General features: G+C 37.4%; 2 protein-coding genes and 1 long non-coding RNA gene across 5 annotated transcripts in view; 2 read left to right on the top strand and 1 right to left on the bottom strand.

The window, feature by feature from the left end:
- CHP1 (calcineurin like EF-hand protein 1) overlaps positions 1-10,003 on the bottom strand; it is a 45,580-nt gene extending 35,577 nt beyond the window's left edge. For both annotated transcript variants that reach the window (XM_069105768.1, XM_069105769.1), the window contains exon 1: positions 9,751-10,003. In XM_069105768.1, the coding sequence (XP_068961869.1) occupies positions 9,751-9,817 (67 nt within the window). In that variant the 5' untranslated portion in view covers positions 9,818-10,003. The remainder of the gene's footprint in view (positions 1-9,750) is intronic.
- A 516-nt stretch (positions 10,004-10,519) lies between these two features.
- On the top strand, positions 10,520-32,539 carry EXD1 (exonuclease 3'-5' domain containing 1). Its single transcript, XM_069105767.1, has 12 exons — positions 10,520-10,656; positions 12,798-13,048; positions 15,441-15,509; positions 18,104-18,158; positions 18,861-18,994; positions 21,239-21,294; positions 22,662-22,748; positions 23,295-23,399; positions 23,506-23,586; positions 27,050-27,193; positions 27,838-28,029; positions 28,809-32,539. Exons 2-12 carry the CDS (start codon positions 12,916-12,918, stop codon positions 29,370-29,372), a joined length of 1,620 nt encoding a protein of 539 aa, XP_068961868.1. The 5' UTR covers positions 10,520-10,656; positions 12,798-12,915; the 3' UTR covers positions 29,373-32,539.
- A 19,212-nt stretch (positions 32,540-51,751) lies between these two features.
- Positions 51,752-60,508, top strand: part of LOC138175303 (uncharacterized) — a 23,587-nt gene continuing 14,830 nt past the window's right edge. The window contains exons 1-3 of one of the 2 annotated variants that reach the window (XR_011171969.1): positions 51,752-51,857; positions 54,842-54,918; positions 56,629-56,823. This is a non-coding gene — a long non-coding RNA (uncharacterized lncRNA). The remainder of the gene's footprint in view (positions 51,858-54,841; positions 54,919-56,628; positions 56,824-60,508) is intronic. The other variant, XR_011171968.1, reaches the window with a different exon arrangement.

The raw sequence follows: 60,508 nt of genomic DNA, 5'->3' as shown, positions 1-60,508 counted from the left end.
TTTTTTTTTTTGACTGAGCTGTACAGTTCCCAATAAAGCTGAGAGCAAGGTAATTAGGAAATTAAAGAGTATACCCAGGGTGGCTAGGTGGCCCAGTGAATAGACCACTGGCCCTGGAGTCAGGAGGACCTGAGTTCAAATCAGGCCTCAGACACTTACCACTTACTAGCTGTGTGACCTTGGCCAAGTCACTTAATTGCCCTGCCTTCTCCCCTCCAAAAAGCAGAAAAAAAAAAGTATACCAACAGTCATTCAATAACCTTTTATTACGTGCCTATGCACTATATATTGGGGATAAAATAAAAGATAACAATAGTCTCTGCCCTTGAAGAGCTTACATCCTATTAAAGAAAGGGGGAGACATACACAGAAAAGTAAATTCAGAATATGTTTGTCACTATCAAATAACAAAAATGCAAAGAACTTTACAAAATTAATCCCAAAAATGGCCTTTTTCAGCCAATCAGTTATTGTGCAGGAAAAATAATGTAGAAGAAAAGGTAGGAGAAATAACAAAGGAGAAAAAAGAGGGTGTGGCAAGCCTGTACTTTTGTTACAGCCTATCGCCCAGGAAGCTTAAATGTTACCAAAGATGTATAACTGGCAGCAAAATTGGGGAGCAATCAGTAAGGGCTATGGCACAATTAGTTCTCTAAGATAGTTAAGCCATTGGTTTAAGAATATTTTGTCATAGTCTAGGAAAAAGACAAAAACAAAAACCCACTTGAAAGTGAAGATAAGAAATAACAAAATGCAAAAAAGTGAGCAGGGCAAAATTCGGCAGACTCCAGAACGGCTATTATTACCACATCAACAGTTCATAATTGAAACAGATCTCTCCATGATGCTTTTAAGATTACCTTCTCCATTCCCCCAAAAAGCATTTTGTAGGGCAATCAACATACACTATAACTTATAAAATGGATCAGTCTTCACAACTGACCACATCATAATTTTAAAAGATTTTGTTAATTTTTTTAAAGATGCCAACACCTTGAACTAGTATCTTCGTCCTGGATCAGAGTCATTCATTCAACAAATATTTACTGAACACCTACTATGTGCAAGGTACTGTAAGTACTGGGGAAATACATAATCAAATGTCAATATTTAACTTTCTCCAATGTAGTGTCATCCAAGACCTATTTCCTGGATTCCAAAGGCAGTTCACTATTGAAACTGTTACAAAGGGCTTTGCGGAGTTAAACGGTAATACTCTTTGAGCTGGTTGCCAAGTCTACTGTAACAGTGAACACAAAGCACACCCTAGAAGGGTAAAAAGGGGGTGGGGTAGATTTGGCCACAACTCCAAACTACCCCTAAAAGGACCTGAAGTTCAGGAAGTTACTGGCATCAACTCAATCCCTACTGTGTTTCCTATTAACTCTTTTTTCTTGGAAGGGATTAACTAATGACAACTGCCTGACAGCAACACCTTTTTTGGTGACCAAAGGAAGACCCTCAGTAGTTAGTGTAAAGTTGCTTCCTTACAAAGTATAAAAGGGAATATTTAATATATAAAATTTAAATAAGAATTTCATGGTCACTGAGGGAAAGATATCTTCTCCGTATACTCTAGTAAAACATTATGTCTTACTATAAAACAATAATAGTTCACATTTCTTTTAACACTTTAAGTCTTACAAACTGCTTCATATATGTTATTAGGAAGTAGGAAGGACAAATATTATTAGTGCCATATTACAGATGAGGAAATTCAGTTCAGACTTGGTCACGGCCATACAGCTAAAAGTGACTCAGATGGGAATCATACAATGGCCCTTTAACTTCAGATCTGCTTCTTTCCAAGAAGGAAACTGGGTCCTGAAAACCTTCCTGACTCACATATCTAATATGAATGAACTCTTTTTAAAAATAAACTTTTATTATCTTGTTTTTATATCACACATTTTCTATTGTTCTTCCCCCTCCACTCTCTCCCAGAGAACCATCAATTAAATAAAGAAGAAAAAATTCAGCAAAACTAACCAATATACCATAAGTCTTACATCTTATGTACAGTGAATGGACCTTAAAGTTTTTTTTATTGATATCTTTAAAAAAATACCTATATTTCTCATAATAGTCCATATCTTACAATAATGTCTGAAGAAAAGGAGAAAAAACCGATTCTACAAAACCGATATATTTTTAAAATCTGATATTATTTCAGCTACCTCACACCCATGGTCCCTTACTTCTGCAAAGGAACAGAAGGAATTATCTTCACATATCTCTTTTTTGGGGCCGATTATGGTCATTTTTGTTTCCTAGAATTCAGGTTTTGTTGTTCTTTCCATTTATACTGTTGGAATAATTGTGAACACTTTTCCTGGCTCTGCTTCCTTCACTTTGCATCAGCTCATATGTGCCTTTCCACGCTTCTCTGCATTAATCACACTCATCATTTCTTATAGTACATTTCATTGTATACATTTGTCTAACCTCCAAAGTGCAGGCATCTACTTTGTTTCCAGTTCTTAAGTAGCAAAAAAGCGGTTGCTACAAAAATCTTTTGGGAGATATAAAGAGTGAACCTCTTTTTCTCACAAATTTCTTTGGGATTCATGCCCACCCACCACCAGAACCCCTGGGTCAAAGTGCATGGATTTTCAGTCATTTTCTTTACAGCATACCCTTTTAAGCCCTTTGAAAAGTGAATGCACAGTGTTACTATTAGGGGGAGAGGCAGCTGCATAAAGTAGCAGGAGGCATCCTGCATAAAAATACAAAGAGGTTCAACAAAAGTAGGGCAGGGAAGTAGAAAACAAAAATAAAAACTGTTTTATCTCTACAATTATCCTGAATTAACATGAAAATTAAAAAAAAATAATTAATATCCAAGTCCCTTAAAAGAAGGCTTACTCCACCCCAACTCCTCTAGCACTGAAATTTTATCACTCATACAGCAATTATGCTATATGGCCTAACACTTACTCATTCTACAGATAAGAAAACCAAAGCTGAGATTAAGTGACTTGTTCATCAGAGCAAAAATTTGAACCTGATTCTTCCTAATTCCAAATCCAGAATTTCACTCATTACACCACACTTCCACTCCAAAATTTATACTGTGCCTCATTCCCAAGAACATTGCAAATGTGAAAATGGGCTGATGTGTTAATATGAACAAAATGAAGGTCCTAGATGGGAAAGGGGACAGTACTTGGAGCTAGGGTGTTTCTTCAATTATCCAAACACTTTTGTCAATGGAAAGCTTGTTGCTGGTGGAAAGGATAACAATCTCAACACCAGTATCCCCAATTGCTTCAGCTTTTCCACTACAAGCATGGTATAGTACTGGTAAAATTATCACTTCTCCATATAAAAACTTTACTAGCCTAAAAATAGATTTTTTTTGGGGTCTCTGCTTTCAAACTATTCTCCACTTTCACTAGAAAGTAGCAAAATAAGCCAGCATTCTTTATTATTCCATTTGCATTAACGATCTTTTTTTACACTGTTTTACATTTTTCAAATTCTTACTTTAAGAGTGTAATTCCTAGCCAGAACATTGCTACAAAGTTATGCCTGAATGGCAGATAGAAATCACACAATTTGTGACAGTAATTTAACATTCATTAACTTTTTTCTTAATTATATGTTTCACAAGCATGTTTAACTTAGAGAATGTTATTTCAATTAATTATCAAATTCCTGGTACGTACAAAGTACTGTCAGGATAAAGGGGAGCAAATCAATGAAAATATAAGAGGAAAATATTTCATAATAAATTCAAAATGGATACATGACCTGGGTACTAAAAAATCTACCATAAAAAATTAGGAGAAGCAGATCATGTACCTTTTACAACTATGGGTAGGTGATGAATTCTTAACCAAACAAAGGATAGAGGCAATTACAAAAGATAAAATAGGTCATATTGATTACATGAAATTGAAAAGCTTTTGCACAAACAAAATGAACACATCTAGGATAAGAAGGGAAGCAGCAGAAGGCAGGAAAAATCTTTGTATCAAATATCTGACGTGCATTCAGTATCCAAGATAGATAGAAAACCCACAGAAATATATAAGAACAAAAGCCAATACAAAAGTAGTCAAAGGAATAGTTCTCAAAAGAATTGCAAACTATTAACCAAAGGAAAGAATGCTTGAAATTACTAACAGCAAGAGAATGTGAATCAGAACAACTTTTATATTTTTGTCGGATACCCAGAAAACTGGCAAAGACAACAAATGGTAGCAATAGTCAATGTGGGAGTGGTTCTGGGAAGAAAGGCAAAACTACTGCCTTGTGGTCCTGGAGCTGTGGTCCAACCATTCTGGAAAGCAATTTGGAATGAGCAAAGAAAGTTACTAAAATGTTCATACCCTTTGACCCACAGATTCCATTACTAAGTACATATGCCAAGAGTGGGAATGACAAAAAGAAAGGCTGCCCACACACCAACATATTTATAGCTGTACTTTTAGTGGTAATAAAAAATTGGAAACAAACAAGAGGCCCATCATTCAAAAAGTAGTGCCTAAAAAGGGAATGGGTCAACCTTACTCTCATTGAATTTGGCTTAGGGAGGGAATGACATACACACTAAATAGGGTACCTCACCCTACAAGAGAGTAGGGGGGAAGGGGATAAGAAGGGGGATGATGGAAGGGAGGGCAGGCTGGGGGGGAGGGAAGTTGGAAGCACCCACTTTTGAAAAGGAACGGGATCAAAGTAGAGAATAGAGCAAGTGGGAGGTGGGATAGGAGGGAGGGAAATATAGTCAGTCTTATATCTACTACAGGGGCGGCCAGGTGGCTCATCGAGTTAAGAGCACAGGCTCTAGTGTTGGGATGACCTGGATCAAATCCGGGCTCAGATACTCAGCACCACACCCAGAAATAACTGGCCATGTAACCTTGAGCAAGTTACTTAACCCCGATTGCTTTAAAGAAAAAAAAATATATCTACTATGGTAATGTTTTACATTAGCTACACATGTACAACCTATACTGAATTGCTTATCTTCCCTGTAAGGGTGGGTGACAAGGGAAGAAGGGAATGAATCTGGAATTCAAAGTTTTAAAATCAAATGTTAAAAAAATATATATATATTATATATATACATTTATACACACACACACTATTTTTAATACTATTTTACATGTAATTGGGAAATAAGATCTACCACGCCCTGCTGGAAAAGTTGAAGGGGGTATGGGAGAAGATATGGGAAAGAGCAGATTGGAGGAGGGAATATACTGACTGTGGCACTGCTATTTTGGGGCGGTAGGTAGGGGAAAAACGGGGAGAAAATTTGTAAAATCTGGCAGAAATGAATGATGTAAATCGGAAGTTAATAAAGCATTTGAAAAATGAAAAAAAGAAAAAGTAGTGCCTAAACAAATTTTTACATGAATGTAATGGAACGTTACTATGCTGTAAGAAACAATAAATATGACGACTTACTTATATGAACTGATGGCAAGGAAATAAGAAGGGCTAGGGAAACAATACACCCAGTTGATTGTAACAATATAAATGAGACTGCAAAAGTACAAAGATCAAGTGTGGCCCCAAAGAAGAGGTACCTTCTCTTCAACTTAAAAGAATTGCCTAGACTAGCACTAAGAAATTAAGTGACTTGCCTATGGTCACATAGCCAGGGTAGGTCAGGCAACAGTTAAATATCTTGTCTTTCTGGTCAACTTTAGCCACTAAGCAACACTGTATTGGCTTTAGACATCAATGTTCTGTAGTTCTATTAGAATGATTAATACTGAAATACTCCCAGAATTATTTTACCTAATGCCAATGGTTCAAATTATGCGCAACAGTTAAACTGGCCATCTGAACAAATCCCAAACATACTGGAATTATGAAAAATAAATTTTAGAATATGGTTTCTAATTCCAATGTAAAGTTTTCACAGAGATCATCTCAAATTTGTGCTCTCCAACTACCTTAAAATATCAGATAGGTAAGGGGAATCTCTTGATTTGCACAGAACTGACAGAAGAAGGATATTATACACATGTATAACTAAAAAAGGGAGTGGGCAGTAAGGTAGCAGAAAAGGGTAGGATGAGAGACAGTTGATGTGCCACAATGGTAACCTCTCTAAACAAGCCAAAAACCATAAGCAGATGATTTTCCATTTACAATGTCATCACTGTGTATATTATTTCTCTGGTTCTCTTTCCTTCAAATAAGTCCCTATAAGTCTTCCCAGGTTTCTCTGTATTCAATAATCCATTATTTCTTACAGAACAGTAGTATTACCCATTCCCCACAGAGTCCTGCTATAAATATTTATATTGTGATTTTCTATCATTAACCTCCTTGATATCTATGCCTAGCAGTGCAATCTCTAGCTCAAAGCATATTAACATTTTAGTTATTTTCTTTGATTAATTCCAAATTGCTTTCCAGAATGGCTAGACCAATTCATGATTCCACCAACAGTACAAGTTTCCCTGTCTTTTCAGAATACTTCCAGAGGTGGCTAGGTGGCACAGTGAATAGAGCACTGGCCCTGGAGTCAGGAGGACCTGAGTTCAAATCAGGCCTCAGATACTTAACACTTACTAGTCATGTGATGTTGGGCAAGTCACTTTACCCCAATTGCCCTGCCTTCCCCCCTCCAAAAATCGAAAAAAGAACACCTCCAACATTGTCTATTCCCAAATCGAATAACCTTTGCTAATTTGCTGGCTGTGGAGTGAAACCTCAGAGTTGTTTTGCTTTGTATTTCTCTTATTAATGATTTGGAGTACCGTATTCTTTCCTATGGTTGTTAGGGATATGAGATTTTTAATCATTGATTGTTCTTTAGTTTCATATACTTCAATAAGGATATTTTTATTAGCTGCCTATTTTATTAGCACACCCTCATGAGAGAGTACTGTACAGTCCTTAGCAGAAATGTAAACCATCTTGTACTGCTCTCTCATAATTTCCTATCTGCCAGTCTCATTTTGACAACCAGGTAAGTTGTTTGAAAGGAGCCACTATCTTCATCTGTTGAAGCCCAGACTCCCACAAAATTCTCTGACAGACAGGAAAGAAAGCTTTTTCTAAGAGGATTTAGACATCTTTGTACACAATAGGTGATTGGGGGGAAATCTAAGGGAGAAACTAGGAATCATAAGATCCAGAAAATTGTAATAGGTATCAGTTACTAGGACAGATTGTTTAACCTCTCCCCATAATCAGACCAGCCTGGGCAGTTCTGAGCTTACTTTACTTCTCTTCAATTTCTGGATTCCTTTCACATTTCCTCATATTGTGAATGTTTTTCAGGGGGTGGGGTGGGGTGGGGTAGGGTGGGGTGAGGAGTATGTTTGAAGATCTAATTTCCTGGTGTCTACAGACAATAGGGCATGATGACAGGAACTGTTTGTGAATGTGGCCAGAAGTCAGTCACTAAATGTAACAAAGTATTTGATGCACTCAAGAACTCCATATGTCTCTATCCCTAAAGTTAGAACCAGTCATAAAAAGAATGTGGGGTTAAGAATCCAAATGAGTACTATAAATCAAAAGTATTTAACTATGAAATCTTTCCTGCTCAAGATCCAAGAACTGTCCGGTTCTGAGTTAGTAAGCTTCACCTCACAGAAAGTATTTAGATAGAGGCTGGATGACTAACAGGAATGTGGTGTGAGGGAAGATTCCTGCCACAGGTGGAAATAGATTATTTAACTTCGGGGCAGCTAGGTGGCGCCAGCCTTGGAGCCAGGAGGACCTGGGTTCCAACGAGGCCTCAGACACTTAACACAAAAAATAGCCATGTGACCTTGGGCAAGTCACTTAACCCCAACTGCCCTCCAAAAAAGCAAAAGCAAAAAAAAAGATTATTTAACCTCTAAGGCCCTTCTACCTCTAAGAGTCCATAAAGCTGTGCAACAAAGTCCTAGTCAAGATATGCAAGACAGTATTTTACTTACCCCAAGAGGATCATCAGACATTTATAAAACTAGCAATTCCATATCCTCTATGCTTTACATACAGGTCATTAAAGTTCAGGAGTTTGTCTCTGATGTCAAGACAAATACCAGGGGCAGATGTCACTAAAGGGTCAATGCTTGTATCTATACATTGGTTTTATTTAGAAAACTCAATCCAGCATTCATACAAAATTCTTAGGAGGTAGCCTGGTGTTGGAGAATAGGCACTGAACCTAGAATCAGGAGGTTTGAATTCCATTTTACTAGCTAGCCAGGCTGTGTAGTCATGGATGAATAGCAAACTTTCTAAGGCCAAGTTTCTTTATGTGTAAAGTGTGGATAAAACCTGTAGTAATGCTTCACAGAGTTATGACAAGGCTTAAATGAGATAATCTATGTAAAGGGCATCCAATATGGAAGAACAAAAAGGCACTGTAGTTGGTAGTGAAAGAGTCCCAGATTCAAGTTTCACCTGAAGATTAGGAAAGCTGTGTGACCAAGGGTCAGGAGACTGAATCACTAAATCTTAGTTTCTCCATCTGGAAAATGAGAATATCTGAAGTAATCACCTCCCAGAGTCGCTGTAAAGATCAAATGAGGGAACAGTAATGGTGGACATTTACATAGTTGTTCAAAGTTTTCAAAGTACTTTACATGTATTATTTCATTTTACCCACACAAAACCCTTTCGAGACTGGTAAAACCTGTATTACCACCCACATTTTATAGGTGAAGAAACACTCAGAAAGGAGATATTAGCGGTTCATAGGCACACAGCTTTGTGTGGTAGAGGTAGGATTAGAACCCAGCTCTTTCTGAGCAATCCAACAACTTCCTCTCTTAAACGATCTCTAAGCTCTAACTCCAAGTCCCAAAGATAGGGTACTTCGAAAATCTTAAAGTAGTGTAGAAATGTTAGCTACCATTATTATTCCTGACTTACTAAAAAGCCCTCAATTGCCCCTAAGTCCAGGCTAAGGAGACAGACATATCAGGCCAGATCCTAGTACAAATTCTCACTGAGTTTTCTAGAACACGTCTAATTTCGAAAGGCCATTGTACAAGGCACACCATCGCTGTAGATGTCAATATATCTGGAATTCGGGCAGCAAGCAACACGGTGCTAATAAGTCTGGATAACTCACTGTTACACTCCACGAATTCCTTTTTACAGAGGGGGTCTTTGCGGTGGGATGGTGGGTTACTTGGATCCATCACAGTGGCCAGGTTTCTGGTCTACAGCTTGGATTCCCTAGCTCTAATCGCTGGTTTGTGGACACCCACCCTAGGTTTGGCAACGATTTCTGATTTCCACCAGCTGGCGGTGGTGGAGGTCACTGCTCAGGCACGTCACAGGAGCCGGTTGTCTCCTCTAAGATCCAGCTCGCCTGGCACAGCCCGGCGCACTGCTCGCTTTAAAGAGGGGCCGGAGAACGGCAGGACTACGACTAAACAAACAGGAACCGTCATTTCGGGAGTTATACCTGGTCCTCTCCTGGGGGCTGGGAGGGACACGAGACGAGCTTACCAAGCGGAGGAGCGCCCGCATTTCCAGGTCCGGACGCGGGTCCCCTGGCCCGAGCCCTCCCTGTCCTGGGGCCCGAACACGCCCGTGAAGTGGACGGCGGCGACGTGTCGCGAGATGCTGGGCTGACCAAGAGGTGGACGAGGTTCCCCGACCACCGAGGTGGGGCGCCACGGCTTGGGGCGGGAGATCCCTACAGGGCCTACGGAAGCCTGGCCTCGGGGAGGACGCAAGCGTCTCCGGGGTTCCGAGAAGGAGCACGGCTGCCCTGCCCACACTCGCTGCCCTGCCCGGCCCGGCCCGTCCCCATCCGCAGCCCCGACTCACAGCCAGTCTCTTTTTTTATCTCCTCTAGCTCTTCGTCCCGCAGTAACGTGGAGGCCCGAGAACCCATCGCCGAGACGGACGAGCTCTTTCCGAGGCGGAGGCGGTGGCAGCGGCAGCAGCAGGGAAGGGGGTAGGGAGAGGGAAGGAAGGGATAGGGGTCAGGAAGGGAAAGGCAGAGACTCTCGGCCGACCTGAGGGAGGACTGTGGGCGGGCACGAGGAGGAGGGCGGCCCGAGCGAGTCAGCCAATCGAAAGCGGCTCGTGAGCCCCGCGCACGGAACCGACGTCCGTGCCGCGGGCCGCTGACCCCGAGTGGGAATCGCCGAGCGCCTTCCTTGGCTGTAATCTGCTGCAGAAGAAACTCCGCCCCCCGGAACCCGGTCGCTTGCCTTAAAAGGCGCAATGCCTAAGACGCTTAGCCACCTGGAATCCAAACGGCCGTGGCCAGACGGGGTGACCTCAAAAATGAGGTGGAAGTGCAACCCCTTTCTTTTGCGTCCTTGAGGCCTGGTCCCTTCTGTATTCTGAAAAAAAGCACACTACGGGTGCCGGCATACAGGTTTCTGGGAGGATCGGGGAAAAAAAACCCAAACCCAGTCTTTTTAGTCCAGTTCACTAGAGAATTGCAAGCCGGGAGTTGGGTTCTGGTTTCGGGTGACGTATTGCCTCGCTCCCTTCCCCGCCCCGCGGGCGCGCGTTCATTGGCTCCCCTGATTGGCTCGCGTGAAAACGAGCACTCTCCGGCACCTGCGAGCGCCGGCGGGCTAGTTGAGAAGGGCCGGCGTCCTTGCTGAGCACTGCAGGCTCATCGGGGCGCACCTGAGCGATCCCGGATCTTTGGGCCGCGGCGAGGCAGAGCTCGGTCCGGCACGCTGCTCTTCGTTTCCAGTCCCTCCGACCATCCGGGTAACGGCGCCCTAGTCCGAGTTTGGCTCTGCCTGGGCCCTCACCACTTCGTGGCTTCGAGGAATCACTGACTTGGGGTCCATACTGCACCCCTTATTCCTGCTCCCCTTACTTGTCTTATTCCCCGCCTTCTGTGTCCCCTACGGGGCATCGAATAGTCTCCCACTTGAGCTTCAAATACTCCTCCGCTCTTTCATAAAAATAACCCCTTTTCCCTTAATTAGAAAAAGGTTTGACTTTCTGAGACATCAGCCGGTCATCACCAATTTTTTTTTTTAATTTCACTGATGAAATAATGAAATGCTTGCCCAAGTAGGCCTTGAAAGCCACTCCTTTTGTTGCCACAGTTTTCACTTCCCAGAGTGGTCTACTCATTTTTTATCCATTTTTTTTCTTTAAGCGATAGAATATTCAAAGATAGTTTTTACCCCCAGAAGAAACTGAATTCTTTTTGCATTGCAGATTTTTATGCTGGGCGTTAGCCTTGGAAAAGATAGGCATTTCATTTTAAGCTTGTTTCATTGCTGATAAGTTTCCCATTTGTCATGCATAAAATGAGGTCCGACCTTCCAGCTTTAAATTCATGAGTACTTACTATGTGTTTTCCCATTGCTTAACCTATTCAACTTTGATTGTTTTGGATTGCAGCTTTGTATTTAACTTAGCTTTTCATTCTTGATATTTCCTAAGGTTTCCTTTTACTTTTTACCAGCAAATCCACCAGATCATCATAGGATTATTTCTATGTTCTAATTATACATATTTTGAATTTTCCCTTGTTTTTAGAAGTATATAAGTATAGAAGCATGTAAAACTTAAAAGGCTCATATTTAAGTCATTTCAAGAAAGTAACTGATAAAAGTTCTTAGGTATGTTTAGAATTTAAGCCGAATTTAATTTAATTTAATTGGAATTTAATTTTAACCTTTTAGCCTGATAGTTGGAAAAAAGGGGCTACTTCTTTTAATTTTTGCATGGGTCCTGCCTCATTGTATCTCACTGTTGACATGGGGTGAACCTAGAGATTTTCTAGGCTCTCTACCACTGGAACCAAAACTCTGGAAGGCCCTACCAAGCTGGGAAAGTTAAATTATCCTTGCCTCCAGACTACATGGTTATCATCTTAAGGAGAAAACTGGCAATAGGGTGAAGTATTTTTCAGTTACAGCAACTCAGAAGACAAGGTGGAGGAGTTTATAGTTTCCATTGGTGGAGGGAATGCTCAACTAAATCATAGATCCTTGAAATAGTAACTGTTTGCATCTTAATCCTTTGTTTTTGTACATCTAGGATAACTTTTTTCAAGGTGTTTAGTTTAAACTATGATCATAGCTTAATAACAGCCTTATTCCATATGAATGTTACATGTGATAAAACATATAACTTCCAAAGCCTATTGTGGTTTTATTATTAATTATCATAATTTTAGCTTTAGCCATATTAAATGGAAGTTTTGGAATAGACCAAATAAAGTGAAGGAATACTAGAAGGAAACTGCATTTTTGTCTTCTCTTTTATTAGAATCATTTTTTCCACTCTCTTTTTTCTTTCTGTTTGTTACTTGTAAATCTTACCTATTTAGATTAGAAAAAAAGAATAGAAAATAATTTGCTTGAAGATTATGATCTTTTGCTTTGCTTTGTGCTTGTGCCATATTTTGATATATAGGACTTGGAGATTGTGCTGTATGCTAGGTAGGATGTAATGTTCTTTGTTCAGTGTTAGCACTCATTCAACATTTTTCTCAGTCCTGACTATATTAGGTTCAGAGATACCTATTTATTTCCCTAGAGTGATGCATTGTAGTTATAATATTTAAATGTCAGACTGAGCAAACAGAAACTAATATTTTGGACAACAACTTCCTATTGGCTTTTATTTTGTTTAAGGAGTACTCTTTACTCAGATAAATTGACTTTAGGTAGTGTCTACTTAACATTTTAGTTAAGGAAGGAGAATTTTCCTCTAATTCTTTGGTTTCCAATGTATGACTTTGGGTTGGTGTTTGTGATAGTATATTTCTTACAAAGAATCTGTATGTGCTTCCTGAGAAAGCCCATAGGACAGTACTTGGGTATATAATAAGAACTTAATAACTGTAGCAAATTTATAATTCTTATTCTTTTCTTTGTTTCTTTCAGGTATAAGAAAAGGAAAAACCAACAGCAAAAAATTTATCACATTTTCTTTTTGATTTTCAACTGCTTAGAAATTTAAGGAAGCTGAAGGCTTGAAGACTTTTTTTTAGTATCAAACAAGATGGATCCCAGCAATGATTACCAGTTCTTAAACCAGATTTTGGGTACAAGGGTGAAAATCACTCTAGTCTGTGGCATTTTCCAGGGAGTGCTTCAACATGTGGACCCTACCAAGATTATTGTTCTGAAAAAAGGTTTTATTCTGTTTGTTTTTAGTCTTCTGCTTACTATTCTCTCAAGCTAACCATGATTAAGTCTTAAATGTTACCATTATAATCATTTGGGAATTGAGGTGTTTTCTATGTTGAGAGAAATTGGAAGGTTAGATGTCTTTTTCCCAACAGCAGCATTGTAACATATAGTGGTTTGCATAACAGCTCATAACTCTATAAGTCTTGTGCCTGTGTTTTTATATTTCTTTTTTCCATTAAAGTGAAAAATTTATTCCAATTCACACAGTTCTTTTGCTTTGAATGTTAAATTAACAAAATCAAAACTTGAGTTTGGGAACTATAGAAATAATTTAGTCCCATTACCTTGTTTTACAGATAAGAAATGTAAGGTGAAGAGATACTTATTTGGCCAGTTTACTCAGCTAATTAAATGACAAATACAGGCAACTACTTAGTAAAGTGCTGAATCCCCTAAATCTAGGTCTGTCTGGTTTGCTATGTGACCATTTTTAGCCTTTGGGAGACATTTACTCTTATCATTGCGTAGGAAAGGTACTTTCCAAGGATAGTCAGTTACAAAGATTCTAGAAATTAGCACCTATTGCATGTGAATATATTTTACATACAAACACCTATTATTGAGGATATCAGCTATTTTAGGGGGCTTCCCTTCCTAAAATGCTTCCACAGCAAGAGAACTTTTCTCCATCTCCAATGAAACTGAATTTGGAGAAGGGGTTGATCGGAGGAGAGTCCCTTTGTGCTGCACATAGGTATTCTGAGATACAAGTTGCAACTTAGAACGTATGTTCCTGTAGGGACCCTAGTTAATGATATTAAGTTTTTGATTTGGCTGTGTTTCATGTTTGTGGTTGCTTCTCCATTTTAGTTATATGCCACTCTTCATGACCCCATTTGGGGTTTTATTGGCAAAGATACTGGAGTGGTTTGCTATTTCCTTCTCCATGTTATGTGTGTTAAATAGGCTTTTGTGGCTTTAATTTCCAGATTAGCCATAACATGATGTCTGTGGAAAAGTGAGTTCCAAATTTCAAAATGTACTTACAAATAAACTTTTGGAATACAGTTCATTTATAAAAGGTATAGTGGAACATAGTTTATAGTAGGAAAACATGGGATTATTTGCTGGCCCCAACACTAATTAGCTGTGTGACCCTAGATGTGTCACTTAATTGCTCTGAAACTCAGTACCTCATTTATGAGAGGGGTTATAGTACTTCTATTATCAGCACTTTGTGAACCTTAAGGTTTATATAAGCTATAAATAGGAGCTATTGTTATTAAGCTGGAGAAGTACCTCTGTTCTGAAGGGTAATATGGTAGAGAGAGATTTATAGTTAGTGTTGTAAGTTCTGTATTTTAATTCCTCTGCCACAATTGTATGACGGTCGTTATGTTCTTGAGACCTTTTTCCTAATTAGCAACATGAAGTTTTATGAAAAACTTACATGGCTATTATGGGCATCAAGTAAGATCATAGATGTAGAATCATTTTGAAAACTAATTCTATACAAATCAAAAGTATTATAAAATTCATCTTTACTGGCAAAGCACTTGCCTGCATTATCTACTACATCAAGACAGCTCTAGTTTAAAGCCTCTTTTCTCTGAAATAGATATAGACTTCTTACCTGAATTTTCAAGTTTATATCTGGACATGCATGTGGGGAAGGGTAGGTTTGTCAATGTCAGTCAGTATTGTATGTTATGATTTATTCCTCCATCAAAAAAATTATTTAAAAACCGATATCAAAGCTTCTTTTCTTTACTCTCTGAATTTCAGACCTGTGATTTGACCTTATTGTTATTCATGAAAATTAAGATTTGTTTGTCCTAAGAGCATATTAGCACTGTGTAAGCTTAGCAAAGTGTGAAATAGGAAAATGTTGCAAAATTGAGCACAGATTGCCTTTAAGGGTTTTTTGACCTAGAAAAGAGTCTAAAACAGAATTATAATTTTTGCAATACTATTAGTCTGTCTAATTCTTATTAGTATATTTATTCTGTGACCACCATGTTTTCAGTATTATAGGTTTCAAGACTGTAGCTTAATTTTCATTTTTAATTTTTCTTTTGAGAGATATGATAGTACTTTTATGTTAAATAACTTAGATTTAAGCATTTTAAGCTTTTAAGAGGCAAGATAGGGGTGGCCAGGTAGCACAGCGAGTAAGAGCACTGGCTCCAGTATTGGGATGACCTGGAGATCGAATCCCAGGCTCAGACACTTAGCACCCACCCAGAAATAACTGGCCATGTAACCTTGAGCAAGTTGCTTAATCCTGATTGCTTTTTTTTTAAAAAAAGAGGCAAGATAGTTTATAGATTTGGGGCAGTTCATTATTCTTGTTAATATATAATATCTTGTTAACATAATTTTTTAAAAATGTAGTCAAGAATTTGGAGACTGGCCGAAGTGTCCCAGGAGTGAAGATGTTTTTTGGCCATGAGATTGTGAATGGTGAGTGTTTCATCTTGAAATTGATATTTGCCTTGTTAATAAACTGAAGTTTGATTCTCCAATATTTGGAATAAGGGGGGGGTAGTATTACTTTATTACAATGGGACTCATTTTCTTAGACTCTTGATAATATATTTTTAAATGAAAGTTTATAAAATGCTTTCATACTCCCCAAAGAAATTTCATTATACATAAAGCCACTGGAATTTCCCACAAAGCCACTGGAATTTTTCACAAAGCCACTGGAATTTCTAGTTTTACCTTCATACCTTTTGAATTACTTTTTGAAGCATTATCCCATAGAATCTCACTGTAACATTTGTTAAATTCAACTCAACAAAAGTTTATTAAGTGTCTCAGTACTCTAAGTAATAAAAACAGAAATGAGAACTTCCCTGCCCCCAAGGAGCTTACATTCTACTGGAGGAGATTAAATATGTGTACACAGCTTAAACATGACACCAGATTGGGAGTGATAGCAAAGTGGCCAAAGGGACATTTGAAAAGAAGAGAACACTTTTCCTGTGTAGATTAGAGAATGCTTCATAAGAGGAGGTGACACCTGACATGAGCTTTAAAGGAAGATAAAAATAAAAAAACCCCAGACATGTAGGGCATTCCATTATTACCTGCACAAAGGTGGGAGACAGTATGTTGTGTTTAGAGAGGTAGCAAGGAATCCAGTTTGCCTGAAACAGTATATGAATGGAGGTAAAGTGAACAGAGCCCATGAAGGTAGTTTGGTGTTGCCTGGTGGCAAAGATGGTCTTAATTTCTAGGCCAAGGCATTTGCATTTTATCCTAAAGGCATGAGGGGGTCATAAATTAGCATTTATGACCAGAAGAATGACATGATCAGGCCTATGGCTTAAAAACACCTTTTTTTTTTTTTTTTTGGCAATTACATCAGGGAAGCGAGTAACTGAAAGTAGGCTGACCAGTTAGGATATTTTTGTAATGGTCTTGACAAGAGGTAATAAGGACCTGAAGTAGAGTGATGGTTATATTAGTGGAGGAAAGGAAGAGAGATGTTGTAGAGCTAGAATCCTTTAGACTTGGCAGCTGATTATATGTGAGGGATAAAGGAGGAGGAGAAGTCAAGGATGACTCCAAGGTTTTGAACCTGTGTACTTGCAAAGATGGTGGTATTACCAACAGAAATGGGAAAGTTTAGAAGAAGAGGGAAAGGAGAGAGAAAGAATTCATTCGGAGAGATGCTGAATTTGAAATACTAGTGGTGGATGTGGCTAGTAGGCTGTTGAAGATGTAGGACTAGAGCTTAGAAGAGATAGTAAGTGTGTGTGTAATGGACTCGAGAGTAGATCACATAAAAGGAGAGAATGTATAATGAGCAGAGAAAGTCTTCCAAGACAGAGAACCTTGGGAGACATCTGTGGTTCAAATGTGGGAGCAGGATGATAGATTAGTTGGGAGCGAGGAGAAGGGGTCAGACAGTTTAAAGGAGAACAGAGAGCAAGCAAGGTTAAGAAAATCTAGTGAAGAGAGAGAATCCAGGAGGAGGAATTGGCCATAACTACTGAAAGTTATGCAGAGATCATGGTAGAGGAAGATTGAGAAAAGGCCATTGGATTTAGTAATTAATAGAGCGTTTGGTAAACTCTGAAAAGAGTAACTTAAGATAATATAAAAGTTAATATAATATATAAGATATGTATTAATATATAACATTAATATCAGTACATAAAATATTGTATGTTAAATATATAATATTTAAAAATATAAGAGAAGATGACTTAGCAAATGTGGTGGGTAAATAAAAGAAAATGGCCTTTATAACTCAGTTGAGTGACACAAAAGCTTCAAAGGAGCCAGGAGGAGGAAAGAAGGATAGAGTGATCCCAGCCATGGTTGGGACAACTGAAAAGCTGTCCAAGCTGTCCATCAAAGGGAGCAAATGATCCTTGGACCACATGGAAAATTTGGAGCTGACTGTATTATGACTCGTTCTTTCTTTCTGGTAACTACTTGACAATAAGTGTACATAAATATGTAATTCTTAAATGCAACTGAACATTATAATCATAATGGCCAAGTTTGATTTAGAGAATAGATAAGAAATTCTGCCTCCTTGCCTTCATTGTATAGATGGGGGAATTATGGTGGTGGCCCGTTACATATGGTGTGTATATATATACACCAGAAATATGGCATTCTGATTCTGAAAACCAGTGTCACTTGGTTTTGATATTTTTTAAAATCTTTGTTAGAAGGGAAAGATCGGGGCGGCCAGGTAGCACAGTGAGTAAGAGCACCAGCTCCAGAGTCGGGATGACCTGGGATCGAATCCAGGCTCAGACACTTAGCACCCACCCAGAAACACCTCTCCGTGTAACCTTGAGCAAGTTACTTAACCCCAATTGCTTAAAAAAAAAAAAAGAAGGGAAGGATCACTGGGGAGAGAAGAAGGATATATACAGAAGGAGAAGTGGTATAAGAGCAAAAGGTATCAATAAAACTTCATATTTCTCAAAGTTTATTTCTTGTGTAGGCTGACAAGATCAGGGTCTGTTTTAAGGGGATTATGATGGTTTCTATAAAGAAAACAGTTGGAAATGTTTTTTGTTTTTTTTTAGTGGAACTGCTGGATGATGTGGAACAAGGAGTAGGAGAAAAGATAGCATCTGTCAGGTATGGAGAAGGATTCATTTTTTTTAATCATAGTATTTTAGGAATCTTTCCTGTACTTTATCAACCAAATTTTTCTTGAACTTGTCTGTAAAGTTGTTTTGATATAAGAAAAATTACAAGGAGGGGCAGCTAGGTGGTGCAGTGAATAGAGCACCGGCCCTGGAGTCAGGAGGACCTGAATTCAAATGTGATCTCAGACACTTAACACTTACTAGCTGTATGACCTTGGGCAAATCACTTAACCCCAATTCCCCTGCATTCCCTTCTCCAAAAAGCAAAAAAAAAAAAAATTTACAGGAGATATAGGAGGTGGCTTTTTTCCATTTTGTAGGTAATTGGATTTTGTTTTTTTTTTTTTACTTTTTGGCTTTTTGGAGGGCAATTAGGGTTAAGTGACTTGCCCAAGGTTACACTGCTAGTTTTTGTGTTAAGTGTCTGAGGCTGGATTTGAACTCAGGTACTCCTCACTCTAGGGCCGGTGCTCTATTCACTGTGCCACCTATCTGCCCCAGTAATTGTTCTTAAGAGAGTCAGCTGGAAGAACTAAGTCCTTTTTATTAGATTCAGTCAGTCAGTAAGCATCTGCTATATGCCAGGTGTGCTAAGGGCAGGTCTATAGTACTAAGCTACTGACATAAGGCAAAATCTATATATGTCAATGGTAATAGAGAATAAATACCTCTGAGTGTTGTCTTAATGTAGGGATAGCCTAAATACAGAAGGAAAAAGGATGGACAAAGTGAAAGAAGCAGACCGGAGTATGAATGATTCAACTTCTTCTTCCCTTGAGTCACATACTATCACCTTGCTGAATGATCTAAAATACAGTCCATCAGGTAATTAATTAATAGTGGGCCTGGAAGGGAGGATCTTGTACTATGAATTTCCACAATGAAGTTTATGATGGCTTAAAATTTTTCAGGATTTGGCCTAGTGTTAATTGTCTTAGTGAAAGCAGTATTGCTCCCCTCCCCACAATAATCCTTCCCTTCTAACAAAGATCTTTTTTTAAATCAAAACCAAGTAACGAAGTTCATTTAGAAGAACAAAAGGTAAGGAACTTCAAAGAAACCATGAAAAAAAAGATGTAAAGGAAGCAGATCTAGAAGTATTAGACCTTAAACCATATTATAAAGTGAGAGCATTGTTGAATTGTAAAATGAATAATTTTGATTATTTTAAATTAAAATTTTCTTGTACAAATAAAACCTATGCAGCCAAGAATAGAAGGAATACAGAAAATTGGGGAAAAAAAACTTTCATAGAGAGTCTCTCAGATAGAATGGGATTGGTATTGGAATATTGCTGTGGTGTGTAGGAAATGAACTGGTTGATTTAGAAAAACATGGAAAGACTTGGACATGTGAACAAAGATGCTATCCACCTACAGAGAAACAGATGACAAGTAGAAATAAGCATGGTACGGTCTTACTTACAGGGTGTCCCTAAGGTCTGGACACATAGGAAATCTCATTAACTGCGCATATTTTCAAGAAATGAATAAATTTTCAACTAAATTTTATTAGCATGAGTGAGATTTCATAGGAAGATGTAGGAGACCCATAGGAAATCTCATTAATTAACTAAATTCATCTCATTAATATGGAAAATAGTCCTCAATAGCTAATGAAACCTTTTATTCCATATGAAATTGTCATGGCTAAAATTTATGCTAATTAAATAAAATGTTGAAAATTTCATTCATTTCATTTCTTGAAAATATGCATAGTTAATGAAATTTCCTATGTGTCCAGACTTTAGGGACACCCTGTATAGTGTATGAGTGTATATGTATATGTTTATAAATATGTATATGTGTTATACACACACACACACACACATCCTCACTTAATCATAGGCTTTTTAGGGGCCTGGGGGAGGGGAAAAAAGTAAAAGTGTACAGCAGAGAACAAAAGAAAGCCTACAAGGAAGCAAAGAAAAGCTTGCCAGCTTTGAAATCAATGTGTAGTATAATATAGATTTTTCTTAAAATGCAAATCTATTGCTTTATATTGAATCCTCTCTTTATGTTCTGCTGTGTACATAGAAATGTTTTTTTTCCTTATTTTGTACTTAAGTTTAAAATAAACTTAAAAAAAAAATTAAAACCAAGTGTTGTCTGATATATAATAGGCCACCCTCATAGTACCCCCATCTACACAATGAAGGGAAGAAGGTAGATTTTTCTTATCTATTCCTTATGACAAAATTTTAACCTGCATCATTTCCTCAGTATATCTCCATAGTAAAATAACATGGTATTGAACATAGGTTAAATATATAATACAAATCCATAGTGCACAGAGTGCAAGATCTGGAGTTATGAAGACTCATCTTCCTGAGTTCAAATGTGACCTCAGATACTTAGTAGCTAGCTGTGTGACCCTGGGCAAGTCACTTAATCCTGTTTGCCTCAGTTCTTCATCTGTAAAATGAGACAGAAAAGGAAATGGCAAGCCACTGTGGTATCTTTGCCAAGAAAACTCCAGATGGGCTCACGATGAGTCAGACACAACTGAAAAATCACTCAACAGGGTGTCTAGGTGGCGCAGTGAATAGAACACTGGCCCTGGAGTCAGGAGGACCAGAGTTCAAATCTGGCCTCAGACATTTAACACAAAAACTAGCCGTGTGACCTTTCACAAGTCACTTAACCCCTCCAAAAAGCAAAAAAAAAAATCACTCAACAACATAATGAGAACTGACGAATGAGATTGCCATTTGTCTAAGTTATGGACGTTTTATTCATACCCTGGCTTTTAATTTAAGACTAGATTTTTTTCTGTTAGTATGAGAATTATTGTGAAATTAGCAGTCAGGGCCTAAACCATTGAGGATTTTTTAGACTTTACAAGGTGAAAGCATTGAAATATCAAAGGAAATTGACACCAGTATTGTCTTTCCTGTGCCTGTGTTCAAAGTACAGATATAGGGATAGTAGTTAGGTTCTGACAGACAATAAGGGAGATTATTTAGGTATTTGATTTGCCAAAGAGGAAGGTTCACGAATATGGTCAAAATTGGAGGGTAACTCCATTGTTGAAGAGAGATTTGTCTCTAATGCTGTTTTTCTCATTCAGAGGAAGATGTGACGTACACAGTAGTTAATCAGTTCCAACAAAAGTTTGGTTCTGCTGTAAGTATTACTTAGAACTTTGTCATCTCTTCTATGCCCTATAGATTTTAACATTACTGGTCAAAATTCTACAATATTTTAGTTTTGTCTATTGATTAGTTCTGAGTTTCTCAAGAGTTTGTTAATTTGAGAAATTGTAGGGGTCAAAGAGTTCATTCTGGTTTAATAATTAATAAAAGGAACCTGAAATTTCTAGAACCTTATAATTGGAAAAGATCTTAGAGGTCCAGCCCCTGAAACCTGAAGCATGATTCCATTCTATAGTGTACTAGATTTGAAGAGACTTGGTTGTTTTTTCAATTCTATTCTCTTTGGTCACTCAATAAGAAAGCATATTTTAGATTCTGTCCTTTTCTTTATTATTATAATAGATTTAGAGCTGAAAGGGACTTTTGGAAATTATCTTGCCTTCTTTCCTCTATCGGTTTAACAGACAAAGAAATTGTTCCTGAGACAATATGTGACTTGTCCAAAGTCTCACAGAGAATAAATGGACAAGCTAGGACTAGATCACAGGTTCTCTGGCTCCAAATCCAGTGTTCTCTCCACTGTATTATATTATGTTGCCTTAATATAGTGCATTTTAGTTCCTCTGAACAAAGAAAGACAATTTGCAGATATAAGTAATAGCATTGTAGAATTTGGAATTGATCGCTCCAGAATCTTGAAATTTCTCTGCAAAAACAGCTATGATAGCATTTGTGCTAGTGGGAGCCATACCAGTTTCTATTTTTTTCTTTTTTATCCTGACTTGTAAACATTGTAAACATGGGTTCATTTCCCATGTTAGAATTTCTTTGTTGAATTTTTAAAAAAATTAATTAATTAATTTACTTTTAGCTTATAACATACAGTTCTACAATCCCTTGAGTGACAGATTTTCTACCCCTCCCTCTCCTGTCTCTCCCCTTCCCCCATGGTGACATGCAATCATATATAGAATCTACAAATACCTTCACATTAAACATTAGTCAGGTTGTAAAAGATTGTAACCAATGGAATGAAAAATGGGTAAGAGGAAACAAAACAAGAAAAAGAGAGAGAGCAAGTAGTTTGCTTCAATCTGCATTCAGACTGTAGCTCTTTCTTTGGATGTGAATATCTCTTTCCATCGTAATTCTTTGTTGAGTCTTACCTAAAGAGCCACAGGTGGCCTGGAGGCTGCAGGTTTCCCACCCCTGAAATAAGTAATGCTTAATGCAGGTTTGGTAAGGCAAGTTTTATAAGATAACAGGTTCATAAAAGTGTGGACATTTATTTTGTGTGAAAATTATTTCATTGCTAAAACCTGTGTCCTGCTAATATTCTTCTCCTTTGTTGATTAACATGAGAGTTTTCAGAAACTATTTTATTTTGGTTGTTATTAGATGCTGCACATCAAGAAACAGAGTGTCCTGAGTGTAGCAGCTGAAGGAGTTAATTTATGTCGTCATGGGAAACTCTGTTGGCTTCAGGTAAAGAAAAGGTTTCTCTGACACTGTTTAAACTCCAACTTATCTCTTTAACTTATCTACCTCAGAGTATTATAAACTATATTGACACTTGTCCAATTTTTGTTGCCCATTTAAAACGTATCTGGATAGAGTTTTTGGCTTGTGAAAATACTAGCATAATTCATATTGGCATATAGTTACTATCTAGTAGCAATTACATACTGTTCCTCATTCCTTCTAAATCTTTGTTTTTGGAGGAGATTACTAGACTATTGAATGTAGATAGTCGAAACATAGACGAGATTTGAACATTTACAGATAAAAGGTTATGTACATAGACACTGTTTATCGTTTTCCTTTGAAAATATCCCAGATTATTTGTGGTTCCTTTCTCAAGTAATTGTAAATCTGTGTAAAAAAAAAAAACCTTTATAAACATATCCCATAGCATAACAGCACGGATGTCAAATGTTTTGTCACATCTTTCCCTTTATTCAATCCTTGAACCCTTCTTCCACAACTCCTTGGTCTTGGGGTTCGTGTGTCTGAATCATTTTTTTCTTATAGGTGGCAACAAGTAGTCGGGTTTACTTGTTTGACATTTTCCTTCTGGGAAGTCGAGCTTTCAACAATGGACTTCAGATGGTGTTAGAAGATAGGAAGATTTTGAAGGTGAGTAAAAGGAGCTCTCTTACTATGTGGAAGGGAGGTGGGTAGCCTGAGTACGGCATTTGTTGTGTCATTCAGGCCCTAATGACCTCGTGTCCTTCCTCTTCAGGTTATTCATGATTGTCGCTGGCTTTCGGACTGCCTTTCTCATCAGTATGGAATTGTTCTTTCTAACGTATTTGACACACAGGTATGTGCAATAATAATAGCTGATATTTATACTATATTATGCTATACAAACCATTTCCCCCTAACCCGGGGAGGCAAGGAGTGCAGTAATACTATCCCTATTGTACAGATAAGACTGAAGCTCAGAGAGGGAACGTATTTGTTTACGGTTAGCCTTGTAGGAAGTCTCAGAGCCAAGACTCCAGCATGGGTCGTTGTATCCTTTAACTCATTATTGTTGTCCCTGTTTCACTGTATATCTCCTCTTGCATACAAAGGTATATTGGTATATGTGTATTTTGTTGGTTTGTATCCATAGAAAACAATAGATTCTGATTCAGAAAAATAAATGAGCCACTTTTTAGGATAGGATATATATTATATTTTTTAAAGTTCTCTTGAAAGAAATATGGCAGAAAATAAAGTCAGAGCCTCATTATGCTAAATGGCCAGTCCCATTGTGTAAAAAGGAGAAATTCAGAAATCTGACAGTGAATCACAGGGAACTCAAAGAGTACTAATTCCTTCTGCAGCACCTTAGTAGGTATTCATCTGTCCTTTCCTTGAGACCTCTACTGTAGCTCTTGAAGGCATGCCATGATGCTTTTGGACAGTTAGGAACTTTTTACTTACATCAAATCTAATGGTATGACCTGGAGACTTTTCTGTTCTGGTTATCTTCTTATGAATGCTCCTCAGTTTAAGAACAGTGCAGTCTACCTTAAAACATGGAACCCCAGACAGAAAACAGTCCTCCCTCCCGTTGTGGTCTAAGCAGGGCACAGTATGGTGGAGCTGTCACCTCCCTTGCTGTGAACACTGTTCCATCCTCAGTGTAGCCTAAAACACAATGATAATCTGGTATCTCGTATTTCTCTGGTGACATTTTTAAGAAAAGTGTTCTTGGGAAGTTGGAATATTTGAACTGATATGTAGTAGTAATTTACACTTGTCTTTAGTAATGCATTTTATTATATTTGGTCCATTGTTCTAGTTTTTCAAGAGCTTTTTGATCCTGATGTCCATTGTGTTAGTTATCCCTTCCAGATCTGTATTATACACAAATCTGATAAGCATGATGTTGACTATTTCTTTAAAGTCTGATATATGTGAAGTGGTAGAGAAACAAGAACAGAACCTTGGGCATTTCACTAAATACATTCTCCATACAATTTGACAGCATCTCAGGAATCCAAATCTACCTATGGTTTAGCCTCCATCTGTCATTTCCATAAGAATATTAGGAAAGACTGTCAAGTACTTTGATTTCTAGGTAAAAGTTGTTTATGACATTCTCTTCTCCCAGTCTTCCCTGTGTCAAATAATGTAGTGAAGTTAGTCCATCATAGCCTGATTTGACTAGGCCATGTTTTTCTTTTTAGATATTCATTATGATTAATAACATTCTAGAATTTTTCTAGGAGCTGAAATCAAGCTTACCACTCTTTGCCATGTAGATTCCACCTTCTTAACTGCATTGAAAATTGGAACATTTGCCTCCTTGGCCTATAGCACCTCTCCTTTTCTCAGCAATCTTTCAGAGATCACTGATGCAGTGGGTTAGCAGCCACATCTGCAGATTCTTGCAGTCACCTAAGGCTGGAACTCTTATGAATCTGCTGACTTGAGGCAGAGCTCTGACAAAAGAAAAATGTTCTCTTATTACCTTAAACATCTTGAGTTTTAATATCCTATTAGTCATTTCTCTTTTGTCCTTTCCATTTTGGAGGATGCCACGTATGGTTCTCTAATCTTCACCCAAATATTCACCCTTCCAGTTCTCAGATTTTCTCCCATGGGCATTTCTTGATAGATATTTCTATTCTACACCTGTCCCCTCTTTTTCCTTGCTTGTAATTTAGAGCCATATTCTAGTTATGGGCTTTATCCCACCTAGTCTCAGGAATAACTGTGAAGTAAAATTGGCCTCTTCATATCAGGATCTCCAGGTCATTTTGCTGGTCACCTGTACTTTGTGCATTTGTATGTAGACATCTGAAATCATGGCTTTTAATCCTCATTCCTTAAAGACAATACCAGGAGATGAAAAATGATTCACTTGTGAGGATTAGGATGCTTTGGATGAGGTTTGCAAGTCAAAACTGGGCAAAGCCAGGGAATGAAATATGCTCCTTAATAGCATCAAGAAAGGGTCTAGCTCAAATGCTGTTTTCCTTAAAATTCTTTGACATTTAAGAGAGTCTTAGCCAAACCCCGATAGTCTGGATCTAAAGGGAAACTTAAATTCCTGGTTATGGCCTTGGGAACAACTTCAAGCAGCTAATTTCATAGTGGTTTGCAGTAGGCCTTTTAAACCTTCTCTTAAGCTGGCAGATTTGTGCCAAAACTGGGATTTTAGCCTGAAGTCTTTTTAGTAGAGGAGATAAAATTAATCTCAGCCTAACAACAGATAGAATAAACTAAAAGGCTGTGTAAGTTTTGTTGGGCAGTGACTGCAAAAAGATCAAGTCTCTGTTCATTGAAACCATAGATTGGTTTGCATTTGATGTGGTTCTTTCATGTAGGAACCTTGTGCCATTTTTCTCTGTTGGGATCTTTTTCAGGACCTTTCTGGCTGTTTCACTAAATAAGAGATTTCCTCCATGCTTACCCCTCCACCCAAGAAAAGTACCACTCTGTAGCTAAGGGGTTGTTCTCCTGAGGTTATTCCAAGATCTTATGTCATCCTTGCATTGGGCCTATATACATCTTGTAAAGAAGAACTTGCTGTAACCTTTTCATACTGCTCTCAGATCCCCATAGCCCACAAAGCAGGAGTTCAAGACTTAGATTTTTATGATTTCATTATCTGTGCTAATGGAGTTTTTTGATAAGTTTTTTTTTTAAATTTAATTAAAAAAATTTCTTTTTGCCTTTTGGAGGGCAATTGGGGTTAAGTAACTTGCCCAAGATTACACAGCTAGTTTTTTTTGTGTGGGTGTTAAGTGTCTGAGGGCGGAACCAAACTCAGGTCCTTCTGACTCCGGACTGGCACTTTACTCAGTGCAGATAAGCTTATTTTTAACATTAATTACAACTACCTTCTCTATCAGACCTTTACCTGAATGAACAAACAGCATATTTGGTTCTTGAATTTTACTTCATTGTGTCTCTAATAAGAGTACTAGTGGCCCTTGAAAAGACTAAAAATATTAAGCAAGGATAGTTTGTGAAGTAGATAATTAGTTTTTTGAGAGATCAGTGGTTATTATATAGCAGGAATACAGGGTATAGACCATTTAGGCCATAATGGAATAATACTAGGATCAAAGATTTAGAGCTGGAAGGGCCCTTTTAAACCCACTAGTCAGACCTTGTTATTTTAAACTCAGTTATAAAACTGAGGCCCAAAGAAGAGGAATGATTTGTACCAGGTCACACAGATATTAACTATGTTACTGCATTTTTGTAATTCTACTTTATAGTGTTTTCACACTGCACAAATACTTTTGGGTGGTTTTTATTTTTATTTCTTAATATAACAGGTGGCTGATGTCCTTCAGTTTTCCATGGAAACAGGTGGCTTTCTTCCACATTGCATCAGCACCTTGCAGGAGAGCTTAATTCGACACCTTAAAATGTCCCCCAAATGTGTCTCCTTCCTGGATGACAAGCAAAAGATGGTTCAGGTGACTAGTAGAAACTTTCAAAGAATATTCTGTATAGTATTGCTTTTTCTAGTGTTTTGTGAATCAGGTGATAAGCTTATGTAAGGGAAGAGCTAGATGCAATCTAAAAGTATGGATAGTACCAAATTCTGCTTTAGAAAATATTGGTTACCTTTCGAAGATCAGTCTTACTGGATTTCCAAAGAGATGTTCTCTGAAATGATTCGGTTTTCAAGTTTAGGGGTAGAGAGGCAAGAGTCTTAATTGAGGGAGAATAGGAATCAAAATTTTCCCAGTTGCTTCTCTCAAAGAAAGGATAATTTCTTCAGCTATGAGGGAGGTATGATAATGATCCCCAAACTTTACATGACCACAAAAAACGTAAGACTTATTCATTTATCTTTCCTAGGCCTAGCTCAGAGTGAAAAAGACTCCGTCTGATTAAAAGTTAGCCTTCTCTCATCTTTGGAAATTTGAGGAGTCAGAGCATGAGATATACTTTTGTATAAGGAAAAATTATGAAATAGTTAACTAAATTGTCAAATAATCCCTGGGTAATAATTCAAGAAGCTGCTATCCCTTGAGTAAAGGAAACATGGATAAAAATAGATATTAGCCCTAAATATTTTCTTATAATTTAGAAGACATTATTTTGCTGGCTATAGGAGAATCCTGAAATATGGTTTGTGCGACCACTCCCACCTTCCTTGCTGAAAGTGCTAGCCCTGGAGACGACATACTTGCTGCCTCTTCGCTTGTTGCTTCTGGATGAGATGATGTCTGACCTGACTACACTGGTGGATGCATATTTAAATACCTATCGGGAAGGGTCTGGAGATCTGTTAGGAGGCACAGAGGTAGGCACAACTTTGCTTGTGGGTAGAAGACAAAGACCTCAGTATTCTTAATTTTTTTAGGGAAAACAGAGTGGAACTATTCTACTTGAAATGTTTACTAAATCAGCATTTATAGAGCACTTTGATTTATGGAGTATTTTCCTTAGAAAAACCTTGTGAGACAGGCCATGCAGATATTATTCCTACTTATAGATGAAGAAACTGAGAAATAAAATAAAAGACTTGTCCATCCTTACATTGTGAGGGTTGGCCCCAGGACTTGAACCTAGGTTTTCTGTCTCCAAGACCAATATTCTTATCATTACAGTAAGCTGTTTCCCAGTTGCTATAGCAAACTTTATATTGATGGCATTACATGGGGACAAATATTCTCACTGGGGCCACATTCTGGAATTATTTGCCCCCATATACATACTCATACCAGGTCTTGTCTTAAAAATTTGTGAATTTAGGGGGGCAGCTAGGTAGCACAGCAAGTAAGAGCACCAGCTCCAGTGTCGGGATGACCTAGGGATCGAATCCGGGCTCTAACACTTAGCACCTACCCAGAAACACCTGGCCGTGTAACCTTGAGCAAGTTACTTAACCCGGATTGCTTAAAAAAAAAAAAAATTTGTGAATTTAGTCATTTCCATCTTTAATACTAGTTGATGTCACTAGAGGGCACTGTGTTAACATAATTTGAGGTATAAACAATTACTTGCACATAAGTATAAAATTATTTCAAATACAGTATTAAAGAATTTTGAGAAAGCAGGAATGTTTCTCTCTTTCCTTAGCCGTCATGTATGGAGCTGCCAGAGGAGTTGCGTCAGCTGATGGATTTCCAGAGACTTCGAAGAGAACGAGCCATGAAAGATTATGAGACAAACGCAGAGGGGCTCCTAGTTAGACCACAGTTAATATATCCTAAAGAAAAACCAGTGGAAGAAGGGAAACAAAAAAACACTAGAGGTTCTTTGTCTTTTGAAGGAGCCATGTTTCCCAGAGCTTTAGATTTAGGATATCTCAAACCTCAGCAGGCTCAGGAAGACACATGTTTGCAGAAACAAGAAACAAAATATGATGGTAAACAAGTGAGAATAAAATATCAACATTCATCTTCCACAGAGGAGGCAGAAATGGCTGGCTCTACCACAAAGACACCAAGTTGCTTTGGCAGACAGAGGTCCAAGGATGTCAGAGTAACTCAGAAGGAGCAAACTGATATACCAGATATACCAAAACAGACACAATCCTGCATGTCCTTGCAAGAGGAAATAGAGCTACTGTTGATGGGAAGAAAGGAAGATGAGAATGTAGAAAACAAAATGTCTGTCTCTTTCTCTTCTGCAGGAAACTAACACTTCTAAGAGATTACTTTCAACCTTTAAAGAGATCTGTAGCTCCCTAATCTTATTCTTGTTCAGCCTTGGAGAAGCCTGACTCCAGCTAAATTCATATATAAAACCTAGTAACTGGCTGCTCTGCAAACCTAGAAGCAGGACCATAACCCCAATAATGGAGAGAGAGAGAGAGAGTGTGTGTGTGTGTGTGTGTGTGTGTGTGTGTTTGTGTGTTTGTGTGCACTCACATGCAGTCATTCTGTTCCTACAAAGGAAAAGTTACCATCTTCCTAGTTAAGTGTGTAGTTTTGCTCAGTGTGTGTAATTTTTACCTCTTATGTGTGATTTTTTCTCTCTTCACTCGTCTTCACCGCCTACTTCTTAGTTTTTTTGTTTGTTTTGTTATGGTTCGAAAAAGGCTTGTTAATTAATAGGGAAAGTCAAAGTCAGACTCAGACTCATATATGTCACTTAATGGCAAAGTTACCAGTGGCAGGAATAGTTATTTCTTATTGTATACAAAAAAGTTTGAAGAAAAGGAGAATCTTTATGTTCTTTATCAGAAAGTCATCTCTTTGCCTGTCATAGACTTGGCATGGTCTTGAGAGCGGTGGTGAATTTTAGTTTCAGTCACATTTATTTACTTACAGAAGTTGTTGGCACATTGTACTTTTATTGTTTTCAACCTGGTTTTTCTGCTTTGTTTTGAATAACTTACTTGTTTTGTGCCATAAACAAACATCAGTGATTTATATTTCAAGTTTCTTTCTGTCAGAGAAATTCTTTTAGTTTTTTTGTACTTGATTTATTTATCCCTTTTCTTGAAGCAATACACAGTCAACTGCGTAGTACAAGGATTTGACATTGTTTTCATTTCATAAATTATATCTAAAGGGTGTATTTTTCTTCATATCCTTAGTCAAGGTCCTCATGCTTGAGCTTGGATACTTCCTTAGCTGCTGAGTGTTTGCTTATTGAGCCTATGCAGTTTGGGATTTATAATTTTTTTCAAAATTTTGTTTATTAAAGATAAATAAGCTTCTTTTGGTACTTGATGGTCTCATAAAGTTTGCTGAGGGGATCAAGATTTGATTTTTATGAAATAATCCAGAAGAAACCCAGGTATCTTTAGAACATGGTATTTTGAAAGGTACTTTGCATATCTCATGTCCTAATGTTAGTGATTGGAGTGGAAAGCTGTAACAGCATTTGATAGCTATCTTTGATGAAGCCTGGGAAAACCAAGGACAATTTAGTTACTTTATTTAATAATTCCAAATTGCTTTCCAGAATGATTGGACCAATTCACACTCCACTGATAGGGCATCCTTGTACCCTTCTTTTCATAGCCAGTACAAACATGATTATTCCCATCTTTTGTTATCTTTGACAATTTGTTTCCTGTGAGATAAAACTTCATAGTTGTTTTAATCACCATTCTGTTATTAGTGATTTGGAGCATTTCATATGTTTGTTCATAGTTTACAATTCTTATTCTGAGGACAGTTAATATGTATATTTTGACTTTTTATTTATTGGGGAATAGCTTTTGATCTTTTATTTATTGTCTATGTATCTTGAATAGCAGAACTTTATCAGAGATATTTTATGCAGACTTTTTCTCTTCAGGCATCAGATTCTCTTCTTATCCCAGGGACCTTAGTTTAATTACTACAAAAACCTTTTAGTTTACATAATCTTTTTTAAATTATTTGTTATAAGTGACAACTTTCTGGGAGAAGACTGTAAAGGAAAAAACATGATCTGAAGCAAAAGACACATGAAAACATTTAAAAATAGGTATATATAGGACATAAGCAAAGGAATTTAGTTTAGGTCAGGAGCAATCGGAATCTGAGCAGACGTCATGATAGTGGGAGTGGAGAAGGGGACAGATAGACAATGTTATGATGTTATGTAGCATTGACAAGACTTTGAATGGATATGTAGAATGTTTATGACATAAATAAAAGAGCTACCCTTTATTCAGTTCATTTAGTTTATTAAGTGCCTACTATCTTTTAGACAACCTGTCCTGAGCATATGAAAACAAAACATTCTCTGCCTTTGGGAAGTTTATATTCTACTGGAAGGTGTTATAATATATACAAATATATACTGTGTACAAAGTTTACTAGATTGTGGTGAAGACTGACAGCTGGAGGATGGGGAGAGGTCAGAAAAGCCAGGCTTCCAAGGGGAGGATGAGGAGGAAGAGCAGCCCAAGCCCCATGGAACAGCTTGTGAAAATGTGTGGAGGGGGTAGCTTGGGCTTGTACAGGGAACAAGGAGGCCGATGTCATTGGAAAGCAGAGTATGAGGGGTGGCAGTGTGGAAGACTGGAAATGTTGGTTGGAAACATCTGGAGAGTTTTAAGGGCCAGAGGAGTTCGGAGTTGGGGTTTTGTTGTTATTGTTTGTTTTGCTTTTAATCATCAAGGTAACAAGGGTGTCTCAGGAAAGTGATGCGATCAGACTGGTGCTTTAGGAATATTAATTTGGCAGCTGTGTAGAGAGTAGATTGAAAGGGGTAGAGAGTGGGGTCCAAGAAACAAATTAGGAGGTTATTGCAGTATTCCAGGTGAAACAAGATAGGGACCTGAACTTGGTTGGTAGCTATAGGATTAGAGAGAAGGGAGTAAAGAACGTAGTGACAGTTCTCTGTACATCAGAAAATGTCTTTTTTATCTACCTCTTCATTCCTTAATATAGTCAATGTGCCTCCTTATCCCTACCTGCAAACTCAGGCCCATTGACTCTCAGAGCATAATACATCAAATGACACCTGACCCTCATCTTGGCCACTGATCTACTGATGGGGGCTGCATCTCCTGCTCTGGAGTCTTGGGCTTCTGACTGGTTACATTTTTCTGTGTTGCTTTCTTGCTATCTTCACACCATGTCTCTCTTGTGAACCTTCTTCCTCCCTCCTTTTAACCTGTAGATCTGGATTCAGTAATTAATCAACACTACCATTCCTGAAAAGTCCTTTGGCTACACTCATAAACTAATGACTTCTCAGACCAAAATTCCCTCCCCGATTTCCCTTCCCTATATGTGGGGTCTTCTACAATACAAGCTCTTTGAGGGCAGGGACCTTTATGCACTTTGTATTTCTATCTACAAAGATTAACACAGTACTTGGAACATTCTGAGTGTTTAATAAATACTTTTTTCATTCATTGAGTTCAGTAGTAGTATCATATTCTTGGAAACTGTAGCTCTCTGAATGTAGCTCAATACAACATTAGCTATTTTGGCTCCCATGTCTCACTGCTGACTCATACAAAGCATATATAGTCTACTAAAACTCCTCATTTTTTTTTCCAGAACTGCTGTTTGACCCTCCCCCAATCTAGTACTTGTGAAGTATATTTTTTTTACCCATGTGACTTACATTTATCTCTACTGAATTTCATCTTAATAGAGTTAGTTCAGTGTTCTAACCAGTCAAGATCTTTTTGGATCCTGACTCTTGTCCAGTATGTTTAACTGTCTTTCCAGTTTTGTGTCATTTGCAAATTTGATAAGCAGGACATCCATGCTTTTATTTAAGTCGCTGATAATCATTAAAGCAGCACAGGGCCCTCAGATATTTTAGTTAGACTTCCTGTCACATTGATATTGAACCCTTAAGGATTCTAGCCTGGCCATCCAACCTGTTTGGAATCAATCTGTATTATTGTCTAGCAACCATTTTTCCATCTTTTCCACAAGAATATTATGAAATACTTTGTGAAAAGATTTGCTCAAATCTTTAGTAGTGTTGTAAAATAAACCAAATAAATGTGCTTGTTGAAGCCATGCTGGCTCTTCACAACACTTTACCTTTTTTTTTTTTTGCTAGATGTTCACTCTCTCTTTAACGAACAAGTTTTCCATCAAGCTCTCTGGCCTATAGTTTACAAACTCTGTTTTCTTACTTGTTTTGGAAACTGATATATTTGCCATTCTCCAGGCATGTGACAGACATCTCTTGTGCTTTTCTGTAATTTTTCAGATATTACTGATAGTGGCTTAGCAATCATATCTGCCAGTTCTGTCAGTACTCATGGGTACAGCTCATCTGGGCCAGATGACTTTACTTCAGCAAGGGAACCTAGATACTCTTTAACTTTCTCTTTATCAGTGTATCAACTCCCTATTATAGTCATTTTAGTTCTTTAATTTCCAGAGAATCATACTCCTCAGGAAGTGGGGACCATGTGGGACAAATATAGGGACCTGAAGATGAGTTGGCACCTGCTGGCACTCTGTGCTGGTTCGCTAGTCTTAGGAGACTGGGACTTTTTTGTGGCAACAGCACAAACAGCAGCAGAGGCATGGGCAGACGTTACTCATGACTACTCTCTCCTAAACCCACATTCCTTCCTTGTCTGGGGTGGTGCCACTGTAATGCTGGCTCCCTGCGATAGAGGACGGGGCACTCTCCCACGCGATCTCTGGCCTCTCTGGGCTGGTTGGCCCTCAACATGGAACTTAAGTCTATGCCAGCCCCGCTGGATGATGCTTTATCAGTAGTCTGCCTTTCTGGGATTCGGTGCCACTTCAGGAGGTGCTTTCGTTTACAAACGGCTTTGTTCCCTTTGTCTGCCCTTCTCTCTCATCCACCAGTTTACTTACTTGAGCTGGCATTAATAAGTCACTTTACCCCTTCTAAAAGGGGAATTGACGCAGCCTGAGACTGATTGGTGTCCTCAGTCGGTCCTTGTACCCTTTCTGAGGCCTATGAACAAGTGACTTCACCAGATCTCCGGGACTGCCCTTGATTCACTTATTCCAACTCTCATGCTGTAGGTCAGGTATCTCCCACCTTCAGCAACTTTAGGCCTTCACTGCCTGGTCTCCTCTGCAGTATCTGAGGTACCTCAGGGAGTCTCATTGTGGTACTAGTCATTAGCCTCACTCTTCCTGTCAATGCTGTGCTGGTTCACTCTCCTTTCACCACTGGCAACAACAGGGACAAACCTCGAAGTCACCAGGTACAGAGATCCTCTATGATGGGGCTTCACACATCTCTACCTGCCTCGAACAATCTCTGTCCTGGCTGTTTCGGGGCCCGTCTCAGTCTTTCAAGTGCTCCTCTTGCCCTACTGCTAAAGAAGCTGCCTGTAGAGACTACTGAACTCTGTCAGGGGATTCCTGTCGAGGGGCACAGGGTTTGATCATGGCCCTTGCTTTTTTAGCTGTGGACTCACAGTATCGTGTTCCCTAGTGATAGGTGTAGCTACCACCCTCTAGTCTGAGCCTGGCTGTCTGGCTCATAAGCTAAAGAAGGGCCTCCGGTTAGGGTGCTGCCAAGGCTGGGGCAAAACTCTAGTTTTCTAGATTTTTGCCAGGAAGGTTGCCCAATGGACAGACCTGACAGAGGTGAAATGCTCACGTACGTTTTGAACGCTACAGTGAGAACACATGTTCTGGGAGCACTGGATGATGGCTAGGCAGTGCTTGGGGCTGAGGGGCACCAGCTCCAACTTTTATACTTTTGCCTTGTGGGGGCAGTCCTAGCATGGTGCATCACTTATTGATGCCACCTTATAGTTGCCTCATTAATATATTCTGTAGGGCACATGCATGAATCTTATGGGGTAGCCAGCTGCTGTTTGGGCCTAGTAGGCCTCAGTTCTATTAGTGAGGTGTTTCCCTTTTGGGCCTACAGGCTTCAGCTAATCTAGCAGGGTATCTGCTTGGCAGCTTGCCCTGGTGCTGGGATACTCTCCAATCTTACCTCAGACATTACCCAGTATCTACACATCATTATAACACTCTAGTATAGTATTATAACACTCTTCTGTACACATTACTCTCTACATACACATTCCCCTTTGCATGGAGTTGGAAGGCCACTACTCTAATACATCATTTAACTACAAGGATTTGACCTAGCCTTTGAACCCTTTGAAATCTACTTTCTTAAAATTAAGTCAGACTTCTCTGTCACAACCTCTAGGACTGGTCACTTTCTTCAACCTCCCTCCCTTCCCAGTTCCTATAATTTCTACTTTGAAATCAGTTCTTCCCAGTTAGTGAGAATTAGATCCAGAGTAACATTTTCATATGTTGATTTCTCCACTTCTTGAAGGATGAAATTATCAGGAATGCTAGCAATGAAATTGTTAGCTACTCCACTTTTGTCAAAGAATAAAGTGAGCTCCAGCATCTATATAGATTACTGAAGTCTATCACTCCTATATCAAACCTCTGTTCCAGGGATGAGATGTTTCTTGAATTCCTCACCTATATTCTCTTTCTGTTCAGGTGGTCCATAGTACACTCCAAAGACAAAAATCACTTCTATTTTTTTCTCTATTTATATTTACCTAAGTGTTCTCTGTCATGCTTTATCTCTTTTCTTGGATTTCCTCTTAATATACAGTGTAGCTCTCACCCATACCCTTTGCTTATCCCATTTCTTTATTTTTAAAATATATTTTCATTTATTTTACTAAATATTAACCAATTGCATGTAAAAATGTTTAACATTCATTTTTTCCCTAGATTTTTCTTTTTGCTTTTTGGAGAGGGGAAGGTAGGGCAATTGGGGTTAAGTGACTTGCCCAAGGTCACATGGCTAGACTTGTGTTAAGTATCTGAGGCCAGATTTGACCTCACTTCCTTCTGAGTCCAGGGCCTGTGCTCTATTCACTGCACCACCTAGCTGCCCCAACATTCATTTTTTTAAAAATTGAGTTTCATATTCTCTCCTCCACCCCTTGAAAAGGCAAGCAATATAATATCAATTATACATGTGAAGTCATACAAAGCATATTTCCATATTAGTTATGTTATAAAATAGACAAAAATAAAATAAGGAAAATTTAAAAACCTATGCTTTAATATTAATTTGGAGTATATCAGTTCTTCCTCTGGAGGTGGATAGCATTTTTCATCATATGTTTTTTAGAATTGCTTTGGTTCATTGTCTTGATCAGAGTAGCTAAGTCTTTCACAGTTGATCAATCTTGCAATATTGCTGTTACTGTGTACAATGTTCTACTGGTTCTTTCCATGAATTCGTATATGGCTTCTCAGATTTTTCTGAAACCATATGCTTTGTAATTTCTTATAGCACAATAGTATTCCATAACAATCCTATAGCACAATTTGTTCAGCCATTTCCCAATTGATGAGCATCCCCTCAATTTCCATTTCTTTACCACCATAGAAAAAGCTACCATAAATATTTTTGTACATGTGTAGCAACCCCAGCGTCCCCAGGGTGGCTGCTCACACAGGTTCTTAGATCTGCTTTGATAAAGGAAAGTAACTCAAAATGGGTTAACAAGCTTACTTTAATCAGTCAAATATGTATTGTTTACCTAGTTCAGGGCAAAAAGGTCAGCACCCCGAACTTCAGAATATATAGACAGAATTATCAGACAGAGAAACAGATCAAGTATACAGTTTCCAAACTGTCCAACCATTACATCCATACCAAATCAACATCTGGGTTTCAGCATCTGGGTTTTTCAAATCCAGGGGACTCTCAATAATGGCTTCCCAGAGTTTCATCAAATCACAGAACACTTCTCAAAGTGAGCCCCAAAACAAAGCTACACATCAGGGCTTATATAGCCTTCTCCTGGCTCAGAGAATGTAACAACCTTATTGACCCACTGGCTAATCAAAAAGTATCTACTGAAAAACAAGCCTCCCACCCCAGGCTCCAAGTGCACTTTAGCCTAGGGGCACGGAAGATCTTTAAATTTACATTCCCATTACAGAATGTAGGTCCTTTTCCATTTTGTTCGATCTCTTTGGGATACAAACCTAGTAGTAGTATTGCTAGGTACAAGTGTATGCACAGTTTTATAGCTCTTTGGATGTAGTTTCAAATTGTTCTCCAGAATTGTTGGACTAACAACTCCACCAACTATGTTAGTGCCCCAATTTTTCCACATCCCCTCTAGCGTTTGTCATTTTCCTTTTATGCCATATTAGTAATCTGAAAGGTGTAAGATATTTTAATTTGCATTTCTCTAATCAGTAGTGATTTATTTATTCATGTACTGATTAATATATTCATTTATATACTGATAGCTTTGATTTCTTCTGAAAACTGCTTGTTCATATCCTTTGACCATTTATCAACTGGGGAATGACTAATTTTTGTAAGTTTGGCTCAGTTCCCTATATGTTTGAGAAATGAGACCTCTATCACAGAAACTTGATATAATTTTTCCCCCAGTTTCTTGTTTTCCTTCCAATTTTGCTGTGTTAGTTTTGCTTGTGCAAAACCTTTTTACTTTCATGTAATCAAAATAACCTATTTTACTTCCCATGATCCTTTATATGTCTTGTTTGGTTATAAACTCCTTATTCATAGATATGACAGGTAGATTTTTCCATGCTTCCCTAATTTACTTTTGATATCATCCTTTATATCTAAATCTTTGATTTAGATATGATATGACATGATAAAATATGACAAAAATTCATTTTGATCTTTCCTGGTATATGGTGTAAGATGTTGGTCTCTGCCTAGTTTCTGCCAAACTGCTTTCCAGTTTTCCCAGAAATATCTGTCAAATGGTTAGCTTACAGCTTCGATCTTTGTATTTATCAAGCATAGATTACTATGGTCATTTTTACTACTTTTTATTTTGTACCTAATCTATTCCACTGATCCGCTATTTTATTTCTTAGCTAGTACCAGATTGTTTTGATGATTACCACCACTTTGTAATATAGTTTGAAATCTGGAACTGCTAGGCTGCCTTAACATTTTTTTCATTGATTCACATGATATTCTTGACCTTTTGTTCTTCCAGATGAATTCTGTTATTTTTTCTAGCTCCATAAAGGAGTTCTTTGCTAGTTTGATTGGTATGGCACTGAATAAATAACTTAAGTAGAATTGTCATTTTTTTTTGTTGGCTTGACCTACCCATGAGCAATTAATATTTCTCCAGGTGCCTTTATTTGTGTGAAAAGTGTTTTATAATTATGTTCAAGTAATTCCTGGGTTTGTCTTGGCAGGTAGTCTCTCAAGTACTTTATATTGTCTTCAGTTATTTTAAATGGAATTTCTCTTTTTATCTCTTGCTGCTAGATGTCCTCTTTCTTTAGAATTAGGTCTATTCATCCTGAGCCATAGGCCAGCTGTGGTTTTATCCCCCCATATCTCATCCTAGAATTAAAAATTGCCTCCTTATATTAGGGCCTCTAATTCTTCTTGTTTATTGGCTAAACTCTAGGCATTTGTGGATTTTACTGTTGTTGTTCAGTCATTCTGTTATGGCCTACTCTTGTGACCCCATGGACAAAAGTCCATGGGTTTTCTTGCAAAAGTATTGGACTGGGTTGTTATTTTCTTCTCTAGTGTGCCCACATTTTACAAATGAGGAACTGAGGCAAATAGGGGGTAAGTGATTTGCCCAGGATCATACAGCCAGTAAGTGTCTGAGGTCAGGTCTTCTTCACTCCAGGGCCAGTAATCTATCCGTTGTGCCACCTAGCTGCCCTTGAGTTTTGCTGTTGGTTCTTTTCTTGGGTTTTGTCTCCTGTGAACTTCTGGGTGTTTAAATGCTGTTCTTTCTTCATTATAACTATTGTCTATAGTATCCAGCTTGTTGGATGTAAGTAGGCAGTTTTCTTTCTCCCCCATCCATTTTAGCTTAAAGGTCTTTTGATGAAATTTCCAAGATATGTAGCAAATATATTCTTATCAATCTTTGTTAGGTGTATTCATTCCTGACCAGGAATTTTCATTCTTATATTTAAAGTTATGGCCCACAAGTCAAAATGACATTCTCAGAAACCATAATCTTAGCTAGCGGCTCACTTTCCAAATCTTTTTTTTTTCTATTCTGTGTGTTTTGTCTTCAGTTGACAACAGTGAGAACATAAACCGTGCTTCCTATGGTCACTAGTTTCTTGCCTCACACTTAATAATTTTCAGCCATACTTTTTCCACTCCCCGTAACAATATAATTTGTTTACACTCCTGCTTGCCAGAAGTGTAATTATTTATTTTAATGTATCTTTAGGGGTTCTCTGATATATCTGAGACACCAGAAACAAAAGATCTATTGTTATCAGGGTAACATGCTTTCTCAGTATCCCACGGCAGTGTGATAGTAATGGCATTTAAAGTTCCCCCTGTATTGGCTTGGTTTTCAAATTGATTGTGTTAAAACCCAGAGCTTGTTAATCCCACCTGTGGGATGGACTTGTTGATGTGAAAAGAAAGTCCTGAACTGGGAGGAGCTGGTGACGTAGATTTGGAGAGACAAGAGAGAGGCAGAAGAACTTTTTTTTGGAAGCAGCACCTCGTGGAGAGAGAGAGACTAAGAGAATTGCTGGTGGCCGCTTTGAATTGCCCTGGACTTTTGAGACCTGCCCCCTGAGCTGCCAAGGACTGAGGAGACATGGCTGTTTTGCTGGCACTTTGTCTGTCTGTTTTGATGTTGTTTTGCCAGATTTGTCCACTGGTGAAAGACAATCCTGTTGAAGAAGTCCTGGAACCTGGCTGTTCGCAAAGAAGCCCTGAGACTGTCCTGCAGACAGAGAGTGAATACTGTCCACTGGTGAAGGACAATGCTGTTGTTGCAGGGGTCTGGAGACTGTCCTGCAGACAGAATGAATACTGTCCACTGGTGAAGGACAGTGCTGTTGTTGCAGGGGTCTGGGAACCTTTCTGTTGGTTCAGAAGCCCTGAAGAAGGATGTTCTTGTTGTATGTTTACAGAAATCCTGGGAGAGGGCTTTGCTAATGTGTTCAGGGGTTCTAGGACTGTTCTACAGACAGAGGATGAATTCATGAAGGGACTGGCAACGTATCTTGTGGCCTTGCTAAGCCTTGTCTCCCCAGGAACTAAGATTGCTGAGAACTTGCCTTGTGTCAAGATGAAGAAAAGACCTCCATTTGGGTATTAAGTGCTGTGCTTAAACTTGATGTAACTCTGGGGTAGATTCAATTGTGATCCAGGGGTGGGGAACTTTTGACCTTTTTGTGTTCTATGGTTGAGCAAATGAATGTATTTTACTTATGTTTGGAAACTAATCTCCATTTGAGAAGAGGGGCTTTGTGGTGGACTAAATGAAGGTATAGCCTAGGGGTGGAGAAGTATTTAGACCAGGAACTTTGTAATTGATTGAATGATTGGAAGGTCCTGGGGTGGGGTAGTCCTTGGAGATTATTTAATCACCCTTAGTAAATGCTGTATTTGGAATGATGTCATGTTTTGATCTTCTCTGTTCTTGGTTGGTCACTGAATAAAATGGAGAGCACCTATGCTGGTATTCTGAACCTTGGGAAATTGCCTTTCTTTGGGTATTACAGTACAGGCAGTCAATTACAAACCAATGCACTACTTGCTTTTATCTCAGATCCTTAGTGGATGATCTCTCAATTGATAATTTATGTGACTTTATTATATTGTTCTTTGCAGAACAAGCTCTTCAAACTTTTTATTTTTTAGCTTTTACTGTATTGCTATCCTTTCCCCCATTTTAATGCCTGATACTTTTTCCTTTAGGAACACTTCAACCAGGTGCTCAAAACTTTTTCTTCCAGGAGGGAGAGCAGCCCATACAAACACAGAAAATAGTTGCTTAACTGTGGCAGAAACAAAAATATCGCATGCTCAATGAAAGTCATTGCAAAATTAGCCCTGTTCAGACCGACTAATAATTTTAACCTTGTTTTTGTTTTTTAAAATTTCAGTCAAGTTATTGACTTGGCCCATCTGAACTGAATCCATTTATGTTTATGCATTATTTCTAAACACCTCCATAACTCATTTATATTCAGTTATCATCTCTTACTAATTTGATAGTTCCCTCCTTTTTTGTTGTTTCAACATCAAGTACACAATAACACTCTACTTACCCAACTCCCCAGCAGTAGCCTTTTTATCTATTTGACTAATTTACTGTACTCACCAATCTACTCTGCAGATCTGCTTTCCACTTCAGTTTGTTACACTTTCCTGGCCCCCTTGAGTCTTTTCCTCCTTTATCTTACCCTTCATGCAATCTTCTTTTAAAGATCTGGAAGTAGAATCTAGACCTTGCTTTGCCAATTATCTTTTCCTTTTCCATTTTAAATATTTCTCCTTAATTCTTCCTTTGCTGGTCCCTTCTACTCCTCCAACCTTCTCTCACAGAAACCAGAATTAGAACTTGAATATATAAATTGTTCTTCAAATTTTCCTCCATTTCTTCCGAATTTTCCCTCCCCAAATTCAATCTGTTAACTTCACACATCACTTTCTCCCCTCTCAAATCACCTACACTATTTTTTTCTCAATCTTCATTTTGCCTTTTCCTTCTTCTCCTCCCACCGAAGCTTAGAGTTTGTATAATGAAAAAGGATACAGAACAGTGAACACTAATTAGTTTTTAAGTCATATGAACCATAACTCTAAATTTCTAAGCTTTGCAAGTTAAGACCTATGAGGGCAAAAAGAGGTAATACTTTCAAGTTCAGAATAGATTTCAGATTTGCCTGGGGGCAATTAACCCTTTTAGTAAATTTGTCAAAAAATATGAAGTCAGCAAGTATATCAGTGCCTACTATATACCAGCTAATATGCTAAGTGGCAAGGAAACAAGGAAAAGCAAAAACAACCCCTGTTCTCAGAGAGCTCACACTCTCACAGGGGTAGACAAAGTGCAAATGGCTATGTGTGCGCGGTGTGCATTATGCCCACGCAGATTACGCGTGTTCACTTAAGTGTGTCTAGATGGGGCTTGCAGCAAGACATGAATTCTCTAGAATCTCCTCTGCCCACTTTTTTCCAAGGGAATCTTTTGATTGTGGCCAGAAGCTGGCCATTCTATTCTCCTCAGAGAAACACTACTGGAATAGAAATATATCTGTCACCTCCCCTAATTATTGTTAGTATAGGGGAAGTGTTAAGATTAAAGTTGAACTCCTGATGACTACCCTTTAATGAGGAATTGAGTGCACTAAGTTATATATGTAAAGGCTTGATTCCCTTCCTGCCAAATACCAGATCCATAGAGAACACAATAATGAATAGCAAACCCATTTATCCAGGTTGATAGAAGATAAATTTAAAAAGGTGTACAGATGAGAATATACCATATGATACACAGAGTGAATGAGCTGTCCCATTGGTATCAAGAAAACTTAGTCTAACCATGACAAAGAATCCCTGATCTCACCTAAAGGGAAATGCCCCAAAGTCTCCAATGTAGTAAGCTTGGGATATGGATGTGATTAAGGTGATAATTCCTCTGCAAGTGGGTTTCTATCAATCTTTCTCTCTCTTAAGGGACCTGAAGAGAACTTGGAAATGCATTTCTTCTCTCTCCAAGCTGGAGTCAGAAGATGAGGATCTCTCTTCTTTCAAGCTCTTGCCTACTTTATTCCTCATGTAGGTGAAGAGCACTGAGTAATCAATGTTCACCAAAGAGGAAAATCTTAAGGGAATGAGCTTTGAACCTAGTTACATACAAATAAAATATATATAGGATAAATTGGAGATAATCTTAGAGGGAAGCAATAGCATTGAGAAGAATCTAGAAAGATACTTTTGCAGAAGATAGTATTCCAACTGAGATTTTTTTTTTAGATTTTGCTTTTTGGAGGGGGGAAGGTAGGGCAATTTGGGGCTGACTTGCCGAAGGTCACATGGCTAGTTTTGTGTTAAGTGTCTGAGGCCGGATTTGAATTAGGTCCTCCTGACTCCAGGACTGGTGCTCTATTCACTGCGCCACCTAGCCACCCCTTCAACTGAAATTTTTAAGGAAACCAGGGACATCAGAAGGTGGAGATAGAAGGGAAAGGCTTTTAGGCATGGGGAACAGTCTGAAAATGTCTGGTATCCTGTATGAGAAACGGCAAGGAGGCAAGTGTGACTGGATCACAGAGTATGTGGAGAGGGGTAATGTGTAAGAGGACTGGCAAGATAGGAAGGAGCAAAGTTTTGAAGGGCTTTAAAAACCAAAAAGGAATTTTTTATCCTAGGGGTAATAGTAAGCCATTAGAGTTTATAGAATAGGGAAATGATGTGGTTAGACTTGCACATTAGGAAGATCACTTAGCTGAATGGAGGATGGCCTAGAGTGGGGAGAAACTTAAGGGTGGGAGAGAACCAGAGGTTATGGTAATAATTTAGGTGTGAAGTGATCAAAGTCTGATTCAGAGTAGGTATGATGGCAAAAGAAAGAAGGGGACATATAGGAGAGATAAGGTGAAAATAAGACTTGATAAGAGACTGATATGGGCCAAAGGAGAGTAAGGAATTAAGGATGATACCTAGGACAGGGGTGTGGATGACCAGTAGGATGGTGATGACGTTGATAGGGAAATTAGGAAGAGGATTTGGGTGGAAAGATTAGTTTGGATATGTTGAATTTAATATGTTGGGAACATCCAGTTCAAGATATCTAATAGGCAGTTGGAGATGTGAGATGAGGTCAGGAGAGAGGTTTGGGTTTGATGAGAATCTTCATAGACTCCATGGGAGCTGATGAGATTACTAAGCAAAATAGTACAGCGGAAGAAAAGAAGAGGATCCAGGAAAGAGCCTTGGTGGGATGCTCATGGTTAGCTGGTGTGACTTGAATAAAGATCTGGAGAAGGAGTGGTCAGACAACCAGGAGTTACCCAATAGGGTCATGAAAACCAAGAGAGAAGTGAATATTAAGTAGAGGATGATCAACAGTGTCAGGCTGCAGAGAGATCAAGAAAGATGAGGATTGGGTGGTTAGGTGGCGCAGTGAAGAGAGTACTGGCCCTGGAGTCAGGAGGACCTGAGTTCAAATCCAGCCTCAGACACTTAACACAAAAACTAGCCATGTGACCTTGGGCAAGTCAACCTCAACTGCCCTCCAAAAAGCAAAAAAAAAAAAAAAAAAGAAAGAAAGAAAGATGAGGACTGAGAAGACACTAAGATAATGGAAAGAATTGGAATAAGTGAATGGAACTATTCTGCTTCCATGTACTGTTTCTACATAAAACTAACTATACTGCTAGAAGGACTGAACATTCTGATGTGACGTGCCAAAACCTTTAAGACTTAATTTGGTATACTAGTGACATCCCTGATTCATGTAAGTTACTTCCTCCTTCATTCTGGATTTCTCAAATTCCCCTAAAGTGCATTCTTGTTCGAAAATTGAAAGTCACCTGATATCCAAGTTATGAGTCTCTTAAATGAGAGTCTTGTAATGGAAAAAAAATTCTATTGAAAATATTTCCAAAGAATGGCCAAAACAGCAAATTCCAGTAATTGGGGAAGTGAGTGGAAGAAGTTGCCTCTGTTGTGAAACTTGACTGGAGAAGAGCCATAGTTTGCTTTTTAAGAAGCCAGTTGAAAGCCCAAAATTGATTAGGGTTAAATAAATTGAAGGCCTCCATTTTTTAAGAGGAAAAAGAAGACAATTAGAATGAAATAAAATACTAATGACAAAATCTACTATTTTAAAATTATACATATATATGAAAATACATATGATTAAAATATTATAAAATTCAATAGTGCCTTCAGAGTTGATTGTATGTATCCTACAAGAGTACAAGTATAACATATTTGAGGTAGTGACTGCAGCTATTGTTTATAAAGCAGTTTTTTTGTTTGTAATCCTATCTTTGAAAAGTCACAATTATGTTAAAAAATGACTTGAATTTATTAAGTTATACAAATCCCTTTACTCACAGTCATCCTGCTCATCTTTGAGCAGAGGACCACCATATCTTAACTGCTTTACAGCAACCTCCTCCTGTGAAGTCCTAGAGCCTGAAACTTCATATGAAATTACATCATTAGTGCTTCATTTTGATTGTGAAGTGTTGTCTCTGGCTAGTTACTATTTTCTTTTTGCAAGGTTCTAAGTGCCACATTAATCCATTGGCTGTGTTTTTGCATAATTAAAATAACACAGATTCAGTGCTTATGGACTTGTTCTTAAGTACATTGCTTTTGGAAGCGTTCAGCTGCCTTTTAGTTGATCACCCACAGGAATCCGTCTCCCATGAATTTATCTAGAAACACTTTTAGAATTTGGTTTTCAGGCTGTATAACTCTTGGGAAGACCAGAAAATAGTGGTAATCACAAATTCTACATGTTTACTGCCTGTTCTGAAAGCTAATAAATTTTATACATGTACCTAAGAGGAGCATCTAGGATGGGAGTTATTAAAAATAACCTCTATGACCAACATGGTAACCACCCAAATGCCTGTACTCTGTAAGGAATCTTAATTAACCACTACTAAAGTCCCTTCCAGCTCTAAATCTTCCATCCTATTTTTTCTGTTCCAGCAAGTGAAAGGTCTTCAGCATGTGCCCATAGTTGCCTCCACAGCCACTATGAAGGGAATCAACCTTTGTGGAGATGAGAACTGAGAAATGTCTCTGTATGTGATACAACTTCTAAAGTCCTGGAAAACAAAGCTCTTCCCCCCCCTCCCCCCCAGACCTTGGCACTGTCAAGTGCTTCAACCTAAGAAATGGACATGGTTTTTATCAGTGGAAATAATAATAAAGAAAATGTATTGGCATTGTCACTGTGAAGGATCTTAAGGACCATCGGGCCTTTTCATCTAATTTGCAGCTGAAACATCCTATATATGCTATTCCCCTCCATTAGAATGTGTACTCCTTGTGGGCAGGAGTTACCTTGCTTTTTCATTTATATCCCCAGCACTTAGCTTTTTTGTTCATTCATTCAGTCAGTCAGTCATTCATAAACAGAAACTCCAAATGCAAAAGCATTAGATATGAACTTAATTTTATTGTTCTTTTGTAATTTGATATATTTGGTTCTGACATAAGTATTTTCCAGTGAACACCAAGCCAAAGCTTTTACAAAGAACATTCCCCCAATAGTACTTCAAGATTTCAAACAATAGTATAAAGTAGTAGTTATCAGAACTACCTAATGTTGGTTAAAAATGGATAGGATAGCTCAATGGAACAGACTAGACAAAGGAGAATTGGAAACAATGGAACCCAATAACTTATTGTTTGATAAAGTGGAAAACATAAATTACCTAGGAAAAAACTCCTTATTTGATAAAAATTTCTGGGGAAACAAGAAAGTAATCTAGCAGAAATTAGGCTTAAACAAACATATTATACCATATTCCATAATACATTCTTAAAGGATAAGTGACTTTAGTATTAAGGATCATACTATTAAAAATATTAGAAGAAAAGCCAAGGATATACTTCTCACAGCTATGGGTAGGATATGTTATTTTTAAAAAATTATTTATTTTTAATTTACAACATTCAATTCCACAATTTTTGAGTTCCAAATTTTCTTCCCCTCCCTTTCTTACCCTCTCCCTCTCCGCCATGGCAGCATGCAATCTGATATACATTCTACATATACTTTCATATTAAACATTAGTCAAGTTGTAAAGAAGAATTTAACAGGCAGCCAGGTAGCACAGTGACTAAGAGCACCGGCCCCAGTGTCGGGATAACCTGGGGATCGAGTCTGGGCTCAGACACTTAGCACCCACCCAGAAACACCTGGCCGTGTAACTTTGAGCAAGTTACTTAACCCCAATTGCTTAAAAAAAAAAGAGAAGAATTTAACCAATGGAATGAACAATGAGGAAGAAGAGAAACAAAACAAAATGAAATGAAAGAGAGAGAGAGAGCAAGTAATTTGCTTTATTCTACATTCAGACTCTGTAATTCTTTCTCTGGATGTGGATAGCCTTTTAGGATATGTGGATATGTATTCTCTTTTTTTCTTTTTGGAAGGCAATTGGGTTTAAGTAAGTTGCCCTAGGTCACACGGCTAGGTTTTTAGTTTGTGTGTGTTAAGTGTCTGAGATAGGATCCGAACTAAGGTCCTGACTCCAGAGCCAGCACTCTACTCACTGCGCCACCTAGCCACCCCATAGGATATGTATTCTTAATAGAATAAGAGATAGAGGCAATTGCAAAGGGAAATAAATGATTATATGAAACTGATAACCTACACAGGGAAAATTAACACACCTGGGATGAGAAGGGAAATAGAAAAATGGGGAAAAAATCTTTGTATCAAATTTCTTTGATAAGGGTTTGGTATACAAGATACATAAAACAAATCATACACACAAAAACAATCTGTCATTCCCCAACAGCTAAATGGTCAAAGGATATGAACAAACAGTTCTCAAAAAAAGAACTGCAAAGTATTCACAACCACATGGAGGAATGGGTCGGATCACTAATAACAGAGCAATGTAAATAAATACAATCCTGAGGCTTTATCTTACACCTTGCAAATTGGCAAAGATGACAAAAAATGGCAAGAATCAATGTTGGAAAGGTTGCAGAGTTATAGGCACACTAATATTAGTGGAGGTGTAAAATGGTACAACCATTTTGGAAAACAATTTGGAATTATGCAAATAAAGTGACTAAAATATGCCTACCCTATGAACCAGAGACTTGATTACTGGGTTTGTACCCCCCAAAAACCATTGATCATAAAGTCAATATATACACAAAAATATTTATGGCAGCATTTTTTGTTATAGTAAAGAATTGGGAACAAAGTAAATTTCCATTGATTGGAGAATGGCTAAACAGATTATGGTACATGAATGTAATGGAATGTTACTGTGTTGTAAGAAATGATACACAAAGAAGCATGGGAGGATCTATATGAACTTATACACAATGAAGAGCTAAGAAAACAGTGTACACAATAACTATACAAGGTAAATGGTAAGAATGACCATACTGAGGCACAGTGAATAGAGTACCAGCCCTAGAGTCAGGGGGACCTGAGTGCAAATCCAACTTCAGATACTTAACACTAGCTATGTGACCTTGGGCAAGTCACTTAACCCCAATTGTTTTGCCTTCCCCCCTCCAAAAAGACAAAAAACAAAACAAAAAAGAATGACCATACCCCCAAAATCAAAAGTGAATTTAATAAAATCATAAAGATTAAGCATGATTCAAGATATGAGGGGTCACCCCCAGTACACATTCCCTTCATAGACATGGGAAATCCACAGGTATGAGGAATTGTACATGTTTCTGGACTTTTTCAATATATTCATCAACTGTGCTGATTTTCCCCCTCATTTTCTTTTTTGTCTAAAAAAGATACTATTATATGGTATAGCTCTCTGGGAAGGGGAGAGAGAGGGCACACTGGTGGTAACTATGATGATATAAAAAGCAAAGACATTATTAAAAGTTACTTTTTAAAAAAGTATATTCCCCATGAAAAATTTTCCAAGCCTTTCTTAAAATAGAGTGATCTCAGGGTATGCTTATTTCTCCAGTGCCTTATTTAAATGACAACATATTGAGGTTCTTGACAAATTCCATGTACTACATTCAAATAGTGCTTATTAATTATATAATTTTAGAACTGAGACTAAGCTTAAAGAGTTCTCTAGGTCAATTTCTTAATGTAAAATATTCTTCTTTTTTCTTTCTTTTTTAAGCAATTGGGGTTAAGTAACTTGCTCAAGGTTACACGGCCAGTTATTTCTGGGTGTGGTGGTAAGTATCAGAGTCTGGATTCGATCCCAGGTCATCCCAACTCTGGGGCCGGTGCTCTTACTCACTATGCTACCTGGCCGCCCCTATATAAAGTATTCTTCTTACATCTCTGACAACTGGTTTCCTGGCTTCTCTTTAAATACTTCTAGTAACTGGGATTTCACTACATAATTTTTTTTTGGAGGAGGGAGGGTAGGGCAATTGGGGTTAAATGACTTGCCCAAGGTCACACGGCTAGTTTTTGTGTTAAGTATCTGAGGTCAGATTTGAACTCAGGTCCTCCTGATTCCAGGGCCAGTGCTCTACTCACCTCAACACCTAGCCACCCCAGACCTCACTACATTCTTAACCAATATTTAAGTTTGAAAATTGTTAATACTGCTCTTTGTTTTTTACAACATAGTTACTTCCTCCATAGAATCCTCTCTTCAAACAAAAAGAGTTAAGCAAAACCAACAAACACAATGACTTTTTTCTGGCAGGATGTGCAACATTCCATATCTGTTAGATTCCCATCTACCAAGAGAAGTGAAATGTTTTTCATTATCTAGCCTCTAAAACCAATATTATCCTTTACATTTCAGCTGAGTTCACATGCCTACCAGTGTTTCATTTAGATTTTTATAGTCATCATACATACACACATATTATAGACTTTTGATCCTGCATTCTTTGCTTTATCACTTAATATATCTTCTATGTTTCTCTGAATTCCTCATATCAGCCTTTTTTTCCCAATTCATTCAACAAGCATTCATAAAGTACCTCTGTGCTGGGCACTAAGGATACAAAGATAAAAAATAGTCTCTGCCCTCAAAGAATTTACAGGTTATTGGAGGAAAACAAGACTTACACAGATAGGTTAAAACAAAACATATAGAAAGTAATTTGGAATATAGTAATTAAGGGCAGTAGTGACTGGGCAGATCAGGATAGGCCTCATATAGGAAGTCACTTAAAGGAAGTTAGAGATCTGAGACGCAGAGGTTAAGACTGAGTCATGGGGGGTAGTCTATGCAAAGGGGCAGAGATCAATTATGGAATATTTTATTTACATATGATGGTAAGTGATTCAGTGTGGCTGGAAATGTGAATTTCACGAAAGGGGGAATTGTGTAATAAGTCTGGAGAGGCAGGCAGGGTCCAGACAGTAAAGGGTTTTAAATGCCAAACAGGAATTTATATTTTAACCTAAAAACAACAGGAAGCTACTGGCACTTCTTGAGCAGAAGAGGGTACAGAATCAATATAAATCACATAGAAAGAACTTACTAAATGCTCACTGACTGAATATGCCATAATTTGTTCAGAATACTTCATCTCATCAGTACCTGCTTTATTTCCAATTTTTTTTTTGCTACCATCAAAGGGCTCTAAATATTTTGGTATATATGGGATCCTTTGTTCCTTCCTCTTAGAGATATCTGTTCAGGAGACTGACTGCTGATGTCAAAAGGTATAAAAAGAATGAGACTTGTCTCATTCAATTCTAAATTATTTTCCAGAATGGTTGTACCACACTAGAATCTCACAAGAAGTATAATAACATTTGTTATTCCATATCCCCTCCAACAGTATTTCTTTTAAAACGTTAGGGTTATTTTAGTTTTTGTTTCTCTAATTATTAGTTATTTGGGACATTTTTCATACTGTTGTTAATAGTTTGCATTTTTTCTTTTGAAAATCTTTCATATCCTTTGCCCATTTTTCTATTACAGGATGGTTCTTCATCAATTCCCTTTATTTGGGAAAGTTCACTACTCTTTAATGCAGGTAATCCATTTTAAACAGTTCTATTGTTGGAAAATTCTTCCTTTTGTATTGAATTGAAATTTGCTTCTATATAACTTCTACTCAGTGGTCTTAGTTCTACCCCCTGGAGTAATACAAATCTATTGATTATTCTATAGGACAGTACTCTAAATGCTTGGAGACAGTTATCATGTTCCCCTTTCAGGCTTCTCTCTAGGATAAACATCCTTTGTCAACTATACAATTTCCAGACCTGTCACCATCCTGATGGCTTTGCTTACATGTATTTCTTTGTTTGTGATACATGACTGAACAATGGTTCTGGTCTCTGGGAATGATGATATTATAGAGGGAAACTGTCTTATTCTCCACAAATATCTCTCATTGTATCTTTAGAAGTACTACATAGACCATTGGTCTGACACTGGATGATATTTAGTGATTATAATTAGTGATTTCCATCTGATGTGTTGAAGGTACTAAGTTCCTAAGAGAAAGCTAGAATGAAAATATAAAACCAATGAAATTAACAGACATATGGAGAAAATATTTCAGGAGAAAAAAAGTATGGATAAAGTCATACTGATGAGAAGAGAGAAGGTTTTTACATTTAAATATGTCTAAGAGGAGAGATTACAAGAAACATGACTGTTAAGTTGGAGTCAGGAAATTGAGAACAATCAAACAGCTGAGGCACTGAATATATGTTTACATTTTATCTTTTGGCAAGAAGAATCAGGTCTACTCATAATGGAATAGTTGTAAAAAATATACTTCATAAATACTTATTAGTAAAAACCCAGGAAATTAAAAATTATCATTTCAAGTAGTGCTATTCAGTGGTGATAAGGTTTAATATATCACACATATTTTTAAAATCTCTGAAAATCATGGCATAATCAATTTCCTTCAGCTCTCTGTATACTGCAGGTACTGAATAAATACTAGGTATTAGGGTAATCAAAGAAGGAGGAGGAAAGAAAATAAACATACTGAATTTAAAAGTGTTCTTGGAAACCACCATTCTCCAAGATTTCAACATTGATCAAAATAATAGAATAAATATTTAAAAAAGAAAAAATCTAAAAACCTCTTGGGGTTGAAGGAATCCTGAGCAGCAGGGATGAATTATAAATAGCAGCCCTTGCCAGATTGATTTGATTGGTTTTCTGGGGGTTTTTTGGTTTAAGAATTCCAGGAATAGTAGGCAGAAGAGAAATGCTAGATATTCTAGATTGAGATATCAGAAAAGCATTTGGTCTAACATCTTGTGAAATCCTACTTTCGAAATTAATTCATAGTGCCTTTTAGGTGAGTGTGGTAACATAGTAATTTCTAATTTGCAGTAAGATAAACAAAAGGGAATAAATGAGCATAGCAATTTATCTTGGTACATAGGGGAAAATGAACTATGAAATTAATCAGAGCCTAATTCATCTTAACATAAAATATTGTTTTTAACATTATGGGATGCAGCATATACTTGTGATGGTTACATATGACTCTCTTGAGGATAATAGACCTCTTAAAGAGAGAAAGGGTATATATGTGTGTACATATGTGTATGTATGTCTGTGTGTGTATATCTATGCATACATATATTTATATCTTTAAGAGAAATGTATAAAATGAATATTGTTTAACTAGAAATGAAAAGTTGGGAAAACTTTAAGGTTCATCAGCAAATGTAGGATTAATCTATAACCTTATCCCCAAAGTCCATTGGTATAGGACTCTCTCTTAATTGGTAGAGGAGAACAATGCTCTGTGCCCATGTGAAGGGTGGGCCCAGAATTGGGAAGAGTAAGAGAAGAAAGAAATCTCTCTATTCTTTTGCCTCCCATTTTTGAGATTACATTACAACCTCTCTTCCAGCCACTGAAGTGTAATGTTAAAAGTATATAAAATCTTCCCCATCCTTTAATAGGCCTCACATGGAGCCTATTAAGGGAAGCTTGATTAGGGGATGCTTGTTTTTCCAGAAGGCCCTCACGTTTTGTTGCTTTGTAATTAGGCAGTGGGTCACTAGGGTTGTGATGCCCTCTGACCCTGAGGAAGTATATATACATATACATTCTCAGGTTAGCATTTTGCTTTGGGGCTCATTCATTGGAAGAGTGTTCTTGTGATCTGACCAGATGAGACCCTGGGTTAAGGAGCCCTCTGGCTTTGAAAAACCCAGATGTGGTGCTTCTCTCTGGTAACTATGTATGTATTGCCTTGGTCAGACAGTTGGATCTGTCTGTTGATCTGTGCTAATTTCTCAGACAGAAGCCCTGTCCATTGGTCTTTATTTCTCTGCTTGTATTTTCTCTGTTTGTATTTTCTCTGAAGTTCAGGGTGCTGACTTTTCCCCTAAACTAATGAATGGAATTAAAACAAAAGATTGTTGACCCCTTAAATAGCTATCTTTCCTAGTAAAGCAGATCTAAGAACCTTTGCTAGTAGGCATCCTGGGTATGCCAGTGTGGTTGCCGCTATGTGAAGAGAGAGAAAGATTCTAAGAAGTCAATATGAGAAGAGCTGGCCGTCTCCATTATGTTCCTATCCTCAGTTTGCTACACTAGGGACTTTCCCTTTGGTGAGATCTGGGATTGCCTTTCTTGGTTGAGCTGAGATATCTCCCTCCCCATGGGAGAGCTTCCATCTGTATTGTTTTGTATATATTCTCATATGTATGCATTTTCTGATTTCTATTTTGCTATCAACTTAGATAAATGCATTTCTTTGTTATTCATAACGTGTTCATGGTAGAACTAGTATTTGATGGGAAGTCAAGCCCTCCATATAAAAGTTTTCTCCATTAATGTATAACAATCAGAATTTAGATTGAACCTTAAAGTTACTTCCCCTAAACTAAAAATGTTTAAGGGAGAAGATATAGTTCTAGCCTGGAACCTCTTCTGAGAAGAGCAGATCAGCCTGTCTCTGGCTCCCCTCCTGCTTCCCTTCCTGGCAGGAAATGCCTAGCACTTTGTCTATTTTTTTTTTTTTAGCTGAAGTAACACATTGGTTTTATGTCTTCAGTAAATAGTCTCCAGTAATTCCAAAACAATTACCTTGGGTCATGATAAGTAACTTCAGAGGCCATCATCTTAGAAGCGTAGTTCTTATGTCTACGTACATTTAAGCATATCTCACAGTTTTTACTTACGTTTAAATGACATGTTCCTGGGATTGATCAGTGAAGTATGAAGACAAGAATATAGAAGGTATGGGGCATTATACAGCCTGGGAAAGTTTTGTGTCATCTTTTATTTTAGAAATGTTTGTGCAACCCCTTATGGATGATTTATGGACATATTCAATAAAACTAGTTCCACTATCAATCCTGGAGAAGCTTACTATTCAGAGAAGTTTAAATCAGTTAACTATCCATAATGATATTCTTTAATCCCATGTTAGGTTTTTTTTAAAAATAGCCTTTGATGAAAAGTGTAAGTAATTTAAAAAGTTAAATAAATATCATCAGCTCAGATCTTATATTTTGTTCAGGAGGTATGTACAGAGACTTTGTGGCTCATTTTTCAATTGAGGTAGCTGTCTAGAATATCACAGTATTATATTCTTTTGAAGTGACGATTTTTCAAAATAGGAAAAAAAGTATCTGGCTCAACATTGCTTTAATGCCTTTGTCTATTTGTGAGCTCTTATGTGAAAATAAGCAGTTAACCAGCTTCTTATTCTTTTATTCATGAAACACCTCTTTCATCATGTCCCTAATCAAGAATATATAATGCCTTGATCAAATCTGATTATCCATCAAATAAAACCAGAACTCTCAGTCTTAGCATACCCTCTCCATAATTTGGTACCCCTTTCATCTAGTTTAATAATCTTCCATTACTTCTCAGTACAGGTCCTCTACTCTAGAGTTTTTACACTGTTAGCTTTTGTACTATATCTTCTGCATACACTTTATTCATTTCTCACTTTATACTGTATACTTTATTTATGCTGATCCCTCTGGCTGGATAATTCCTTCCTCTATTCTCTCTACTTAACTAATATTACTAGCCCTTCAAGAATGACCTAAAGTTTCACCTCCTTTCTACTCTTTCTTATGATAGCACTGCTAATTTTCTTTTGGGTTCATATTTACTCTGTGATCTATTCTCATGTACTTAGAGGAACACAATACAAAACAGCCTTCTATAGTCCTTTGTGTCACCTTCTAGGCCTCATAAGACGTCCCTTTTTCCCCAAAGAGAAAGGGACTAGGATTAATTCTGAGGTGGCTCTCTGTGTCCAGCATTTACATTTCTAATGAGCTACATTTGCTGTTTACAAACCAGATGTGATCCATCAGTTAAGAGTGAAGAGAAGCACCTTGGACCCTAAGAGTGAGAATTCCTAAGAAAAAGCTATCAAGGTGAGTGAGTTGAAAAGCAAGTAGATGAACCACTGCATGCCAAAACCCATTGGTCATTCAAGTGTTTTTTTTTAAGTTTTTTATTTAGGATTTTTTAAAGTTCTAAGAAAGGAATAGTCCTCTAAGTTCTCCAGGGCTGTGAGAGATATAAGGCTGTCTGACAGAAGTGCCTTCCAACAGCCTCATATTCATATCAACAAATCACATTCCTGATGTAGCTAGGATGATCAGGGGAATCCCTGATTTGTTCTGATCCCCTCGAATCTGAGATTGTCCCCAGCCACTGTAGACCAATTAGGAGCTGCTTGTGTTATTGTGTTATCCTAGCAAGAACCAGAGCCCATACCAAGCTGCATAGCAGATCCCAGCAAATTAAGGGTTCCCTTCATCACTCCTGATAAACTGACATTCTTACACTCATATTTCCTTCTAATCTCGAAGAAAGGTCACTTGCTGATTTTTCCTTTTTCACCTTTCTTTTGAGTTAAATCTTTAGTTGTCTTTTGAATTCACCTCCATTCATCATCCATTCTCTTTTTAAATATATATGCACATACATAAACTAATAAATTAATAACAAAATGCTTACTTCCTTATCCCTTTATGATCTCTTTAATGGGTTTATAAGGTTTATGTTGCTTCTGTGAGGTTTCCTTATACAGTTGCTATCAATGTGTATATTATGATTCAGTATCATTTCATTTGCCTTTTCATATTTCTTTGTATTCTTAAGAAAGGATAATTCTGAAGAGGCAATAACATTTATATGCCAGTATTTAACAATAATCTAATTGTTGGGTATGGGTTGTCTTTAATTTTTTTTGTAGTTAAAATAAAGTACTATAGTAATTATCAAAATAGAAAAGTAGTAGGTCGATGGAACTGACTAGGTAAATAAATATCAGAATAAACTGAATTGAAGATGGTGTTCAATAAACTTGAGAACATAAACTACTTTGGGAAGAATTTCCTATTTGATAGGAATGGCTGGGAAAACTCAAGAAAAGTGTGACAGAATATAGGTTTAGACCAACATCTTATACCATAAACCAAAATAAGCTCAAACTGGATACACAACCTGAATAGAAAAGCCACACACAAAATAATGAGAAGAAAATCAGATCTGGTTACCTATTCCATCTATGGAAAAAGGAAGAAGCAATCACACAAGGTAAAAATTGATAATTTTGATTACATGGAAAAAATCACTACAGTTAAGATAAGAGAAACTATCAAATAGATATTAAATCTTTACCAAAGACATTTGATGAAAAGATTTTTTAACTAAAATTTATAGTGAAATAACAAAAATTTATAAGATTGAAAACTCAAATGAGATGAAAAAGAACAGTTCTCAAAAGAATTATAAACTATTAAAAATCATATGAAATAGTGCTCCAAACCACTAATAAGAAGATAAATGCAAATTAAAACAACTCTGATATTTTACCTCCCACCCAGCAAAATGACAAAGATGACAAAATACGGAAATAATCAGAGAAACTTCAGGAAGATACATAAGGCTCCACAAGATGGAGCTGTGAGTTCATCCAGCTATTTTGAGAAACAATTTGGAATTTAGTTTTTAAAAAGTGGCTAAAATATCCATATCCTTTAACCTAGATATTTCATTGTGAGGCATATTAAGGAGGCCAAAGAGAAAGGTTTCATATTTACTAAAATATTAATAGGAACCCTTTATTTTGTTAGCAAAGAACTGGAAAGAAAGTAGGTGTCATCAACTGGAAAAATGACTAAACAAATTGTGGTACATGAAGGTAATAGAAAATTGCTCTGCTATGAAAAATAACTAATATGAAGAATTCAAAACATTAGAAGACATGAACTGATGAAGAATGAAGTAAACAGAACCAGGAAAACAATATACACAATGACTACAATAATGTAAGTGGAAAGAATGATATAATGAATGCTATTATTATAATTACCAAGTTTGGTCTCAAACAAAAGTTTCAGAGATGCACCTCCCTCTCACCTTTGAGGAGCTGGAGGGCTAGTGTAGGGTAGGATATTGCATATACCTTTAAACAGTTGGTATGTTGTTTGGTTTTGCTGAAATGCTTTTTCCCGCTCTCTTTCTTAGTATTTGTACAAGGGCTGGCTGGGTAGGGAAAACGGGATAAATATGCTTGGAAATGTATACAATATAAGAGTAAAAAGGTTTCAACAAAAATTTATAAACAAACTGCTGTATTGGCTCTGCCTACCCATGAACAATGACTATTTCTCCAATTATTTAAATCTGACTTTATTTGTATAAAGGGTTTTTATAATTATGTTCATGTAGTTCCTCCCAGGTATTTTACACTATCTACATTTATTTTGGATAGGGTATCTCTTACTATTTGTTCTTGCAGGGTTTTGTTGGTGCTATATAGAAATGTTGATGATTTATGTGGGTTTATTTTTTATCTTGCTACTTTGCCAAAATTAATTGTTCCAACTAGCTTTTTAGTTGAATCTCTAGGATTTTCCAAGTATATTCTCATATCCCATGCAAAAAGAATAGTTTTTATTACCTCATTGCCCACTCCAATTTCTTCAGATCTTTCCTTTTCTTATTGCTATTGCTAGCATTTCTCATGCAATATTGAATAACATTTCTGATAATGAGCATCTCTGCTTCACTTCTGATCTTACTGGGGAAACTTCTACCTTATCCCTATTATTGATAATGCTTACTGATCTTTTCAGATAGATGCTTATCATTTTAAGGAAAAATCCATTTATACCTGTGCTTTCAAGTGTTTTAAAAAGGAATGAATGAATGTTGTATTTTGTCAAAAGCTTTTTCTTCATCTATTGATATAATCATATGATTTTTGTTCTTTATGTTTTTTGATGTAATCAATTATCTAATAGTTTTCCTTCTGCTAAACCATCCCTGCATTCCTGGTATGAATCCCACTTGATCACAATGTATAATCTTTGTGACATACTGTTGTAGTCTTCTAGCTAGTATTTTATTTAGGAGTTTTACATCCATATTCATTAGTGAAATTGGTTTGTGATTTTCCTTCCCTGTTTTTGCTTTTCCTGGTTTGGGTATCAGCATCATATTAGTTTCATAAAAGGAGTTTGGTAGGACTCCTTTGCCTATTATTCCACATTTTGTTGTTGAATTGTTTCAATCATGTCTGACTCTCAGTGACCCCATTTGGGGTCTTCTTGGCAAAGACTGGCGTAGTCTGCCACTTTGTTTTCTAGCTTATTTTATACATGAGGAAACTGAGGTAAACAGAGTTAAGTGACTTAGCCAGGGGTCACACAGTAAATTTCTGTGGCCAAATTTGAACTCACATCCTTGTAACACCAAGGATGATGCTCTATCCACTGTGCCAAGTTGATCTTTGAATGTTTGGTAGAGTTCACTTGTAAACCCATCTGGTCCTGATGCTATTTTTTTAGGAAAACCCTGTTCGATTACTTTTTCTAAATTAGGTTTATTTAGATAATCTATTTCCTCTTCTCTTAATCCAGGCAGTTTATGTTATTGTAAATATTCTTCCATTTCACTTAATTTATAAAATCTATTGACATATAATTGGGGAAAATAACTTCTTTTTTTTCTAAAGCAATTGGGGCTAAGTAACTTGCTCAAGGTTGCACGGCCAGGTGTTTCTGGGTGGGTACTAAGTCCCTGAGCTTGGATTCGATCCCAGGTTATCCTGACTCTGGGGCCGGTGCTCTTACTCGTTGTGCTACCTGGCCGCCCCAGGAAAATAACTTCTAATAATTGCTTTGATTCCATCTTCATTAGTGGTATATTCATCACTTTCATTTTTGATACTAAAGATTTGTTATTTTTCTCGTTTAAAAATCATATTAACTGGGGTGGCTAGGTGGTGCAGTGAGTAAAGCGCCAGCCCCGGAGTCAGGAGGACCCGAGTTCGGTTCCGGCCTCAGACACTTAACATCCACACAGAAAACTAGCTGAGTAACCTTGGCAAGTTACTTAACCCCAATTGCCCTCCAAAAAGCAAAAAAAAAAAAAAAAAAAAAAGAAAATCATATTAACCAATGGTTTATCTTTTTTATTGGTTATTTTATTAATTCAATGGTTTTCTTACATTAGATTTTGTTGTTCTCACCTTTAATTTTTAGGATTTCCAATTTGATGTTTAATTGGGGATTTAAAATTTGTTCTTTTTCTAGTTATTTTTTAGTTGTATATCCAATTCACTGGTCTGTTCTTTCTCTATTTTATTGGTGTAAGCATTTAGAAATAGAAATTTTCCTCTGGTTATTGCTTTTCCTGCATTCCATAGATTTTGGCATGTTATTTCATTATTATAATTTTTTAAATAAAATTATTTGTTTCCATAAGTTGTTCTTTAACCCACTCATTCTTTAAAATTAGATTATTTAGTCTCCAATTAATTTTTAATCTGTATTTTCATGGTCCCTTGTTAAATATAATTTTTATTTCATTATGATCTGAAAAGGATACATTTAATATTTCTGCTTTTCCACATTTAACTATAAAGTTTTTATGCCCTAATACATGGTCAATTTTTGAAAAGTTACCATGTACCAATGAGAAAAAAGTATATTACTTTTAATTCCCATTCAGTTCTCTTCAGATATCTATCCTATTGAAGTTATCTAAGATTCTATGCATCTCCTTGACTTATTTATTTTTTGGTTAGATTTATCGAGTTCTCAGGGGGAAAGGTTTAAGTCACCACTATTTTAGTTTTGCTATTTTTTCTACCTTTAATTCACTTAGCTTTTCCTTTAAAATTTTGGATGTTATAGCATTTGGTGCATACAAATTTATTGTTGATGTTACTTCATTACATATAGTATCTTTTATCATAATATAGTTCCCCTGCTTATTTCTTTTAATTAGACCTATTTTAGCTATTTTAACTTTGTCTGAGATCATGGATGCTACCCCTGCTTTTTCAGCATCACCTGAAGCATAATAAATTCCACTCCAGCCCTTTATATGTATGTGTATCTCTCATTTTTAAATCTGTTTCTTGTAAACAGCATTTTGTCAGATTCTGGTTTTTAATCCATTCCGCTATCCATTTCTATTTTATGGGTGGGTTCATCCCATTCACATTTATAGCTATAATTAATAGTTGTGTATTTCTCTCCATACTATTTTTTATCCTTCTCTCACTTTTTTTACCTTATCTCTCCTCAGATGTCTAATTTACTTCTGACCACTGCCTTCTTAATCTGCACTTCTAAGAATCCCTCCCTTATCTTCTCCCTTTGCCCTCCTATTTCTTAATCTGTATTCCCTTCTAAGAGAGCCTCCCTCATCCTATCCCTTCAACTTCCTATTCCTCTGTAGGTTAAGAAGACTTTTATACCCTTCTAGATGTATATGTTATTCCCTCTTTAACCCAGTTCTGATGAGAATAATAGCCCTCCACCCCCTCATGCCTTCCACTGTGACAGTTTTTCCATTCATGTCTTGTTTGTATGACATTATTGCTCCATTTTACCTCTCTCTACAAATTTTATTTTTAGGATCATCTCATTATATGCAACTCAATCACAAGATTTCTATCTATCTATCTATCTATCTATCTATCTATCTATCTATCTATCT

This window comes from Petaurus breviceps, unplaced genomic scaffold (assembly GCF_028583685.1).
Source record: "Petaurus breviceps papuanus isolate PSGF00001 unplaced genomic scaffold, PetGlider_PUasm1.0 77, whole genome shotgun sequence".
Lineage (NCBI taxonomy): Eukaryota > Metazoa > Chordata > Mammalia > Diprotodontia > Petauridae > Petaurus > Petaurus breviceps.
This window is presented reverse-complemented; position numbering and strand designations above follow the sequence as displayed.

What these genes read in the sequence shown, in the direction of transcription:
- EXD1 (XM_069105767.1), top strand. Translation starts at nt 12,916, where the DNA reads ATGGATCCCAGCAATGATTACCAGTTCTTAAACCAGATTTTGGGTACA. An exon ending in AAGATAGGAAGATTTTGAAG is followed by an intron (nt 23,400 to 23,505) that starts GTGAGTAAAAGG and finishes CTTCCTCTTCAG; the next exon opens with GTTATTCATGATTGTCGCTG. An exon ending in ATCTGTTAGGAGGCACAGAG is followed by an intron (nt 28,030 to 28,808) that starts GTAGGCACAACT and finishes CTCTTTCCTTAG; the next exon opens with CCGTCATGTATGGAGCTGCC.